Source organism: Rhea pennata, chromosome 8 (genome assembly GCF_028389875.1).
Source record: "Rhea pennata isolate bPtePen1 chromosome 8, bPtePen1.pri, whole genome shotgun sequence".
NCBI classification, from domain to species: Eukaryota; Metazoa; Chordata; class Aves; order Rheiformes; family Rheidae; genus Rhea; species Rhea pennata.
The window spans coordinates 36416194-36486297 of NC_084670.1; the positions used below are offsets into that span (position 1 = coordinate 36416194).

A 70104-nucleotide genomic window follows, 5' to 3' on the forward strand; every position below is an offset into this window, starting at 1 on the left:
CTGCTTGGCAGCGTGTGTCGAGATGTGCCCTGTGCTCTGCCCGCGCTGCCCAGGAGGGGGCCGAGGCCAGGCCTCCGAGGGGCCCAGGTGACCCGGCAACGGCGGCCTCGCAGAACGCGGATGTCATGGCAACGGCGGCGTCGCAGAACGCGGATGTCGTGGCAACGGCGGTTTCGAGCAGGCAGCTGTGTCCGTAACGGTGTTTTCAGAGCACGCAGCTGTGTCTGTAACGGCAGCGTCGTCCGAGGCAGCTGTGTCCCTACCGGCGTCGTCCGAGGGAGCCGGCGAGCGAGGAGGAGGCCTGTCGTCGGGGGACGCAGGTGGCGAGAGCGGCAGGCGACGGACACGGAGCCGTCGGAGGGCCCAGAGGCAGCGCAGCTTGGGAGGAGCGGAGGTGTCCGGGCGGCGCCTGCCACGGGCAGGGGCTGCTCGCGGCTGCTCGCGGGGCTCGGGCCGGGGCCAGCAGCGGGGTCCCGGGTCGGTAGCGGGAGGGCGCTGGCGGCAGCGGCTGGGGCCGGGGATGGGGCATGGGCCAGCGGCAGCGGCTGGGGCCGGGGCTGGGGTGAGTCGGGGCCGGGGCTGGGGCTGGGGCCGGGGTGGCGCTTGGGATGGGGCCGGGGCCGGGCCGGGGCTGGGGCCGGGTCCTGGTCGGAGACTGGAGTGCAGACGAGATTTCAGTTGGGGTCCAGGTGGGGATACAGGACTGTGACCAGGTCGGGGATGGGGCTGTGATCGGGGTCTGGATCAAGGGCCAGGTTGGGGGCCGAGTGAGGGTATGGAACCGGGTCTGGATCGGGCACCAGGCAGGGGACCTGGTCCAGGTCGTGGAACGGTCCAAGGTAAGGGTCCAGGCTGGGGACTGGTGTAGAGTCTGGGTCCAGGTTGGGAGCTGAGTAAGGGACTGGTCTGGAAACCAGGTCTGGGTCGGGGACCGGTCTGGGGTCCTGGTCTGGGTTGGGGGCCAGGTCGAGGACTGGTCCAGAGTCCAAATCCAGGTCAGAGATTGGGAGTATATCCAGATTCGGGCCCAGATTACGGACCGGGTCGGGGACTGGGCAGGGGTCGGGGGCCGGGACAAGGTCTGTGTCAGGATGGGGGTCCAGGCAGTAGGGCAAGGCCCCACAGGGTTGAAGTCCTGGGGAATGGGGAAAGGGCGTGGGGACACCCCAAACTCCCCCGTCAGCTCTGGGCAGCTGGACTGCTCCCAGGGACCCAGGCGTCCAGGAGGGGGCAGCTGCCCAGTGAGCAGCCCTAGTTTGCTGGGGGCAAGGGAGGAGAAGGAGGAAAAGAGGGGTCACAGAGGAAGAGTTAAGACAGAAGGGACACGGGAGGATGGAGTGTACTGAAGATAGACAAGAGATGGAGTGACAGCAGGGACATGGGAGGATGTAGGGGACAGGAGATACAAAGGATACGGTGGGAGAGAAGGCGCATGGAAGGATAGAGGGGATGGGAGAGAAGGGGTATATGTAGGGACAGAAAGGACACAGGAGAACCAGTAGAGAGGAGATACCAAGGCTATGGAAGGACTGAAGGGACCTGCATGGAGATAGGGTACAGGACACTGGCACAGGTACGACTCCCCTCTCTGCAGGCACCTCTGGCCTCTCCCCAGATTTCCCAGCGAGCCTGAGTTGAGCCCAGGTCTTGGGGGCTGCTCTGGCCACCGCTCTGCTCTGGAGGGGCTGCTGTGCCCTGAGCAGGAGAAGGCGAGGGGAGGTCGTGAGACAGAGCAAGAGGTGGTTTGGTGACGTTCCAAGGCTAAGTGTCCATTTGACTCCATCATTTTGTACTAGAATGTCATGCTGATTATATGTATTGTTTCAAACACTTTCTCGTGCCTGCTTCCCTTTGCTGTTCTGTGTGCATGGAGAAGATGATGGACTCGACATGCTTCCAGGCTTCTCCCATTGCAGAAGGAGTACAGCTGCACTTATCTTACCCTTTCTGTGTAAGTAAGTATTTCACTCAGCAAAATGATGCCGTGGCAGTTTTAACTTAGCTGAAATAACTTCTTCCAAAGCCTACTGCTGTCTAAAAGCACTTGCATTATTGCTCTCTAATGATAACTTTCCTGTTGGCTACTTCAGGTGTGTCTGTTCCTGGGCCAGCATTGCCCGTGAGCTTAGCCCGTGGTCCTCTGCCACTACAGTAACTTCTGTTAGGATTAGAGCCAGCAACCGTGTTTCCTCTCCCTCAGCTTTGATTTGCTAAACGGAATTCTTCTGGTCTCCCGTTGCCCGCTAGGCATTTCATTTTTTGAGAAACAAAAACATTTGAGAAACATCTCAACATTTCCTGGGCCATGAATAATACTGAACACGGAGAGGCAAGGGAGCCCCGAACTAAATACACATTTACAGTTCTTCTGTTGAAAGACTTTCCGTTTCTCATCCCACTTTCTGGTATGTTTTTGCCTGCAAAAGGGCAAGCTGACACAGTCCGCACCTCCTGTGAAACTAAGGAACACTCGGTGGTTGTACTCCACCGATCCTTCCTTGCTATTTGTGAAGTAGAAGAACTGTATCTGACTCTACTCTTTTGTGTATATGCCTCATTTGGATGAAGTTACTAGGTAGGCACCAAGCTGCAGCATAATTGGGACTGATTGTTCTTGTTCCTTTTGATCAGGAAAATCTGGATACGTACTGCCAAGGAAAGCAACAGGAAGAAACTCAAGAACCCGAGGCAGAAATTGTCGGTTAGTTCTGGCTTTCCGTTTTCTCCCCCGTGTTGCAGCCCAGAGCCTCACCTAAAAGGGAAACGAGCTGAACTACTGCCTCTTGTTCTGCTCTTCATAATTCCCTATTGCCGCAGAGCTTGCAAGCCATAGGCATGGCCTCCACATGGGCCTCCCTGCCCTTGTGAACTCTGTGCAGATGGTCAGCAAAGAGAACGGGTCCTTTCCCCAAATGCTTACGAGCTAAGGCAGGGCAGAAGTCAACAGCTGGCTCTAGACAGGCGGGGAACGCAAAGAAAGGGAGAGTCTGACTCCGAGTGGTAAGCAGGGACGATGTCAGCACTAGCCTGTTCATCAGGGTTCATGGCTTTTGAGCAGCATCACGGGAATTTTCAGGAAGCAAGGTAGACCACTGGATGTGTAGGAAAAGCTCCTGCCGAGTACAGAGATCGGCCGAATGTAGCGCTTCTGCATTTGTGTGTTGCGCAGGTAGCTGATGGAAGCTGTTGTGAGGGCCCGTTTGGAATCAGGGGCTGTCGTATGCAGTGGGAAATGGGATGAGGAACGAGGATAAGTCATGAAGGGCCTTAGTAACTTTGCATTGGATGAGCCAGAGGACACTTGAAGGTTTTCAGGAGAAGGCAGTTGCTTGTAGAAAGCTGCTGAAAAGCGTGCCTTGACTGGGAGGTGAGAGTATGAGGCAATTCTTTCATGGGCAAAGTGAAAACTCTGGGATTCTAAGGGCAAGACATTCCTCCATCTCTGATGAAAGAGGAGAGTGCTAGAGGGTGAGGGAGGGGGGCTGGTAGAAACCCCAGACTCCTTTCCCTGTTTTCCTTGTGCTCTGCCTGTGTGCCCCATGCAATTTTTATCTCCGTCATTCAGAAAGCAGAACTACTGTTTTGGTTCAGACAAGGAAAAGGCAATGCTAGCCAAGGAATAGAATGAAATTACTCAGAGTGGGTAAGCTGGTCATTGAAGAGGCCACGTCCATTCCTTACCTGGCATCCAGCTATTAATGTGAGAGGGTATTAGTAAGAGCTTGCTAGGTAGGGATGCTCCATGTTTGGCATTCCGACCATCTTTCACAGAAGAATTTCCAGTTCCTAAACAGAAGCTCCTGGCATAAACTTTCTCTGTAGGCATCAGACTCCTTTTTTCTCGTTGGGGAACTTCCCTGTTATTGCCCGTGGCAGAGCTATGGCAGAGGCAAGATCTGAAACCACAGAAGCAGATGAAGTCTTGCTGCTGTCAGGACATTCCAAAAATGTCCCGGAAGCACTACCTCGCAATACTGAGAGGGAACTTTCTGAAATAGCTCTTCTCATGGTAGCTGCCTCGTTGCTCAGCAGAATGTGGCCCCTTGTTACGCTCATGGAGGCTGGTGGCAAGCCACCCAGCAATTCCACCAAGGCCAGACCTTTGCCCATGACCTATACGCACGCTCCTCTCTGCTGATTCCGAGTTTCTGGAATGTGTCATGCACAAATGGCTCTGGAGCTTTGGCAGCGTTTCACATCTTGCGTGTCATACCCATGCTGGTAACAATAAAACCCATCGCTATCTGTGTGGTACCTTTTGGGAGTAATACAACTTGCAGCAGTGTTTGAAGAGTTCAGTGTTGGCGACGTTGTAAAGGTTCTGCTCTAACCAGCTCATCAGAAGAAGGTGAAGAGCAAGAAGATGAAGAAGGCAAAGATACGTGCAGGGGCTATAGGCTTAGAGAAAGGAAGGATCTTGTATCTCAGTAGGTTATATGTGCAGTTTCTCTGCAGGGTTGATTTCTTGTGTATAGGGGGGACAGAAGTTCTTGAAGGAAACTGTATAGGCACCAGGAATGATATCTTAGATATTGTAATTACAGGGTCACCAGAAGAAGATGAAAACCGAAAGGCGGCAGATGGCAAAGACCCTCCAAAGCAGTATAGCCTTCGACCAAGGCAAACTGCCATATGCTATCGAGAGCCACTGGAATGTAGGTTATGGGCACAGTTTCTCTGCAGGGCTGATTTCTTGTGTGTAGGGGGACAGAAGTTCTTGAAGGAAACTGTATAGGCACCAGGAATGATATCTTAGATACTGTAATTACAGGGTCATCAGAAGAAGACGAAAATCAAGAAGAGGCAGATGGCAAAGACCCTCCGAAGCAGCGTAGCCTTCGACCAAGGCAAACTGGCATATGCTGTCGAGAGCCACTGGAATGTAGGTTATGGGCAGTTTCTCTGCAGGGCTGATTTCTTGTGCATAGGGGGGACAGAAGTTCTTGAAGGAAACTGTATAGGCACCAGGAATGATATCTTAGATACTGTAATTACAGGGTCACCAGAAGAAGATGAAAACCGAAAGGCGGCAGATGGCAAAGACCCTCCAAAGCAGTATAGCCTTCGACCAAGGCAATCTGCCATATGCTATCGAGAGCCACTGGAATGTAGGTTATGGGCACAGTTTCTCTGCAGGGCTGATTTCTTGTGCATAGAGGGGAGAGACGTTCTTGAAGGATACCATATAGGCACCAGGAATGATATCTTAGGTACTGTAATTACAGGGTCAACAGAAGAAGATGAAAATCAAGAAGAGGCAGATGGCAAAGACCCTCTGAAGCAGCGTAGCCTTTGACCAAGGCAAACTGGCATATGCTATCGAGAGCCACTGGAATGTAGGTTATGGGCACATTTTCTCTGCAGGGCTGATTTCTTGTGCAGAGGGGACAGAAGTTCTTGAAGGATACCGTATAGGCACCAGGAATGATATCTTAGGTACTGTAATTGCAGGGTCATCAGAAGAAGATGAAAACCAAAAGGAGGCAGTTAGCAAAGACTCTCCGAAGCAGCGTAGCCTTCGACCAAGGCAAACCGTCATATGCTCTCGAGAACGATTGGAATGTAGGTTATAGGCACAGTGTCTCTGCAGGGCTGATTTTCTGCATTTAAGGGGGATATCAGTTCTTGAATGACAGTGTAGATGTGTGCACACAAATAAGAAATGTTACCTAGGTTCTGGAAGTACAGGGTTGTCCAAAGGGGGTGAACACCCAGAAGGCGAAAGTGGCGAGGATACTCGGAAGCAGCATAACCTTCACCCAAGCAAAACCGTGGTGCAGGATCAAGCTGCACTGCAAAGTGCGATATTCACAGAGCCTCTCTGAAGGGCCAGTTTCTTGTGTATAGGTGGGGCATAATTTTGTGAACAAAAATCTATACACCTGCGCACCACGGTTATTTCAATTCCTTGCCTTCATTCTGCAAGTAAAAACCCCCACGGTTTTTCGTAGATGCCTAGTTAGAACTCAGTTTCTTCCTCTACTTGTTATTTACAGCTTGCAGTACCTTCTTGGGGTTTCACTGCTCTGCTCTTATCAAGGTTTCACAGAATAAGCTTTGCTCTTTCTGTAGCTGAACTTCCCAAGTTTAAAAGAAAGATGTCCACGCAGAAGTAAAACAAATGACCTGTGTGTCCTCAAAAGCATAGTAGCAGAGCCCGCTTGCTTTTTGTGCTCTGTTCTGACTTTCAGTTCTCCTTCAGAAGCAGGTGTGCATTTAGTTCACTTGCCCTGTGCCTTGGTAAAAAACACTGAGAACTTTCCTCTGGTCTGGAGTTCAAGATGGTGAATCCCATCCCACTTCCTGCCTTGTTGACGAACCAGCTGTACCTGAAAAGCATGTGATGTGCAATATTCTTGTAAATGTTTTGCTTTCAGCGGAGTTGGGAGAAGCTAAGACATTTTGTTCAGGGCCGTCTTCTTCTCCCACACAAGGAGCTACGTCTACATGTGCTCGGTCACAAAGCCCTGTCGGCAAAAGACCAAACAGGTTGGTGGGCGTACAGCTAGTGACAGCTCTTGTTTATCGGCAGTGGTGTCACTCCCAGCACCGAGTAATGGAACAACCGTAACCCTTGTAACCGTGCCAGTCCGACCTCAGTGTAGAGGCGGCAAGATTCTTTTCTTTGGGAGAGGTGATCCTCAGCCTTAGAGAGACTTCCACTAGCCAGCAGTTTTCAGGAAGGCATGCTTTGGGGGCCAGTGATGAGACGATTCTGGAGAGAGTGGCTGAGATTCTGCAGCTGAAATCATAGAATCACAGAATCAGTAATGTTGGAAGGGCCCTCCAGAGATCATCTAGTCCAACCTCCCTGCTCAGCAGGTCACCTAGAGCATGTAACCCTTGTGTTCTGCACTTGAAGCCAGAATCCCCTTCCAGAAACCGTCACTAGACGATTTCATTGTGAAGTACAGAAATGATTTTCTTGACGCATGTAGGCAACTTACTTAGAGGGAGAGTCTGTGGATAAATGTTCATGTATTTTTAGTTGCTTCTGGCACACGATTCAAAGTAGCTTCATTTCATTCAACATACAAGTGGAGGTGAGTTCTTGTTCCTATGGGAAATTCCACACAGCTGTGTTCTGCTTAGTGTAAATGAAGATGTTGGGAGCAATTGTGATTGTAAAGACAGCGCTGGCTATGACGCTCCGTATTCCCATGGTCCGTAGGGCATTAAATCGTCTGTATTTGTATCCAGTTTTGAATGCTGCCCGTTGTGTAGTCTGCACTGATTTTAAAGAAGACTGAGAACTTATGTCTAGATAGTCTTTTCCGTCGGCAGGCTGCTTGACGCAGGTAGTCCAGCCTGCTGAAAGCTCTGCATTTGCTTTCCAAGCTCTGCGTGACGCTGCGTGGTCTGCCTATGGCAGGGGGCAGAAGTCTACGGGAAGCAAAGGCAGGTGTGCTGGCCAGTCATGCTGGCCATTCCTTGTGCGGCTGCTTTGGGCAGCAGCTTTGAACATTAAGTGCAGAGGAAAGCAGGGGGCATAAGGGGGGCACTCCTAGACTATGGTGACTTTGCACTGCTCTGGCAAGCCATATGAAAATAAATCAGACTTGTTAGAAGCACTGTGGTGGGGGTTTTTCAGTCACTCAACTCCTGACACGTCTTTCCTCTTGGAACTGAGATCACTAGTTCTGCCTGGAAGCGTTCCGAAACAAGGAAGCTTCCCAACCAAGTGTTCATGGCCCTATTGCTGACAAAGGCTCTTTGGATTCCGTGAGCAGCTAGAGCACGGAGAATGACGGCTATTGCTGGGTCTGAGCACTTAGGGATGTAAAAATGATCACTCAGCTAGTCTAATGCCACACAGGCCCACCCGTCTTTCTTTACTCTTGGCTATTGAAGACAAATCAATTCCCATGACTATTTTACTTTCTGGGAAGTTTATGCAAGTTTGTAAGTGCTCCTGCCCTCCCTTGCCAACATGAAAGAAACCGGAATCCCTCCAGCTGCATGTTCATTCAGAAGGCGCCTTTCCCTTTCTCCTTCATTCACACCAGGTGTCTTCCCCAGAACTCTGGGGGAAAGGGATTTGAGAGAAATGGCAAGGATCCAAAGAAAACTGGAACAGATGTGGCTGATCCAGTCGCTCCAGTGCAAATAGATGGCTCAGTAAGTATTTGTCACTTATGGCTTTGGTGGGGACTTTTCCAGGGCTGATGAAATCTTTGCGTGCTGGGCTGTCTATGGCTGCCTCGGGTCACAGTTTTCTCTGAAGGAACTTCAAAGCTGTCCTCAGCATCTCCTTTCTGCTGGCAGATGACAATTTCTGATGAAGCCTTTCCTCGGGGGCAGCTTTCTCTAACCTACGAACTGTGTTCTGTTGAATTTCTCTTCAGGTGCGGTTTGATGGCGTGGGGGGTCTCTCTGACCACATTTCAGCTTTGAAAGAGATGGTCATTTTCCCGTTACTTTATCCGGAGTTCTTTGAGAGATTCAAACTGCGACCCCCAAGGTAACGGAAGGCGCATTAGAAGTGCACAAGCTAACGCCGCCGTGCTCAGGAGAATAGGAACCCGAGGTGTCCGTACAGCTGGGTGCTTCAAAAGTTGTGGTCACCCCTGCTGAGATTTTGCAGGGGTGTTAAGAAGTGATGTCTTCAAAATGGAACAAATCCGGACTGTATTAGGCAGACTCCTATGCCTTGCCATAGTTAAAGGCTTGGTGGCTGCTCTCTTACAATGAGAATCAGTCCTGTAAGCCTTAGGACTTCCAACTGAAACGTTGCTGCGCCTGTGATGCTTAGACTAAAATAAAAATAGTCTGCTTCTTACATAGTTATATTGGTTCTGTGCTGTGAGATGCAATCACTCACAGAGAGCTTACTGTTGGGGTGCATTCTTTTTAACATGAATGTGTTCTTCTCTTTGGGAGGAGGGGTAGTGTTCATTGATTTAATGGCTAAGAGAAGGCTGTTAGTGTCAAGTCTTGCCTCTTGTGAGAGCTTGCACCTGTTTTGACTTTTCTGCCACTTGAGCTCTGCCTGCTGCTACTCCTGGAAGTACTGGAAGTGTTTTAGTTAGGAGGAAAGGCTTGTTTGCTTTAGGGGTGGGGCTTGTAGTAGGCACTTTTTGGTGTTTTGGTCAGAGCCATGCAACTCTCTCCTTTTTCATTATTTATTTATTTATATTTTCATTTTTCGTTACAGAGGCTGTCTATTCTATGGCCCACCAGGGACTGGAAAGACCCTGGTAGCTCGGGCACTTGCTAACGAATGCAGCCAAGGCGACAGGAGAATTTCCTTCTTCATGAGGAAAGGCGCTGACTGCCTGAGTGAATGGGTGGGAGAATCTGAGCGCCAGCTCCGTTTATTATTTGAGCAGGTAAGGTGGAAATGTGCACTCTGTTGTGTCAGAGCGGTGCTGGAGTAGTTCTGTGCTGGATGTCTTCCTGGAGAACTCGGTCTTCTGCGTATTTGGTTGGTTTCTCCCACTGAAGTGGGAATGTTAGTGTTTCCTTTCTCAGTGTCATCCTGCTTTGGATCAGCGGCTTGGAATCTTGCAGGTGTGCTGGCAAAGACGTATCAATAAGCAGGAGAATTCACTAGATCAAAGATTCCCTCCTCCTCCTGCTCCCCTGCCATACTACACAGACACACACACAAAACAAAAAAAAACCACCCTCACCCCACCCCCCAAAAAACAAAAACAAACAAACAAACAAAAAAAAAACCCCAGCACATGGTCATTGAATCATTGCACTGGCAGCTTGCCTCCAGAGCCTGTAATTGAGTTACTGAAGGCCTGACTCTGCTCTCTGGTTGCCCAGCAGCTGTGCAAATTCCTGGAGCCATCTGTTCCCAGGAGCAGTCACAGCTGCTTGGCGCAGGCTGCTGGCTTCTGTTACTTGTGCCACTTACCCCTTTGTCTCAGAGAGCAGAGGTCCCTGATGGTGCTCTGAAAGTCCAGGGCTGGTGACTTTGCAGCCACAGTGTTTTTTCATGCCTGTCCCCTTTGAGTAGTGCTGTGTTCTACCTAGGCCACAGTTGCAGTGTCTGCACTTTCCTTCCAGGCCTACAAGATGCGGCCTTCAATTATTTTCTTTGATGAGATAGATGGTCTTGCCCCTGTGCGGTCCAGTCGCCAGGATCAAATTCATAGGTATGGCACTTTTCTTTCTTCTTTTCTCTTTCTTTTCTTCTGCATTTACACACAATCTGTTTGATTTCTGCAAAAAGAAGACCAGCCTGGTGCCTTTACATGACACACTAATTCATGCTGAAATCTTAGAGCACCATGATGCTCAGCCTCAGGTGATTTTACACACCGGAGCTGAAAAGCACGTGCTAAGCTGGGTGTCAGCACAAGGTCTCTGGTTTCCCTGTGTGCTGTTTGTTTGTCTTGACGTGAGTCCTTCCACTAACCAACATCTCATCCAGAAGAGCTTATCCTTTGGAGTGGCCACTGGAGAAAGTCATGCCGAATGGAGCAGCACTTCCCAAACCAGTGAATCAACCCTTGTTCTTTTGTTAGTTCTCTTGTCACAACGCTTCTGGCGCTTATGGATGGCTTAGAGAGCAGAGGAGAGATTGTGGTCATTGGAGCCACCAACAGACTCGACTCCCTAGACCCTGCTTTGCGGAGGCCAGGTCGTTTTGACAGAGAGTTCCTTTTCGCCTTGCCCAATAAAGAGGTAAGACCCCTTTTAGTCACCCTCCTGCTAATGTGGCCAAGTCTTTCTTTGCAAGACAACCGTGCACCCACGCAGTACCACAGAGCAGGGAAGAAGGGAAGAAATGGTGCCCACGTGTTTGTCTGCTCTCATGAGCAGCAGAGAGGGTAGCATGAAACAGAGTTATCGTATGATTTGCTCCTGTAGAAGTCATCTCAAAATCCCTCCTGTGATTAGTCCTTGTAGCAGGGAACACTTGAGTGCATCTCTGGCAAAGATCGGAGGTGAAACACAGGCAAAGCCTGACATTTTCTGGGCTAGCGCTTTGAGCCACAGTTTTCGTTCCTCTTGGTAGGACTTGTAGCAACTTGAAAGAGAGCGCTGGCACTACTTTGCAGAACAACCTGTGAGAACGGCAGACTTGATTAACTGATGAGTCCGTCACCATGAAGTTTTGCTGAATTGGAGAGGGTCTTCTCTGAGGATTTGAGAATCTTCTCTGAGGAATCTCTTTCCACCTAAGCTTTAGACTACCTTTTTTTCCCCCAAGAGCATTCAGTCTCATACCTGTGGAGACTCGCCTCTTTATAGATGCCGGAAATGCCTTTCGTTTGCTTCCTGCTCCTCACAAAGAGCTGAACGTGGCAAACTGAGAATCACTGAACTTGGGAGAGCAGGCAGTGTGTTAAGAGAACTCTAAAGTTCCTGCCTTTCTAGCAGTGTAAAACTGGCAGTTATATGAACGGGAGAGTGTTTGTGGGGTTGTTTGTTTTTCCCTGAGAGACGAACGTAAAGCAAAACGCCATCGTTTTGTATGTAGGCTCGAAAAGAGATTCTCAAGATTCACACGAGAGCCTGGAGCCCTAAGCCGCTGGATGCATTTCTTGAGGAGCTGGCTGAAAAATGTGTTGGTAAGATCAAAAATGCATTGAGCACCTGCACGTGACTGCATGCTGAAAGAGTCCAAGCTTGTACCAGGCAGTAAGCAAGCCTCTGTGCCTTACCACAGAATTTGCCCCTGAGCCGGCTGGCAGGACTTGGTTGCTACCACGGTGGCAGGTTCCTGTCCACTTGCCTTGTTTTGTCTCTCAGAACACCAAAGGGTTTGGGGGGCATCTTCCTCAGCAGCAAAAAGTTTGCTCTCACAGGGGCTTCCTAAGCACAGGATATCCAGCTGCAAACCCCATAAAGGAACTGCTCTGCAGAGCGGTAACTCTTTTCAAATCACCCGCTGAACAGTTCCTGTTTGGGCCGCAGACAGAGACTTGACAAGCTGCCCTTTGGCAGCCATGTCCCTGACTTCTTTGTGCTGCCTGAGACTGACATGACACTGCATTCTTGTCTTGCTCATTAGGATACTGTGGAGCCGACATTCAGTCTCTCTGTGCTGAAGCTGCCCTCTGTGCTTTGCGCCGACACTACCCACGGATATACACGAGTCGACAGAAGCTGCAGATAGACATCGCTGCCATTGAAGTAGCAGCAAGAGATTTTGCGGAGGCTCTGCGGAAGATTGCACCAGCTTCGCAGAGGGCTGTGGCTTCGCCCGCGCAACCGCTGTCAGCCGTTTGTAAGCCACTGCTTCAGAGGACTCTGGAGAGACTCCTAAAAGCGTTACAGAGAGTGTTTCCCCAGGCAGCGCTTGCACTAAAGAAGGACCAGCAGCCAGGTAGAACAGTAACATCACTGCCTTCAAATTCTGCCACAGCAAACACTTCCAGCTGGTGCAGGCAGCAGAAACCAATCTTTCAGTCATGGTGGGATTGGTCTCAAACGGTAGAAACTTCTCGTTTGCCTATGCATGCCTTTACCTCAGGAATATCTGGAACAGAGTGCTGCCTAGCTTGTACTGCGGCTTCTGAAGCGCTCCATGCTTTGATCAATGGAGGTCGCTGACTGGTTCTATGCTGATTGCTTGAGGCTGTCCTACCGCTACTATGAACTAGTGGAACTAAGGAGAGCTGCTAGATTCTTTCCTCTGGGTAAAAGAGAGGCAGAAAAGCACTGAGGAAAGGCAGGTGGAGAGGCGAGGGGGTTGGCAGAAACATGCCGCCTGAGTTGTCCACCTTCCGCTACCTCCTCCTCGAGTGACCTTTGAGAGGCTGCATTTAGAAGACACCCTGGTCTCTATATGCCAGCTCTGCAGTCCTCGGACAAATGGGCGTTTGCTGCCGCCCCGTTCCCTTAGTTGCCACTCGCTTACTGTGGGCTCCGGCTCCAGAAAGAAGTGACCTTGTTGGGGGCTTTAGGTGTCTAGCGTTCAGTGTGTGCCCGCCCAATGAAGGAAGACAAGACCCTGGCTTTCAGCACTCATTTCAAAGCTGTAGGAGTGCAAGGGAGGCAGGTGTGGGCTCTTCTGGACAGTTAACAAACCTCTCTTGTCTTTCAGACGGTGCAAATCCTATCTTAGGAAATGGCTGCATGTATAGTCATGAGGCGTCACCTTCAGGTTTTGCAGAGGAGCTGTTTCATCAAACGGCCAGTCCTCAAAAGGAAACGTTCCTTCACTTGAACAGGTAAATGTCTGTGTGCTTTGGATTGCAGTTCTTTGGCTTTCTGCGTCCTTGCCGGCGGTCTCGGCTGTGGAACTGGGAGGGGGGTAGACCCAAATGCTTCTGACAGGCGTGTTTCGTAAGAATAAAGCAAGAATCACTAACAGCCCATGGGGGAAAGGGTGCCTCAATGAGAATAACTGAATTAAAAAAATGTCTTGCAGTTCCATGTCCTTCCTGATCACAGAGCAGTTTCTCACCTCCTGTAGTGTGGAGAGTATTTGAGGAGGAAAAAGCAAAAAGCAAGGAAAAAGGAGAAGGGACTGAACAGCTGTGTCTTTACTGATTACTTTGTTTTCAGAGTGCTTGCTTTCTTCTTGTTGTTCTAGAGATGCTTACTGCCAGCCCACGTGTTACAGGCCAAGGTTCTTAATAGCGGGAGAGCCCGGATGCGGGCAAAGTTCTCACCTGGCTCCTGCAGTAATACATGCGCTGGAGGAGTTTGCAGCTTACACGCTGGACCTGCCGGCTCTCTTTGTTAGTAGCACGTCGCCTGAAGAAAGATGTGCACAGGTATCTCTTCTCTCTTGCATTAACAGGAGTACTCTTCTAGCTGGGTACAGTTACAAAATGCAGCTAATACTGAGCTGGTAGCACTGCAGTCTATGTCGTAAAGGCAAGGACTCCCAGAACGCTTTATACTTGTGCACCTGTGTCTTTTGTTTACCTGGAGAAACTGAGCTAGAGTTAGTTGTGTTTAGCTCAAGGTGAGAGTAGAATGCAACATACAGGCTGAGTGCCGTTCTATTCCTTTTGCCTCTTGGGCAGGGAGCCGACTCTGTTGTTTGGCATCGCTGTATTTTCACAGGTTAACCCTTAGTAGAAGCACTTGAGAGCCGTGCAAGGGAGAATAGATGTGTTCCGTGGCTGGGGGCTCATCAGTCACAGAAAGGCAACATCTCCTTCTGGGTTATGTGACACTGGCATCCGTGGCCACCGAGCCGCAGTGCCTAACTAGTGCCCGGATATACTGCTGGTGCGTTCCATCCTGGAACAGCAACTGCCTGAGTGCTGGTCACCTGATCAGGTGCCCAAAGGTATTCAAGCCCAGAAAGGATGCTTGCCGCTCTGTTCATGGGGTAGATGCACTGCCACGTGGACTGGGCTGTAAGGAGTCACCTTACGTCTAAGCAGCTTGGAAATCAGGTCTCTTTCTAGTCTTGTGGCTTTCTTCCAACCTTTTCCCATCAGGCACTGGTATTTTGTAGCATGTGTTGACTGATAACGGTGTTGCTTCTTAGCAGCTTATTCTGTGTGGTTCAGAATTCTTATGCAAACTCCCATTTGCATTAGTTGATCCGAGAAGCCCAGAGGACAGCGCCAAGCATCCTTTATGTGCCTCGTATCCACGTATGGTGGGAGGCTGCTGGCGTCACACTGAGAGCTACGTTTACAACGTTATTGGAGAACATTCCAGCATATGCTCCAGTTTTGTTGCTTGCAACGTCAGATGTACGTCACGCAGAGCTCGCCCAAGAGGTATTTCGATTGCTGCTTTTCCTGCTTTTTTCTGTCTCGGTGGAACTTGCCTCTCCAGTAAGCACCTGGCTACTGCGCTGCCCAGAGCAGAGGGATCCTGATGTTACCAGGGCAGCCTGCCTGAATCTTTGGAAATTTGCTTAGGCAGTAATCACTACTGAACATGTTTGTCTACCAGACTTTTGAAGTCAAGAGCTTCCCTTTGACCCAGCCTTCTCCACCCCTATGGCCTTCTCAGACAGATGCCTGAATTCCCTCCTGGACAATAATCCCCGTGACTTCCACACAGTTATTGACCTGCTTAGTCAAGCGTACGCAGTGCTTGCATTGTAAAGGGTAAAAAACATGCTTTCTAAAATGATTTCTTGCGACAGCCTGCCGTTTCCAAAGGCGGCTGTTACACTGTTAACAGCGGCAATTAATTTAGACTTTCCATGCCTCAACAGAAATGATCATTCTTATTTCATGCAGGCCAAAGAGTCCTTCAAAGATGATGTTTTAGGATGCCACGGAAGCCTATGAAAAATCTAGGCCTACTTGAAGGCCAAGTAGCTGACTTGCTGTAGCTTCTCTTGTACTCAAATCATTAGCCAGCCTATTCCGAAAAGGCACTCATGTTCTTGGAGGTGAACCTGAATTTCTGTAGCCTTATATCTGCAATGTCTTTCCTCCTCCCACCTAAGGTCCGAGATTTATTTTCTGAGGCTTATGGAGAAGTTTTCCATGTCCAGTTGCCGGACGAGGAAGAAGGCAGAAAGTTCTTTGAGGACTTGCTTTTAAATCAAGCTGCTCAACCTGCTGCCTCCAAAAGGAAAGCAGGTGAGGAGCGTTTACAAGGAGGGCTTTGCTTACTGTTATGGGAGCAGCCATTTGGCATTTGTCTGGGCAACAGATTGTCGAGCAATAACTTTTAGAAGGCTTGCATGCTTTAGTGTGCTTTGAGTACTGCTGTCTAAAACACCTTCTGGCTGACTGCAGCTTGTCAGGAACACGGCGTACAGCCTGCAGCATCTCCACCGGAGCCTCGACTGCCAGCAGAGGAGCAAATGAAACAGTTTGAGGAGCAAGCAGAGGAGACATTGCCAGCAGGGCCTCTACCTTCCCATACACCCTTCCCAAGTGGCAAGTGGCATTTTTTTTTTTTTGCCTTTCCTGCATAAGCTGCTAATGCCATTGCTACCCTCCCTGTTCTCACTGCAAACTCCCTCTTTCCCATGATGCTTTTGCTTCCTTTTCCTCTTCCTTTCCTTCCGACCTGCCTCCCCTGCGCCCAGACAGAGAGCAGTGTCTCGCCCTGTGATTTCCAGTTCAAAGGATTAGACCTGCCAACTCAAGTGGCAAAAAGAGGGGAGCAAGAGTAATAGCTATCTGAAGACAAGACCATTGTTTCTTCCCTGCCCTCTGCTTTTCCCATGAGAAGGACAGCAGGGATCAAGGGGCTGGGCTTTCTCCCCGCTAAGGCCCAGGGTATGACATTGTGTGACAGCTCCTTATCCTGCTGGCAGGACTGGGAATTCCGTCACTGGTTTCATCCATGAGTTTTGGGCAATGTTCAGTGAATGCCAACATTGGTGTCTTATCCTGGAAGGCATAAGCACAAGGTTGGTTGTAAAGCAAGTGAACTGAATCTGCAAGCATACGAGCAGTAAGTGCTTAAGGAGCATTTCCCCTTCTCCAGCAAGTATTCCCTTAAGACTGCCTCTTTAATTCTTCCCACCGTTGAAGAAGAGCTTGCGTGCAGTGGCTCTTCAGCTTCTCCTCTACATTAGTTCCTGCAGTAAGACAGTAAGCAACCTGTCCTGCTGAGATAAGCTTCCTTTGTGGTAAAGCGTTCTGCCTGAAGTCTGAGCTGTCCATAAAATCCTGCAGCTGACTATTCTGTGAATGACATTCTGTAATCCGTTCCTCTTCTTTTAAAATCAAAAGGCCAAATGACCCCCTTCCCTTGCTCCCCCTTCTTTCTCAAGGTGCCTATGTAGTGGGACAGCACAGGGCTACTTCAGTGCCCTTGGTCCCTCTCCTGGTACTCCACGTCAGGTGACGATGCTAGAATTGAAGGAAGGACTGCATCGGTAATGTTTTGGTTTGCGCTTTCTGATGTCCCTGTGCAGCTGTATCAAGCAGAAAACGCAGAAGCAACGCATCACCGTCAGTCAGCCTAGCAGAGAAGAGGAGGAGATTCCCATCCAGCGAGGAGAATGAGACTCACGTCTGTTTAAGGGTAGGTTCGAGCTGACCGCTCTGCCTTTGCTTCCTGATCTGCTTCAGACACTTGAGCTGTTCTGCCAGCACGGCTGTACACATGTAGGCAGCTCCTGGGTCAAGAGAAGGAGCTGGGGAGGCTCCTGTTTGCAGCTGTCCGCAGCATTTCCAGGAGACCTGTGGCCTCTCTCCCAAACAGTGCCTCATACTGCAGCAGTACGATCTAATCAAATGCAGTCGTGACTTTGCTGCGGCAGCCTCTACCCCTTACTGTGCACTGGGCCACAGCAGTTGCTGCTGTTCTGGAAGAAGTTGCTTTGCCGTTAGGATCGTTCATGGGATAGACTGGGAAGTAACACAATGCTAGGCTTGTAACACAGCCTAAGGCTTGCTTTTTCCCTCGGAGGTAGGACCAATTCACCCATTTCTTTCCCCCCAAAATCCAGTGCAATCTGTAGTTTTGTTCTTGAAGTTTCACTCGTATTGTATTTTGCAGAAAAAGAAAGCAGGATGCGAGTTGTGTTAGACTGTCCTGGTTTAGTTACTGACGATACCCAGAGCCTGTTTGAAAGAGCTCATGCGCTCTTGCACTTGTCTTGTCTCCCTTCCTCCTTCAGCAACTGCTGAGTGCTGCTGCTGGGATAACAAAGAAGTTCAGCATCTTTCACCGGGAAAAACTACATGTTATGCTCAGCCAGTGTATTTACCGGCATCGACAAGACGACGACAAGACTCAGTTAATAGAGGTAGTATTTCTCACGGCACTTCCGATCGCTGTTACACCGCTCCTGCACGGGTACAGTGTGGGTATCGTGTCTTCATCTCAATCTTCGTCTCTTTACCGCATAGTAGTCCGTGTAATATCGGAGTGGTTCATCTCTGCCTGGGAGAACTCGGTGCATGCTGCAAAGCCGTTGTTGCGTTTGGCATGGCTGTTGGCAGTTTCAGCAGGGCTAAGACCGAGCCGGAAGACAAGGGATTGCACGCACACAGCCCTTTCAAAGCAGTTCACCCTGGAAGTTGTGAACAGCTTTTCTGTCGGGCCTCTCCTTGGGGAGGGGGCTGTGAAAGAAGGGCCCTGGTCTCCGTTTGTCACTACCCCTTCCTCCCCTTGCCGGCAGGCAAGCATCATAAGGAGCTGGGAAGAGATTTTTCTTTAGTGCCGCCACCATAACTCTTCTAGACTAGCACGTGCGAGCGTCTTGAATTGCGCACAAAGGGAGATTTCTGCCTCGGCTGGTGCTAGATAGGCCAGAAATTCCGGCTTCACGTTCAAGAGCCAGGAGGCAAAATTGGTTGTGCCTCTGCAGTTTGCCTTGAGAAGAGGAGGTCCCTTCTCCTAAGCCCTGCTCGTCTCCATCCCGTCTCGCACACCTGACAAAGAGGATGTCTCTCCTCAGCACACTTTTTGCAAGCACTGCTGATCCAGGCTCCCTCTCTTCCTCTGCTTGGGACACGTGGGGGTGCCTCTAAAGCCAGAGGGGCTAAAAAGACATTGTGATGGTTTCAGCACACCTAGTTGCCCTGTATTCTTTCTTTTTTAGGAAATGAAGAAGGAAATTGGAACGTTCCTTGGTGCCAACTAGTGTGAGCTTCTGAAGACTGACTCCAGCTCCGTGATGTTTTGTTTTAGTTGTATGCTGCCTGCTTCTCTGGGCCTGATTCAGTCACGAGAGCTTTGGCTCCATAAAGACTTGTTTATTGTGAGGGCATCAGCACACTGGAGCAGATTGCCCAGAGACGTTGCGTAGTCTCTACCCTTGAAGCTGTCTGGATGGGGTGCAGGGCAACGTGCCTGGTGTGACCCTGCTTGAGCAGGGGGGTTGGACTAGCTGATCTCCAGAGGTCCCTTCCAACCGCAACCATTCTGTGCGGTGCGATTCTGTTTATATATATAACATGTATATATGTATGTGTGTGTGTGTATGTCCAACTTTCACCAGTGTATCTCCTATTACTTACAAAGTCTAATTTATTAAAAGGGGTTGGTAACATTTATATTCGTAAAGGTGTGTCCTACCTTCAAAGTGATAAATGGGAACTCTAGAACATCACTGTGTATACGCAATACATTGTACAGTCAAAATAGTCCTCTTTTGACGGAAATGTAGACAAATAACTTGTTGCTGGGAGACTAGTGAATGTGACACTAGACTGTGTGAATACTGAGTAATGTAAAATCAGCTAGTCTAAGGAAAATAAAAATAATCTGGAACAAGCCCAATACGTGAAATGTGTGATCCTAGAAGGTATTCTAAAGGACCGTACCTATTCTCAGACAAACTTCATTGCTTTAAAACTGGAATTTTATGTGCTAGAATAAAAGAGCAGAAGAACCTTTGGAGAGCAGTAGTGGATTATGGTGGGGACTATGAGCCCCTGTTGTACCGGTGGAAAAGCAAGCACGTGCATTAGCACAGGACCTTAGCAATGTTTTGCCTGAAATGCACTGTGCAATACTAATCATCTAGACTCCGGTTTGCAAAACTCCAGCACATGTGCTGAGAGTGACTCCTAGCATAGTCTTGCTTTCACCAATCTATGATGCAGACAAACTTTGTCCTTTTAGTTTAGAAAGACAAGAGTTAAGATGGGATATGCCTGTTATCAATCAATATATCAGCGGCCGAAGAGAAGAGCTGAAATTTAAAATACGCAAAAGATCAGCAGATGCTTCAGTTTAAAATGTAACCTGCAGATGTAGTGATTGAAGTAGTGGGAAATAAGACTCAACACAGTTGCGGTTCTTACAAACATACACTGATTTTTCTAATGGTGTTGAGACACTGAAGTTCAGCTTCCACTGAAATGTTTTTGAAATTTATATTAATAATTTAAAATAGAGAGAACTCTAAATACGGAACCATAAAACACAGATAAATAGAAGACCATTACACTAGCCATATTTGGAAGGTTATGTAGAGAGCACAAAACTCTAATCACAACAAAATCTAACTGTTTCAATGCTGTTTTGAAGCATATATTTCATATAACCTCAATGCTATCAAAAAGGCTGCCGCAAGACGGCACCACAGTATTTTGGGTGATGACATTACCGTGTCATAATAATGATTTTTTTTCTTCGTGTAAGTATAAAATAAAATAGCTGTGGATATAAGAAATGACCTTATTTGAAGACAATGTGTACAAGAAAGAATCTTTAATGCATTTTACTTATGGATTTTCTGCATTTCTATACAATTAAATACTTCATTCTGGACGAAGCTCTAGCCTGGGATGTGTTTCGTTCTGTCGTTTCTCTTTCTGTGGTGTGGACTACTTACAAAGGATTGTTTTCTTGGATACGTTCATCAGAATAATTTTGATTTATATTTAAATCAAATAAGGTTGACTTCAAGTACCAATACATGAGGAACAAGAATTGTGTTTCAGTGAGGACAGTAAAATATGAGTTTGTTCCAATTTCAATCTATTTTAATAGGGGAGGAACCCAACTTTTGTTAAGAAACTAAACTTTTTATTTTAATCGTTACTGAATTGAGTTCGGCCAGGAACCCCAAAGCACCCTTACTTAGCCAGGCATCCCAGCCAGAGCTCCTGGGGTTTCAGTCAGCGCGCAACTGACGGATGAGACAGTAATCTGAAATTGAGACTTGTCAGTGGCTTTCCAGGGCTGCCAAGAAACTAGGTGGGCAAGCCAGCTTGAAACGGGCAAACGTCCAGGGAAAACCTGCCTGACAAGTCAGGCTCTTGCATAGCCTGCCTGGGCTCTCCAGAATTTTTTTAACATCTGCCTCTGCAGTATTTTTCAGTTTTACAGGTCTACATTCTCCGAAGAAAAACTGTGAAGTCAGGGAGTCTTTGGAGCGTGCTTCATCCCTAGGAATATTAAATAATAGCAAATAACAAATAAACTCTCTGCGACATGGCTTCCTTGCTATTTAGAACAGCTTTGAGTCTAGGTCTGTAAGACACAAGATCTAGAAATAAGTTATAAAGCTCTTGTACTGTAAAAGGAATGATAAAGAGTACATAATGTTTACAAGCTTATTTTCCTTTTTAGCTGGTATTGGTTTTTTGTGATGGGGTAATTTCACGTTTATTTCCAAATACTGTAAGAAGTCTGTTGCTGAAAATGGGTTGTGCCACGGACCAGGCGTATATTTCACTGGGAATGGGAAAATCACACTCCGCAAGATCAATGTTTTAGATAATTCCATCAGATTATAAATGGCCAAGTCAAGAAACACACTGGGTATAGAAATATATATACATTTATATACATGTATACATCTAAACTGATTCTGTAGGATTAGTAATAAGACCAAGAACATAATTTAAGAATCTCGCCTCACTTGAGTCTAATAACAATTCTAAATTATATGCATCATAGGGTTCAGATGGGTGGTTTGGCTATGGATTCTCTCTGTTTTTTTTCTCACAGGAATGGCTATTCAGCGCCTCCTGCTGTGGACTAAACTCTCCAGTAAATTAGGTGCTTTATGTCTGTGGAATTTCTTATGCAGTATGAAGGAACCATTATGTGAAAATAAGCATTTTACTTCTACGGTGGACTACAGCATAGGCTGAAAAATAGGCTTTTCTTCCCCTGCCCACTGAAATTAACCTGACCTGGTATTTAAATTGTTCCATTTCCATAAGCTTATTGGTAACAGAAGAGGGTTTTTTCTTTTTTTTCTTCCTTTTCTTATATTTTGTTTAATAAAAAGTGTGGTTTGTTGAAGGCAAAATCGTTAAGAGAACTGGCGTGGAGAGATGAACACTTTGAATCTTTGGCTAACCGCAGCCAGCACGCAGCCCCATGAACGCTGAGGGGTTCGCAATGTCCGATAGGTGCTGGCTGACCGGTGTTCATACAGTTTTCATCCTAATGAGAAGATATCTCTATCATTAAGAAAAAATTGCTCCTTTCTCCTCCAATTCTGTTCTAGTATTTCTTTTTTACAATACATTCATGGCATAGTCCCTCTTTCACCAAGCACAGTAGGGAAGCTCTGCATAGGATCTGCAAAGCAGAATTAGGTTGATGGCTTTGGGGTTGTCTACAAGGAGGCACCTGTGCACAGGCTCAGCTAAAAAGGCACTTTATAGCTCCAAAGAGCGTTCGTTAGCATCAGGATTTGCTGTAGGAGTTTGGGGCCTTCTTATGGTCATTGCTGTAAGTGGGAAAAAGCTTCCTTCTCTCCTTGCACAAGGGAAGACTTCTTACCACTAACACAGCCTAAACTAATGTCCATCACTGTCTCATTATCCCCACTGTCGCCTAGTTATGTTCCTGGGACATTTCATTTATTTTCTAAATTTGCACTGCACCTCCATTCCCTCTGCAGAGCCAGGAGGTGAGGCCCAGGTAAAGTTGGAGCTTTCAAGCCTCTCTGATGGACATCAAGTCAGAGAGGAGAGCATTTCTGAAGAGCTTCCTTCTCCTGGGCTGTAAACCTGGAGATGTTTCTCCATCTGTGGTCATTCAAAGCCATGCCTTGCAGGTTCTGCTCCAAAATCCCAGGACACAGTTCCAGAGGCCTCAGGGTCCACCCAGCTGAGGGGAATGAAAGCAAAGACTCTCTCTCACTGCCACCAGGCACCTGAAAAACCTATCAGAAGTCCTGCCTTGGATTCACTGAGAGTTTATCAAACTGGAAATACGGAGTGAAATGTTTATGACCCAGCAAACTGGAATTTTCCCAATTAAATTTTTGCTTGGAAATTTTCTAGTTGCTTCTAGGCAAGATTCACTTTAGCATTAGACAATATGGACAGTATGGGGGAGGATAATTAGACAAAAGTTAGGGATCATCAAATAGCCTGCTTGCTTTGGTTTGCTCTTAAGCTGGTAACAACCTATGCAGTCTGAAGGAAGAGCAAAGGCTGATGTCTGAAGATATGAGAGGAAGACACAGACAGACATAGCATTCATTAACCCTATCTATGTGCAAAAGATGCCAGTCTGAAATTGCTTTTAAACATGCCTACCTAATAGTCACTCATACTCAGAGTGAAAAATTTACTCCTAAGAGGTCCTCCACAAGAGTGTAGCTAGTGCCACATTCAGTTGCTCCTTAGCTCATTACTGTGGAGATAACATCTGTTACTGGTTTAATATATTTGTCTGTAATTGAAGTAAGCAGATGATCTCTCAAACTACAGCTATGTACAAAAAGCTGATGACCTTTTTTAGATTACAGCATTATTTATTATAGCATTATCGACATATGCATACTATATGCTAAATATCATTTCTCTGCATGTACTACTATTTCCTGGTTCCTGGATGCTTTTTAGGGAAAAAAAAAAAAAAAAAAAAAAAAGGTAAGTTTAAATTTCAGTTTAGCTTCACATTTGGAGGTAAGCGTAGAGAAAAGGTCTGTATACAGGTGTAGTAAGCATTTAATAAACACATAGCCTCCCCATACCTTTGTTTCTTTCTGAGACAACGGACATAATTCCCTTAAAATGTTACATGTATTTTTTTAACCACTTAGAGCTCATCTGGAAGTGCCCGATGCCTTAAAAATACGCATGTTTATTTGTACTTTTTCTCTTTATATTTCCTACAGTAAGGGTAGAATACAGAAATGATCGGCATGGAAATAATCAGAGACTAAAGGCTACAGTGACCTTCTGCCTTCTTATGGGCACTGGATGCCTGAGAGCTTAGTGAAGAGCCAGGCCAGAAGGGAAAACATTGTTAAGTTTAACATTTTTCATTATAAGCCTATTTTGAAAAGACCATAAGCTTCCTAAGCTACTAATGAATTTTTAAACAGAGAATTGGAAGGCATTAAGGAAACTGCTAAGCATTTCACACAGAGCTTTTAAGAGAGTTGCAATATTACTGCAACTTGGAGTGACACCTAGAGGTGAGAAATCAGAAAAGCTAGTTATTTTTTCTTACGATCACAGAATAGGTAAGGTTGGAAGGGACCTCTGGAGATCATCTAGCCCAACCCCTCTGCTCAAGCTGGGTCACCTACAGCACGTTAAACAGGGTTGCATCCAGGCAGGCTTCGATTATCTCCAGAGAGGAAGACTCCACAACCTCTCTGGGCAACCTGGTCCAGTGCTCCATCACTCTCCCGGGAAAGAAATTCCTCCTCGTATTCAAGAGGAACTTCCTGTGGTTCAGTTTGTGCCCATCGCCTCTAGTCCTTTCGCATGGGACAACTGAAAAGAGTTTGGCCCCATCCCCTGGACACCCTCCCTTCAGCTACTGATAGACATTGATAAGATCCCCCTCAGTCTTCTCTGGGCCGAGTCCCTTCTCCAGGCTAAGTCAGCCGCGCTGAGCGCTGTGATGTGCCTTATGGCCCCTTTGGTGTGCCCCGAGGCCCTTCGTTTGCCCCACAGCCCTGCGTTTGCCCTCAGATGCCCTCAGGAGCCTTCAGGTCACATTTTGGGTTGCCCCCACGGCTGCTGTGTACTTCAGGGCCTTGTGTTTGCTCTGCAGCATGTGACAAAGTTCTCTGTTCAGCTTTCTCGTCTGCCGCAGAGCTTTCTGGGTGTGCCCCAGGGCCTCCTTTTGCCTTTTGGGGCTCCCAGAATCGTTCTGTTTGCTCTGCCATTGCTTTTTCTTGTTTGTTTGGTTTGCTTGTCGCACCCGCCGCTCTCCGTTTGTTCCGTTGCCCCCTGAACGCTCCCTTTGCCCCCGGTGCGCTCCAGGGCTCTCCCTTGAGCCTTCAGGATGCTGCTCTCAGGAGCACGGCAGCCTCTGGGGCCCCGGCAGCCGCCGCTGGCTCCGCGGGCGCTGAGGGCCGCCACTCCTGCCCGCTTGCCGACGGGCGGCGGCTGCTGGCCCGGGCCGTGACGGCGGGGGCGGGGGCGGCGTGGGCAGAGGCCAGGAGCGGAGCCTTCGGGGCGAGGTGGCGCCGGGGCCGGTCCGGGCCGAGGGAGCTGCGGCCGAGCGCCGCCCGCGGGCAGCGGCAGGGCGGCTGCAGCGCGGAGGAGGTGAGCGGGGCCGGGGGGTGCGCGCTGCGCGTCCCGCGCCCGCCCGCGCCCATGGCAACGTCCTGGGCAAGGCGGCGCCAGCGGGGCGCGCTGGGGCCGGGGCTGGCGGTGCGCCGGGTCGCGGAGGGCGGCGGGAAAGGGGGCCGCGGGGGGAGGAGGGGGGCGCCCCGGGCCAGAGGGGAGCGGTGTCTGGGAGGGGGAGCAGGGATCCCAGGGGAAGCCCGAGGCAGGACCGCGGGGAGGGGGCGGGTGTCGGAACTGAGCCGGAGCCGGTGGCGGCAGGGGCCCGGACGGTGTTGGGGGTCGGGACGGGACGGGACCGCCGGAGGGTCAAACTTGGTCTCAGCGGTGCTCTCGGTTGTGTGTCCATCCCTTAGCTACTGGAAGCTCAAGTGCATGGCACGCAGCCGTCAGGAAGGCAGTACAATGAAGAGGAAGGTGTGTTAGGGTGGATTTTTTTGTTTGTTTTTTTAGGCTGGGAAATCAGTAAATGCCTTAAAAAGTCAGGAAGTTTTACAGAGGGTTGGTTGGTTGGTTTCTTTCTTTTAGTTCTGTTTTTCCTTTCTAGGTGAATTATGCTGACTGAAGTGCTGTGGGATGGGGGGGGGGGCAGAAGAGGGAAGGAAAAGGGACTGTTTCCTCCATTTCTCATACCTTCTTGGAGGAGACTTGAACTTCTGAAGTGCTTCAAAGAAGATTTTCTTTGTCACGTAGTAGTAGAATTCTGTTGTTTTAAATGGAGCCACAGTTATTCATTCCATTGAAAGATTGACCCAGAAGCCCATATTCGTTCAGTCAGGTAGGCAAATCTGCATTTTGGATGTGAAACCGGATGTTTGGAAGGTGTATCTGATGCAGAAAAACTTCCTGGAATTCTGATGGAATTTTGACTTACTGGAATAGATGATCTGAATCAAAAAGGAATGAAACATCAGGCTTCCTAGCTCATGGAAGTGGGATTTTATGCACCCTTCTTCATAGTAACAGTGTTTTTTTGGTAATTTTTTTTAATACATCCTGCAAGAACCTGTCTCCTATTGTGTATGGAAAGTGTTTTGTCTTACTTTCTGCAGATGTATTGATCCATATTTGAATTGGGCTCTGTACACAGTAAAAATATTGCGGATAATCCTGTAACTCTTTCACAGTGTTGATCCCCAAATAGTATCATGGCATTGCTAGGTGTTGTGATCCTACTTAAATCGTGACATTTTGCAATTCTACCTGGTATAAGTGGATTTCTGAGGGGCATGATGTTGGATGCAGGTAGGAGTTTTTCTCTCTCTCCAGTTAATACTTTTCATTTCCCAGCTGATCGTATCTTTGTGGAGAGTCTAGGACCTCAGACTTCTATAATGTTTGGTATTTGTATATGTTACTACTTTTTATTTTTAATTTGTTATATGTTTTTAAAAATTGCTCGTTTTTGTTATTTATTTTCACCCTTTCCTCGTGCAATTCTTTATTTCACTATTTGAAATAGCAGGCTATTTGATGATCCCTAACTTTTGTCTAATTATCCTCCCCCATACTGTCCATATTGTCTAATGCTAAAGTGAATCTTGCCTAGAAGCAACTAGAAAATTTCCAAGCAAAAATTTAATTGGGAAAATTCCAGTTTGCTGGGTCATAAACATTTCACTCCGTATTTCCAGTTTGATAAACTCTCAGTGAATCCAAGGCAGGACTTCTGATAGGTTTTTCAGGTGCCTGGTGGCAGTGAGAGAGAGTCTTTGCTTTCATTCCCCTCAGCTGGGTGGACCCTGAGGCCTCTGGAACTGTGTCCTGGGATTTTGGAGCAGAACCTGCAAGGCATGGCTTTGAATGACCACAGATGGAGAAACATCTCCAGGTTTACAGCCCAGGAGAAGGAAGCTCTTCAGAAATGCTCTCCTCTCTGACTTGATGTCCATCAGAGAGGCTTGAAAGCTCCAACTTTACCTGGGCCTCACCTCCTGGCTCTGCAGAGGGAATGGAGGTGCAGTGCAAATTTAGAAAATAAATGAAATGTCCCAGGAACATAACTAGGCGACAGTGGGGATAATGAGACAGTGATGGACATTAGTTTAGGCTGTGTTAGTGGTAAGAAGTCTTCCCTTGTGCAAGGAGAGAAGGAAGCTTTTTCCCACTTACAGCAATGACCATAAGAAGGCCCCAAACTCCTACAGCAAATCCTGATGCTAACGAACGCTCTTTGGAGCTATAAAGTGCCTTTTTAGCTGAGCCTGTGCACAGGTGCCTCCTTGTAGACAACCCCAAAGCCATCAACCTAATTCTGCTTTGCAGATCCTATGCAGAGCTTCCCTACTGTGCTTGGTGAAAGAGGGACTATGCCATGAATGTATTGTAAAAAAGAAATACTAGAACAGAATTGGAGGAGAAAGGAGCAATTTTTTCTTAATGATAGAGATATCTTCTCATTAGGATGAAAACTGTATGAACACCGGTCAGCCAGCACCTATCGGACATTGCGAACCCCTCAGCGTTCATGGGGCTGCGTGCTGGCTGCGGTCAGCCAAAGATTCAAAGTGTTCATCTCTCCACGCCAGTTCTCTTAACAATTTTGCCTTCAACAAACCACACTTTTTATTAAACAAAATATAAGAAAAGGAAGGCAAAAAAAAAAAAAACCCTCTTCTGTTACCAATAAGCTTATGGAAATGGAACAATTTAAATACCAGGTCAGGTTAATTTCAGTGGGCAGGGGAAGAAAAGCCTATTTTTCAGCCTATGCTGTAGTCCACCGTAGAAGTAAAATGCTTATTTTCACATAATGGTTCCTTCATACTGCATAAGAAATTCCACAGACATAAAGCACCTAATTTACTGGAGAGTTTAGTCCACAGCAGGAGGCGCTGAATAGCCATTCCTGTGAGAAAAAAAACAGAGAGAATCCATAGCCAAACCACCCATCTGAACCCTATGATGCATATAATTTAGAATTGTTATTAGACTCAAGTGAGGCGAGATTCTTAAATTATGTTCTTGGTCTTATTACTAATCCTACAGAATCAGTTTAGATGTATACATGTATATAAATGTATATATATTTCTATACCCAGTGTGTTTCTTGACTTGGCCATTTATAATCTGATGGAATTATCTAAAACATTGATCTTGCGGAGTGTGATTTTCCCATTCCCAGTGAAATATACGCCTGGTCCGTGGCACAACCCATTTTCAGCAACAGACTTCTTACAGTATTTGGAAATAAACGTGAAATTACCCCATCACAAAAAACCAATACCAGCTAAAAAGGAAAATAAGCTTGTAAACATTATGTACTCTTTATCATTCCTTTTACAGTACAAGAGCTTTATAACTTATTTCTAGATCTTGTGTCTTACAGACCTAGACTCAAAGCTGTTCTAAATAGCAAGGAAGCCATGTCGCAGAGAGTTTATTTGTTATTTGCTATTATTTAATATTCCTAGGGATGAAGCACGCTCCAAAGACTCCCTGACTTCACAGTTTTTCTTCGGAGAATGTAGACCTGTAAAACTGAAAAATACTGCAGAGGCAGATGTTAAAAAAATTCTGGAGAGCCCAGGCAGGCTATGCAAGAGCCTGACTTGTCAGGCAGGTTTTCCCTGGACGTTTGCCCGTTTCAAGCTGGCTTGCCCACCTAGTTTCTTGGCAGCCCTGGAAAGCCACTGACAAGTCTCAATTTCAGATTACTGTCTCATCCGTCAGTTGCGCGCTGACTGAAACCCCAGGAGCTCTGGCTGGGATGCCTGGCTAAGTAAGGGTGCTTTGGGGTTCCTGGCCGAACTCAATTCAGTAACGATTAAAATAAAAAGTTTAGTTTCTTAACAAAAGTTGGGTTCCTCCCCTATTAAAATAGATTGAAATTGGAACAAACTCATATTTTACTGTCCTCACTGAAACACAATTCTTGTTCCTCATGTATTGGTACTTGAAGTCAACCTTATTTGATTTAAATATAAATCAAAATTATTCTGATGAACGTATCCAAGAAAACAATCCTTTGTAAGTAGTCCACACCACAGAAAGAGAAACGACAGAACGAAACACATCCCAGGCTAGAGCTTCGTCCAGAATGAAGTATTTAATTGTATAGAAATGCAGAAAATCCATAAGTAAAATGCATTAAAGATTCTTTCTTGTACACATTGTCTTCAAATAAGGTCATTTCTTATATCCACAGCTATTTTATTTTATACTTACACGAAGAAAAAAAATCATTATTATGACACGGTAATGTCATCACCCAAAATACTGTGGTGCCGTCTTGCGGCAGCCTTTTTGATAGCATTGAGGTTATATGAAATATATGCTTCAAAACAGCATTGAAACAGTTAGATTTTGTTGTGATTAGAGTTTTGTGCTCTCTACATAACCTTCCAAATATGGCTAGTGTAATGGTCTTCTATTTATCTGTGTTTTATGGTTCCGTATTTAGAGTTCTCTCTATTTTAAATTATTAATATAAATTTCAAAAACATTTCAGTGGAAGCTGAACTTCAGTGTCTCAACACCATTAGAAAAATCAGTGTATGTTTGTAAGAACCGCAACTGTGTTGAGTCTTATTTCCCACTACTTCAATCACTACATCTGCAGGTTACATTTTAAACTGAAGCATCTGCTGATCTTTTGCGTATTTTAAATTTCAGCTCTTCTCTTCGGCCGCTGATATATTGATTGATAACAGGCATATCCCATCTTAACTCTTGTCTTTCTAAACTAAAAGGACAAAGTTTGTCTGCATCATAGATTGGTGAAAGCAAGACTATGCTAGGAGTCACTCTCAGCACATGTGCTGGAGTTTTGCAAACCGGAGTCTAGATGATTAGTATTGCACAGTGCATTTCAGGCAAAACATTGCTAAGGTCCTGTGCTAATGCACGTGCTTGCTTTTCCACCGGTACAACAGGGGCTCATAGTCCCCACCATAATCCACTACTGCTCTCCAAAGGTTCTTCTGCTCTTTTATTCTAGCACATAAAATTCCAGTTTTAAAGCAATGAAGTTTGTCTGAGAATAGGTACGGTCCTTTAGAATACCTTCTAGGATCACACATTTCACGTATTGGGCTTGTTCCAGATTATTTTTATTTTCCTTAGACTAGCTGATTTTACATTACTCAGTATTCACACAGTCTAGTGTCACATTCACTAGTCTCCCAGCAACAAGTTATTTGTCTACATTTCCGTCAAAAGAGGACTATTTTGACTGTACAATGTATTGCGTATACACAGTGATGTTCTAGAGTTCCCATTTATCACTTTGAAGGTAGGACACACCTTTACGAATGTAAATGTTACCAACCCCTTTTAATAAATTAGACTTTGTAAGTAATAGGAGATACACTGGTGAAAGTTGGACATACACACACACACATACATATATACATGTTATATATATAAACAGAATCGCGCCGCACAGAATGGTTGCGATTGGAAGGGACCTCTGGAGATCAGCTAGTCCAACCCCCCTGCTCAAGCAGGGTCACACCAGGCACGTTGCCCTGCACCCCATCCAGACAGCTTCAAGGGTAGAGACTACGCAACGTCTCTGGGCAATCTGCTCCAGTGTGCTGATGCCCTCACAATAAACAAGTCTTTATGGAGCCAAAGCTCTCGTGACTGAATCAGGCCCAGAGAAGCAGGCAGCATACAACTAAAACAAAACATCACGGAGCTGGAGTCAGTCTTCAGAAGCTCACACTAGTTGGCACCAAGGAACGTTCCAATTTCCTTCTTCATTTCCTAAAAAAGAAAGAATACAGGGCAACTAGGTGTGCTGAAACCATCACAATGTCTTTTTAGCCCCTCTGGCTTTAGAGGCACCCCCACGTGTCCCAAGCAGAGGAAGAGAGGGAGCCTGGATCAGCAGTGCTTGCAAAAAGTGTGCTGAGGAGAGACATCCTCTTTGTCAGGTGTGCGAGACGGGATGGAGACGAGCAGGGCTTAGGAGAAGGGACCTCCTCTTCTCAAGGCAAACTGCAGAGGCACAACCAATTTTGCCTCCTGGCTCTTGAACGTGAAGCCGGAATTTCTGGCCTATCTAGCACCAGCCGAGGCAGAAATCTCCCTTTGTGCGCAATTCAAGACGCTCGCACGTGCTAGTCTAGAAGAGTTATGGTGGCGGCACTAAAGAAAAATCTCTTCCCAGCTCCTTATGATGCTTGCCTGCCGGCAAGGGGAGGAAGGGGTAGTGACAAACGGAGACCAGGGCCCTTCTTTCACAGCCCCCTCCCCAAGGAGAGGCCCGACAGAAAAGCTGTTCACAACTTCCAGGGTGAACTGCTTTGAAAGGGCTGTGTGCGTGCAATCCCTTGTCTTCCGGCTCGGTCTTAGCCCTGCTGAAACTGCCAACAGCCATGCCAAACGCAACAACGGCTTTGCAGCATGCACCGCGTTCTCCCAGGCAGAGATGAACCACTCCGATATTACACGGACTACTATGCGGTAAAGAGACGAAGATTGAGATGAAGACACGATACCCACACTGTACCCGTGCAGGAGCGGTGTAACAGCGATCGGAAGTGCCGTGAGAAATACTACTTCTATTAACTGAGTCTTGTCGTCGTCTTGTCGGTGCCGGAAAATACACTGGCTGAGCATAACATGTAGTTTTTCCCGGTGAAAGATGCTGAACTTCTTTGTTATCCCAGCAGCAGCACTCAGCAGTTGCTGAAGGAGGAAGGGAGACAAGACAAGTGCAAGAGCGCATGAGCTCTTTCAAACAGGCTCTGGGTATCGTCAGTAACTAAACCAGGACAGTCTAACACAACTCGCATCCTGCTTTCTTTTTCTGCAAAATACAATACGAGTGAAACTTCAAGAACAAAACTACAGATTGCACTGGATTTTGGGGGGAAAGAAATGGGTGAATTGGTCCTACCTCCGAGGGAAAAAGCAAGCCTTAGGCTGTGTTACAAGCCTAGCATTGTGTTACTTCCCAGTCTATCCCATGAACGATCCTAACGGCAAAGCAACTTCTTCCAGAACAGCAGCAACTGCTGTGGCCCAGTGCACAGTAAGGGGTAGAGGCTGCCGCAGCAAAGTCACGACTGCATTTGATTAGATCGTACTGCTGCAGTATGAGGCACTGTTTGGGAGAGAGGCCACAGGTCTCCTGGAAATGCTGCGGACAGCTGCAAACAGGAGCCTCCCCAGCTCCTTCTCTTGACCCAGGAGCTGCCTACATGTGTACAGCCGTGCTGGCAGAACAGCTCAAGTGTCTGAAGCAGATCAGGAAGCAAAGGCAGAGCGGTCAGCTCGAACCTACCCTTAAACAGACGTGAGTCTCATTCTCCTCGCTGGATGGGAATCTCCTCCTCTTCTCTGCTAGGCTGACTGACGGTGATGCGTTGCTTCTGCGTTTTCTGCTTGATACAGCTGCACAGGGACATCAGAAAGCGCAAACCAAAACATTACCGATGCAGTCCTTCCTTCAATTCTAGCATCGTCACCTGACGTGGAGTACCAGGAGAGGGACCAAGGGCACTGAAGTAGCCCTGTGCTGTCCCACTACATAGGCACCTTGAGAAAGAAGGGGGAGCAAGGGAAGGGGGTCATTTGGCCTTTTGATTTTAAAAGAAGAGGAACGGATTACAGAATGTCATTCACAGAATAGTCAGCTGCAGGATTTTATGGACAGCTCAGACTTCAGGCAGAACGCTTTACCACAAAGGAAGCTTATCTCAGCAGGACAGGTTGCTTACTGTCTTACTGCAGGAACTAATGTAGAGGAGAAGCTGAAGAGCCACTGCACGCAAGCTCTTCTTCAACGGTGGGAAGAATTAAAGAGGCAGTCTTAAGGGAATACTTGCTGGAGAAGGGGAAATGCTCCTTAAGCACTTACTGCTCGTATGCTTGCAGATTCAGTTCACTTGCTTTACAACCAACCTTGTGCTTATGCCTTCCAGGATAAGACACCAATGTTGGCATTCACTGAACATTGCCCAAAACTCATGGATGAAACCAGTGACGGAATTCCCAGTCCTGCCAGCAGGATAAGGAGCTGTCACACAATGTCATACCCTGGGCCTTAGCGGGGAGAAAGCCCAGCCCCTTGATCCCTGCTGTCCTTCTCATGGGAAAAGCAGAGGGCAGGGAAGAAACAATGGTCTTGTCTTCAGATAGCTATTACTCTTGCTCCCCTCTTTTTGCCACTTGAGTTGGCAGGTCTAATCCTTTGAACTGGAAATCACAGGGCGAGACACTGCTCTCTGTCTGGGCGCAGGGGAGGCAGGTCGGAAGGAAAGGAAGAGGAAAAGGAAGCAAAAGCATCATGGGAAAGAGGGAGTTTGCAGTGAGAACAGGGAGGGTAGCAATGGCATTAGCAGCTTATGCAGGAAAGGCAAAAAAAAAAAAATGCCACTTGCCACTTGGGAAGGGTGTATGGGAAGGTAGAGGCCCTGCTGGCAATGTCTCCTCTGCTTGCTCCTCAAACTGTTTCATTTGCTCCTCTGCTGGCAGTCGAGGCTCCGGTGGAGATGCTGCAGGCTGTACGCCGTGTTCCTGACAAGCTGCAGTCAGCCAGAAGGTGTTTTAGACAGCAGTACTCAAAGCACACTAAAGCATGCAAGCCTTCTAAAAGTTATTGCTCGACAATCTGTTGCCCAGACAAATGCCAAATGGCTGCTCCCATAACAGTAAGCAAAGCCCTCCTTGTAAACGCTCCTCACCTGCTTTCCTTTTGGAGGCAGCAGGTTGAGCAGCTTGATTTAAAAGCAAGTCCTCAAAGAACTTTCTGCCTTCTTCCTCGTCCGGCAACTGGACATGGAAAACTTCTCCATAAGCCTCAGAAAATAAATCTCGGACCTTAGGTGGGAGGAGGAAAGACATTGCAGATATAAGGCTACAGAAATTCAGGTTCACCTCCAAGAACATGAGTGCCTTTTCGGAATAGGCTGGCTAATGATTTGAGTACAAGAGAAGCTACAGCAAGTCAGCTACTTGGCCTTCAAGTAGGCCTAGATTTTTCATAGGCTTCCGTGGCATCCTAAAACATCATCTTTGAAGGACTCTTTGGCCTGCATGAAATAAGAATGATCATTTCTGTTGAGGCATGGAAAGTCTAAATTAATTGCCGCTGTTAACAGTGTAACAGCCGCCTTTGGAAACGGCAGGCTGTCGCAAGAAATCATTTTAGAAAGCATGTTTTTTACCCTTTACAATGCAAGCACTGCGTACGCTTGACTAAGCAGGTCAATAACTGTGTGGAAGTCACGGGGATTATTGTCCAGGAGGGAATTCAGGCATCTGTCTGAGAAGGCCATAGGGGTGGAGAAGGCTGGGTCAAAGGGAAGCTCTTGACTTCAAAAGTCTGGTAGACAAACATGTTCAGTAGTGATTACTGCCTAAGCAAATTTCCAAAGATTCAGGCAGGCTGCCCTGGTAACATCAGGATCCCTCTGCTCTGGGCAGCGCAGTAGCCAGGTGCTTACTGGAGAGGCAAGTTCCACCGAGACAGAAAAAAGCAGGAAAAGCAGCAATCGAAATACCTCTTGGGCGAGCTCTGCGTGACGTACATCTGACGTTGCAAGCAACAAAACTGGAGCATATGCTGGAATGTTCTCCAATAACGTTGTAAACGTAGCTCTCAGTGTGACGCCAGCAGCCTCCCACCATACGTGGATACGAGGCACATAAAGGATGCTTGGCGCTGTCCTCTGGGCTTCTCGGATCAACTAATGCAAATGGGAGTTTGCATAAGAATTCTGAACCACACAGAATAAGCTGCTAAGAAGCAACACCGTTATCAGTCAACACATGCTACAAAATACCAGTGCCTGATGGGAAAAGGTTGGAAGAAAGCCACAAGACTAGAAAGAGACCTGATTTCCAAGCTGCTTAGACGTAAGGTGACTCCTTACAGCCCAGTCCACGTGGCAGTGCATCTACCCCATGAACAGAGCGGCAAGCATCCTTTCTGGGCTTGAATACCTTTGGGCACCTGATCAGGTGACCAGCACTCAGGCAGTTGCTGTTCCAGGATGGAACGCACCAGCAGTATATCCGGGCACTAGTTAGGCACTGCGGCTCGGTGGCCACGGATGCCAGTGTCACATAACCCAGAAGGAGATGTTGCCTTTCTGTGACTGATGAGCCCCCAGCCACGGAACACGTCTATTCTCCCTTGCACGGCTCTCAAGTGCTTCTACTAAGGGTTAACCTGTGAAAATACAGCGATGCCAAACAACAGAGTCGGCTCCCTGCCCAAGAGGCAAAAGGAATAGAACGGCACTCAGCCTGTATGTTGCATCCTACTCTCTCCTTGAGCTAAACACAACTAACTCTAGCTCAGTTTCTCCAGGTAAACAAAAGACACAGGTGCACAAGTATAAAGCGTTCTGGGAGTCCTTGCCTTTACGACATAGACTGCAGTGCTACCAGCTCAGTATTAGCTGCATTTTGTAACTGTACCCAGCTAGAAGAGTACTCCTGTTAATGCAAGAGAGAAGAGATACCTGTGCACATCTTTCTTCAGGCGACGTGCTACTAACAAAGAGAGCCGGCAGGTCCAGCGTGTAAGCTGCAAACTCCTCCAGCGCATGTATTACTGCAGGAGCCAGGTGAGAACTTTGCCCGCATCCGGGCTCTCCCGCTATTAAGAACCTTGGCCTGTAACACGTGGGCTGGCAGTAAGCATCTCTAGAACAACAAGAAGAAAGCAAGCACTCTGAAAACAAAGTAATCAGTAAAGACACAGCTGTTCAGTCCCTTCTCCTTTTTCCTTGCTTTTTGCTTTTTCCTCCTCAAATAACTCTCCACACTACAGGAGGTGAGAAACTGCTCTGTGATCAGGAAGGACATGGAACTGCAAGACATTTTTTTAATTCAGTTATTCTCATTGAGGCACCCTTTCCCCCATGGGCTGTTAGTGATTCTTGCTTTATTCTTACGAAACACGCCTGTCAGAAGCATTTGGGTCTACCCCCCTCCCAGTTCCACAGCCGAGACCGCCGGCAAGGACGCAGCAAGCCAAAGAACTGCAATCCAAAGCACACAGACATTTACCTGTTCAAGTGAAGGAACGTTTCCTTTTGAGGACTGGCCGTTTGATGAAACAGCTCCTCTGCAAAACCTGAAGGTGACGCCTCATGACTATACATGCAGCCGTTTCCTAAGATAGGATTTGCACCATCTGAAAGACAAGAGAGGTTTGTTAACTGTCCAGAAGAGCCCACACCTGCCTCCCTTGCACTCCTACAGCTTTGAAATGAGTGCTGAAAGCCAGGGTCTTGTCTTCCTTCATTGGGCAGGCACACACTGAACGCTAGACACCTAAAGCACCCAACAAGGTCACTTCTTTCTGGAGCCGGAGCCCAGTAAGCGAGTGGCAACTAAGGGAACGGGGCGGCAGCAAACGCCCATTTGTCCGAGGACTGCAGAGCTGGCATATAGAGACCAGGGTGTCTTCTAAATGCAGCCTCTCAAAGGTCACTCGAGGAGGAGGTAGCGGAAGGTGGACAACTCAGGCGACATGTTTCTGCCAACCCCCTCGCCTCTCCACCTGCCTTTCCTCAGTGCTTTTCTGCCTCTCTTTTACCCAGAGGAAAGAATCTAGCAGCTCTCCTTAGTTCCACTAGTTCATAGTAGCGGTAGGACAGCCTCAAGCAATCAGCATAGAACCAGTCAGTGACCTCCATTGATCAAAGCATGGAGCGCTTCAGAAGCCGCAGTACAAGCTAGGCAGCACTCTGTTTCAGATATTCCTGAGGTAAAGGCATGCATAGGCAAACGAGAAGTTTCTACCGTTTGAGACCAATCCCACCATGACTGAAAGATTGGTTTCTGCTGCCTGCACCAGCTGGAAGTGTTTGCTTTGGCAGAATTTGAAGGCAGTGATGTTACTGTTCTACCTGGCTGCTGGTCCTTCTTTAGTGCAAGCGCTGCCTGGGGAAACACTCTCTGTAACGCTTTTAGGAGTCTCTCCAGAGTCCTCTGAAGCAGTGGCTTACAAACGGCTGACAGCGGTTGCGCGGGCGAAGCCACAGCCCTCTGCGAAGCTGGTGCAATCTTCCGCAGAGCCTCCGCAAAATCTCTTGCTGCTACTTCAATGGCAGCGATGTCTATCTGCAGCTTCTGTCGACTCGTGTATATCCGTGGGTAGTGTCGGCGCAAAGCACAGAGGGCAGCTTCAGCACAGAGAGACTGAATGTCGGCTCCACAGTATCCTAATGAGCAAGACAAGAATGCAGTGTCATGTCAGTCTCAGGCAGCACAAAGAAGTCAGGGACATGGCTGCCAAAGGGCAGCTTGTCAAGTCTCTGTCTGCGGCCCAAACAGGAACTGTTCAGCGGGTGATTTGAAAAGAGTTACCGCTCTGCAGAGCAGTTCCTTTATGGGGTTTGCAGCTGGATATCCTGTGCTTAGGAAGCCCCTGTGAGAGCAAACTTTTTGCTGCTGAGGAAGATGCCCCCCAAACCCTTTGGTGTTCTGAGAGACAAAACAAGGCAAGTGGACAGGAACCTGCCACCGTGGTAGCAACCAAGTCCTGCCAGCCGGCTCAGGGGCAAATTCTGTGGCAAGGCACAGGGGCTTGCTTACTGCCTGGTACAAGCTTGGACTCTTTCAGCATGCAGTCACGTGCAGGTGCTCAATGCATTTTTGATCTTACCAACACATTTTTCAGCCAGCTCCTCAAGAAATGCATCCAGCGGCTTAGGGCTCCAGGCTCTCATGTGAATCTTGAGAATCTCTTTGCGAGCCTACATACAAAACGATGGCGTTTTGCTTTACGTTCGTCTCTCAGGGAAAAACAAACAAACAACCCCACAAACACTCTCCCGTTCATATAACTGCCAGTTTTACACTGCTAGAAAGGCAGGAACTTTAGAGTTCTCTTAATGCACTGCCTGCTCTCCCAAGTTCAGTGATTCTCAGTTTGCCACGTTCAGCTCTTTGTGAGGAGCAGGAAGCAAACGAAAGGCATTTCCGGCATCTATAAAGAGGCGAGTCTCCACAGGTATGAGACTGAATGCTCTTGGGGGAAAAAAAGGTAGTCTAAAGCTTAGGTGGAAAGAGATTCCTCAGAGAAGATTCTCAAATCCTCAGAGAAGACCCTCTCCAATTCAGCAAAACTTCATGGTGACGGACTCATCAGTTAATCAAGTCTGCCGTTCTCACAGGTTGTTCTGCAAAGTAGTGCCAGCGCTCTCTTTCAAGTTGCTACAAGTCCTACCAAGAGGAACGAAAACTGTGGCTCAAAGCGCTAGCCCAGAAAATGTCAGGCTTTGCCTGTGTTTCACCTCCGATCTTTGCCAGAGATGCACTCAAGTGTTCCCTGCTACAAGGACTAATCACAGGAGGGATTTTGAGATGACTTCTACAGGAGCAAATCATACGATAACTCTGTTTCATGCTACCCTCTCTGCTGCTCATGAGAGCAGACAAACACGTGGGCACCATTTCTTCCCTTCTTCCCTGCTCTGTGGTACTGCGTGGGTGCACGGTTGTCTTGCAAAGAAAGACTTGGCCACATTAGCAGGAGGGTGACTAAAAGGGGTCTTACCTCTTTATTGGGCAAGGCGAAAAGGAACTCTCTGTCAAAACGACCCGGCCTCCGCAAAGCAGGGTCTAGGGAGTCGAGTCTGTTGGTGGCTCCAATGACCACAATCTCTCCTCTGCTCTCTAAGCCATCCATAAGCGCCAGAAGCGTTGTGACAAGAGAACTAACAAAAGAACAAGGGTTGATTCACTGGTTTGGGAAGTGCTGCTCCATTCGGCATGACTTTCTCCAGTGGCCACTCCAAAGGATAAGCTCTTCTGGATGAGATGTTGGTTAGTGGAAGGACTCACGTCAAGACAAACAAACAGCACACAGGGAAACCAGAGACCTTGTGCTGACACCCAGCTTAGCACGTGCTTTTCAGCTCCGGTGTGTAAAATCACCTGAGGCTGAGCATCATGGTGCTCTAAGATTTCAGCATGAATTAGTGTGTCATGTAAAGGCACCAGGCTGGTCTTCTTTTTGCAGAAATCAAACAGATTGTGTGTAAATGCAGAAGAAAAGAAAGAGAAAAGAAGAAAGAAAAATGCCATACCTATGAATTTGATCCTGGCGACTGGACCGCACAGGGGCAAGACCATCTATCTCATCAAAGAAAATAATTGAAGGCCGCATCTTGTAGGCCTGGAAGGAAAGCGCAGATACTGCAACTGTGGCCTAGGTAGAACACAGCACTACTCAAAGGGGACAGGCATGAAAAAACACTGTGGCTGCAAAGTCACCAGCCCTGGACTTTCAGAGCACCATCAGGGACCTCTGCTCTCTGAGACAAAGGGGTAAGTGGCACAAGTAACAGAAGCCAGCAGCCTGCGCCAAGCAGCTGTGACTGCTCCTGGGAACAGATGGCTCCAGGAATTTGCACAGCTGCTGGGCAACCAGAGAGCAGAGTCAGGCCTTCAGTAACTCAATTACAGGCTCTGGAGGCAAGCTGCCAGTGCAATGATTCAATGACCATGTGCTGGGGTTTTTTTTGTTTGTTTGTTTGTTTTTGTTTTTTGGGGGGTGGGGTGAGGGTGGTTTTTTTTTGTTTTGTGTGTGTGTCTGTGTAGTATGGCAGGGGAGCAGGAGGAGGAGGGAATCTTTGATCTAGTGAATTCTCCTGCTTATTGATACGTCTTTGCCAGCACACCTGCAAGATTCCAAGCCGCTGATCCAAAGCAGGATGACACTGAGAAAGGAAACACTAACATTCCCACTTCAGTGGGAGAAACCAACCAAATACGCAGAAGACCGAGTTCTCCAGGAAGACATCCAGCACAGAACTACTCCAGCACCGCTCTGACACAACAGAGTGCACATTTCCACCTTACCTGCTCAAATAATAAACGGAGCTGGCGCTCAGATTCTCCCACCCATTCACTCAGGCAGTCAGCGCCTTTCCTCATGAAGAAGGAAATTCTCCTGTCGCCTTGGCTGCATTCGTTAGCAAGTGCCCGAGCTACCAGGGTCTTTCCAGTCCCTGGTGGGCCATAGAATAGACAGCCTCTGTAACGAAAAATGAAAATATAAATAAATAAATAATGAAAAAGGAGAGAGTTGCATGGCTCTGACCAAAACACCAAAAAGTGCCTACTACAAGCCCCACCCCTAAAGCAAACAAGCCTTTCCTCCTAACTAAAACACTTCCAGTACTTCCAGGAGTAGCAGCAGGCAGAGCTCAAGTGGCAGAAAAGTCAAAACAGGTGCAAGCTCTCACAAGAGGCAAGACTTGACACTAACAGCCTTCTCTTAGCCATTAAATCAATGAACACTACCCCTCCTCCCAAAGAGAAGAACACATTCATGTTAAAAAGAATGCACCCCAACAGTAAGCTCTCTGTGAGTGATTGCATCTCACAGCACAGAACCAATATAACTATGTAAGAAGCAGACTATTTTTATTTTAGTCTAAGCATCACAGGCGCAGCAACGTTTCAGTTGGAAGTCCTAAGGCTTACAGGACTGATTCTCATTGTAAGAGAGCAGCCACCAAGCCTTTAACTATGGCAAGGCATAGGAGTCTGCCTAATACAGTCCGGATTTGTTCCATTTTGAAGACATCACTTCTTAACACCCCTGCAAAATCTCAGCAGGGGTGACCACAACTTTTGAAGCACCCAGCTGTACGGACACCTCGGGTTCCTATTCTCCTGAGCACGGCGGCGTTAGCTTGTGCACTTCTAATGCGCCTTCCGTTACCTTGGGGGTCGCAGTTTGAATCTCTCAAAGAACTCCGGATAAAGTAACGGGAAAATGACCATCTCTTTCAAAGCTGAAATGTGGTCAGAGAGACCCCCCACGCCATCAAACCGCACCTGAAGAGAAATTCAACAGAACACAGTTCGTAGGTTAGAGAAAGCTGCCCCCGAGGAAAGGCTTCATCAGAAATTGTCATCTGCCAGCAGAAAGGAGATGCTGAGGACAGCTTTGAAGTTCCTTCAGAGAAAACTGTGACCCGAGGCAGCCATAGACAGCCCAGCACGCAAAGATTTCATCAGCCCTGGAAAAGTCCCCACCAAAGCCATAAGTGACAAATACTTACTGAGCCATCTATTTGCACTGGAGCGACTGGATCAGCCACATCTGTTCCAGTTTTCTTTGGATCCTTGCCATTTCTCTCAAATCCCTTTCCCCCAGAGTTCTGGGGAAGACACCTGGTGTGAATGAAGGAGAAAGGGAAAGGCGCCTTCTGAATGAACATGCAGCTGGAGGGATTCCGGTTTCTTTCATGTTGGCAAGGGAGGGCAGGAGCACTTACAAACTTGCATAAACTTCCCAGAAAGTAAAATAGTCATGGGAATTGATTTGTCTTCAATAGCCAAGAGTAAAGAAAGACGGGTGGGCCTGTGTGGCATTAGACTAGCTGAGTGATCATTTTTACATCCCTAAGTGCTCAGACCCAGCAATAGCCGTCATTCTCCGTGCTCTAGCTGCTCACGGAATCCAAAGAGCCTTTGTCAGCAATAGGGCCATGAACACTTGGTTGGGAAGCTTCCTTGTTTCGGAACGCTTCCAGGCAGAACTAGTGATCTCAGTTCCAAGAGGAAAGACGTGTCAGGAGTTGAGTGACCGAAAAACCCCCACCACAGTGCTTCTAACAAGTCTGATTTATTTTCATATGGCTTGCCAGAGCAGTGCAAAGTCACCATAGTCTAGGAGTGCCCCCCTTATGCCCCCTGCTTTCCTCTGCACTTAATGTTCAAAGCTGCTGCCCAAAGCAGCCGCACAAGGAATGGCCAGCATGACTGGCCAGCACACCTGCCTTTGCTTCCCGTAGACTTCTGCCCCCTGCCATAGGCAGACCACGCAGCGTCACGCAGAGCTTGGAAAGCAAATGCAGAGCTTTCAGCAGGCTGGACCGCCTGCGTCAAGCAGCCTGCCGACGGAAAAGACTATCTAGACATAAGTTCTCAGTCTTCTTTAAAATCAGTGCAGACTACACAACGGGCAGCATTCAAAACTGGATACAAATACAGACGATTTAATGCCCTACGGACCATGGGAATACGGAGCGTCATAGCCAGCGCTGTCTTTACAATCACAATTGCTCCCAACATCTTCATTTACACTAAGCAGAACACAGCTGTGTGGAATTTCCCATAGGAACAAGAACTCACCTCCACTTGTATGTTGAATGAAATGAAGCTACTTTGAATCGTGTGCCAGAAGCAACTAAAAATACATGAACATTTATCCACAGACTCTCCCTCTAAGTAAGTTGCCTACATGCGTCAAGAAAATCATTTCTGTACTTCACAATGAAATCGTCTAGTGACGGTTTCTGGAAGGGGATTCTGGCTTCAAGTGCAGAACACAAAGGTTACATGCTCTAGGTGACCTGCTGAGCGGGGAGGTTGGACTAGATGATCTCTGGAGGGCCCTTCCAACATTACTGATTCTGTGATTCTATGATTTCAGCTGCAGAATCTCAGCCACTCTCTCCAGAATCGTCTCATCACTGGCCCCCAAAGCATGCCTTCCTGAAAACTGCTGGCTAGTGGAAGTCTCTCTAAGGCTGAGGATCACCTCTCCCAAAGAAAAAAATCTTGCCGCCTCTATACTGAGGTCGGACTGGCACGGTTACAAGGGTTACGGTTGTTCCATTACTCGGTGCTGGGAGTGACACCACTGCCGATAAACAAGAGCTGTCACTAGCTGTACGCCCACCAACCTGTTTGGTCTTTTGCCGACAGGGCTTTGTGACCGAGCACATGTAGACGTAGCTCCTTGTGTGGGAGAAGAAGACGGCCCTGAACAAAATGTCTTAGCTTCTCCCAACTCCGCTGAAAGCAAAACATTTACAAGAATATTGCACATCACATGCTTTTCAGGTACAGCTGGTTCGTCAACAAGGCAGGAAGTGGGATGGGATTCACCATCTTGAACTCCAGACCAGAGGAAAGTTCTCAGTGTTTTTTACCAAGGCATTAGGGCAAGTGAACTAAATGCACACCTACTTCTGAAGGAGAACTGAAAGTCAGAACAGAGCACAAAAAGCAAGCGGGCTCTGCTACTATGCTTTTGAGGACACACAGGTCATTTGTTTTACTTCTGCGTGGACATCTTTCTTTTAAACTTGGGAAGTTCAGCTACAGAAAGAGCAAAGCTTATTCTGTGAAACCTTGATAAGAGCAGAGCAGTGAAACCCCAAGAAGGTACTGCAAGCTGTAAACAACAAGTAGAGGAAGAAACTGAGTTCTAACCAGGCATCTACGAAAAACCGTGGGGGTTTTTACTTGCAGAATGAAGGCAAGGAATTGAAATAACCGTGGTGCGCAGGTGTATAGATTTTTGTTCACAAAATTATGCCCCACCTATACACAAGAAACTGGCCCTTCAGAGAGGCTCTGTGAATATCGCACTTTGCAGTGCAGCTTGATCCTGCACCACGGTTTTGCTTGGGTGAAGGTTATGCTGCTTCCGAGTATCCTCGCCACTTTCGCCTTCTGGGTGTTCACCCCCTTTGGACAACCCTGTACTTCCAGAACCTACATAACATTTCTTATTTGTGTGCACACATCTACACTGTCATTCAAGAACTGATATCCCCCTTAAATGCAGAAAATCAGCCCTGCAGAGACACTGTGCCTATAACCTACATTCCAATCGTTCTCGAGAGCATATGATGGTTTGCCTTGGTCGAAGGCTACGCTGCTTCGGAGGGTCTTTGCTATCTGCCTCCTTTTGGTTTTCATCTTCTTCTGATGACCCTGCAATTACAGTACCTAAGATATCATTCCTGGTGCCTATACGGTATCCTTCAAGAACTTCTGTCCCCTCTATGCACAAGAAATCAGCCCTGCAGAGAAACTGTGCCCATAACCTACATTCCAGTGGCTCTCGATAGCATATGCCAGTTTGCCTTGGTCGAAGGCTACGCTGCTTCAGAGGGTCTTTGCCATCTGCCTCTTCTTGATTTTCATCTTCTTCTGTTGACCCTGTAATTACAGTACGTAAGATATCATTCCTGGTGCCTATATGCTATCCTTCAAGAACGTCTCTCCCCTCTATGCACAAGAAATCAGCCCTGCAGAGAAACTGTGCCCATAACCTACATTCCAGTGGCTCTCGATAGCATATGGCAGTTTGCCTTGGTCGAAGGCTACGCTGCTTCGGAGGGTCTTTGCCATCTGCCTCTTCTTGATTTTCATCTTCTTCTGTTGACCCTGTAATTACAGTACCTAAGATATCATTCCTGGTGCCTATATGGTATCCTTCAAGAACGTCTCTCCCCTCTATGCACAAGAAATCAGCCCTGCAGAGAAACTGTGCCCATAACCTACATTCCAGTGGCTCTCGATAGCATATGGCAGTTTGCCTTGGTCGAAGGCTATACTGCTTTGGAGGGTCTTTGCCATCTGCCGCCTTTCGGTTTTCATCTTCTTCTGGTGACCCTGTAATTACAGTATCTAAGATATCATTCCTGGTGCCTATACAGTTTCCTTCAAGAACTTCTGTCCCCCCTATGCACAAGAAATCAGCCCTGCAGAGAAACTGCCCATAACCTACATTCCAGTGGCTCTCGACAGCATATGCCAGTTTGCCTTGGTCGAAGGCTACGCTGCTTCGGAGGGTCTTTGCCATCTGCCTCTTCTTGATTTTCGTCTTCTTCTGATGACTCTGTAATTACAGTATCTAAGATATCATTCCTGGTGCCTATACAGTTTCCTTCAAGAACTTCTGTCCCCCTACACACAAGAAATCAGCCCTGCAGAGAAACTGTGCCCATAACCTACATTCCAGTGGCTCTCGATAGCATATGGCAGTTTGCCTTGGTCGAAGGCTATACTGCTTTGGAGGGTCTTTGCCATCTGCCGCCTTTCGGTTTTCATCTTCTTCTGGTGACCCTGTAATTACAGTATCTAAGATATCATTCCTGGTGCCTATACAGTTTCCTTCAAGAACTTCTGTCCCCCCTATACACAAGAAATCAACCCTGCAGAGAAACTGCACATATAACCTACTGAGAGCATACAAGATCCTTCCTTTCTCTAAGCCTATAGCCCCTGCACGTATCTTTGCCTTCTTCATCTTCTTGCTCTTCACCTTCTTCTGATGAGCTGGTTAGAGCAGAACCTTTACAACGTCGCCAACACTGAACTCTTCAAACACTGCTGCAAGTTGTATTACTCCCAAAAGGTACCACACAGATAGCGATGGGTTTTATTGTTACCAGCATGGGTATGACACGCAAGATGTGAAACGCTGCCAAAGCTCCAGAGCCATTTGTGCATGACACATTCCAGAAACTCGGAATCAGCAGAGAGGAGCGTGCGTATAGGTCATGGGCAAAGGTCTGGCCTTGGTGGAATTGCTGGGTGACTTGTCACCAGCCTCCATGAGCGTAACAAGGGGCCACATTCTGCTGAGCAACGAGGCAGCTACCATGAGAAGAGCTATTTCAGAAAGTTCCCTCTCAGTATTGCGAGGTAGTGCTTCCGGGACATTTTTGGAATGTCCTGACAGCAGCAAGACTTCATCTGCTTCTGTGGTTTCAGATCTTGCCTCTGCCATAGCTCTGCCACGGGCAATAACAGGGAAGTTCCCCAACGAGAAAAAAGGAGTCTGATGCCTACAGAGAAAGTTTATGCCAGGAGCTTCTGTTTAGGAACTGGAAATTCTTCTGTGAAAGATGGTCGGAATGCCAAACATGGAGCATCCCTACCTAGCAAGCTCGTACTAATACCCTCTCACATTAATAGCTGGATGCCAGGTAAGGAATGGACGTGGCCTCTTCAATGGCCAGCTTACCCACTCCGAGTAATTTCATTCTATTCCTTGGCTAGCATTGCCTTTTCCTTGTCTGAACCAAAACAGTAGTTCTGCTTTCTGAATGATGGAGATAAAAATTGCATGGGGCACACAGGCAGAGCACAAGGAAAACAGGGAAAGGAGTCTGGGGTTTCTACCAGCCCCCCTCCCTCACCCTCTAGCACTCTCCTCTTTCATCAGAGATGCAGGAATGTCTTGCCCTTAGAATCCCAGAGTTTTCACTTTGCCCATGAAAGAATTGCCTCATACTCTCACCTCCCAGTCAAGGCACGCTTTTCAGCAGCTTTCTACAAGCAACTGCCTTCTCCTGAAAACCTTCAAGTGTCCTCTGGCTCATCCAATGCAAAGTTACTAAGGCCCTTCATGACTTATCCTCGTTCCTCATCCTATTTCCCACTGCATACGACAGCCCCCGATGGCAAACGGGCCCTCACAACAGCTTCCATCAGCTACCTGCGCAACACACAAACGCAGAAGCGCTACATTCGGCCGATCTCTGTACTCGGCAGGAGCTTTTCCTACACATCCAGTGGTCTACCTTGCTTCCTGAAAATTCCCGTGATGCTGCTCAAAAGCCATGAACCCTGATGAACAGGCTAGTGCTGACATCATCCCTGCTTACCACTCGGAGTCAGACTCTCCCTTTCTTTGTGTTCCCCGCCTGTCTAGAGCCAGCTGCTGACTTCTGCCCTGCCTTAGCTCGTAAGCATTTGGGGAAAGGACCCGTTCTCTTTGCTGACCATCTGCACAGAGTTCACAAGGGCAGGGAGGCCCATGTGGAGGCCATGCCTATGGCTTGCAAGCTCTGCGGCAATAGGGAATTATGAAGAGCAGAACAAGAGGCAGTAGTTCAGCTCGTTTCCCTTTTAGGTGAGGCTCTGGGCTGCAACACGGGGAAGAAAACGGAAAGCCAGAACTAACCGACAATTTCTGCCTCGGGTTCTTGAGTTTCTTCCTGTTGCTTTCCTTGGCAGTACGTATCCAGATTTTCCTGATCAAAAGGAACAAGAACAATCAGTCCCAATTGTGCTGCAGCTTGGTGCCTACCTAGTAACTTCATCCAAATGAGGCATATACACAAAAGAGTAGAGTCAGATACAGTTCTACTTCACAAATAGCAAGGAAGGATCCGTGGAGTACAACCACTGAGTGTTCCTTAGTTTCACAGGAGGTGCGGACTGTGTCAGCTTGCCCTTTTGCAGGCAAAAACATACCAGAAAGTGGGATGAGAAACGGAAAGTCTTTCAACAGAAGAACTGTAAATGTGTATTTAGTTCGGGGCTCCCTTGCCTCTCCGTGTTCAGTATTATTCATGGCCCAGGAAATGTTGAGATGTTTCTCAAATGTTTTTGTTTCTCAAAAAATGAAATGCCTAGCGGGCAACGGGAGACCAGAAGAATTCCGTTTAGCAAATCAAAGCTGAGGGAGAGGAAACACGGTTGCTGGCTCTAATCCTAACAGAAGTTACTGTAGTGGCAGAGGACCACGGGCTAAGCTCACGGGCAATGCTGGCCCAGGAACAGACACACCTGAAGTAGCCAACAGGAAAGTTATCATTAGAGAGCAATAATGCAAGTGCTTTTAGACAGCAGTAGGCTCTGGAAGAAGTTATTTCAGCTAAGTTAAAACTGCCACGGCATCATTTTGCTGAGTGAAATACGTTACTTACACAGAAAGGGTAAGATAAGTGCAGCTGTACTCCTTCTGCAATGGGAGAAGCCTGGAAGCATGTCGAGTCCATCATCTTCTCCATGCACACAGAACAGCAAAGGGAAGCAGGCACGAGAAAGTGTTTGAAACAATACATATAATCAGCATGACATTCTAGTACAAAATGATGGAGTCAAATGGACACTTAGCCTCGGAACGTCACCAAACCACCTCTTGCTCTGTCTCACGACCTCCCCTCGCCTTCTCCTGCTCAGGGCACAGCAGCCCCTCCAGAGCAGAGCGGTGGCGAGAGCAGCCCCCAAGACCTGGGCTCAACTCAGGCTCGCTGGGAAATCTGGGGAGAGGCCAGAGGTGCCTGCAGAGAGGGGAGTTGTACCTGTGCCAGTGTCCTGTACCCTATCTCCGTGCAGGTCCCTTCAGTCCCTCCATAGCCTTGGTATCTCCTCTCTACTGGTTCTCCTGTGTCCTTTCTGTCCCTACATATACCCCTTCTCTCCCATCCCCTCTATCCTTCCATGCGCCTTCTCTCCCACCGTATCCTTTGTATCTCCTGTCCCCTACATCCTCCCATGTCCCTGCTGTCACTCCATCTCTTGTCTATCTTCAGTACACTCCATCCTCCCGTGTCCCTTCTGTCTTAACTCTTCCTCTGTGACCCCTCTTTTCCCCCTTCTCCTCCCTTGCCCCCAGCAAACTAGGGCTGCTCACTGGGCAGCTGCCCCCTCCTGGACGCCTGGGTCCCTGGGAGCAGTCCAGCTGCCCAGAGCTGACGGGGGAGTTTGGGGTGTCCCCACACCCTTTCCCCATTCCCCAGGACTGCAACCCTGTGGGGCCTTGCCCTACTGCCTGGACCCCCATCCTGACACAGACCTTGTCCCGGCCCCCGACCCCTGCCCAGTCCCCGACCCGGTCCGTAATCTGGGCCCGAATCTGGATATACTCCCAATCTCTGACCTGGATTTGGACTCTGGACCAGTCCTCGACCTGGCCCCCAACCCAGACCAGGACCCCAGACCGGTCCCCGACCCAGACCTGGTTTCCAGACCAGTCCCTTACTCAGCTCCCAACCTGGACCCAGACTCTACACCAGTCCCCAGCCTGGACCCTTACCTTGGACCGTTCCACGACCTGCCTCGTGCCCGATCCAGACCCGGTTCCATACCCTCACTCGGCCCCCAACCTGGCCCTTGATCCAGACCCCGATCACAGCCCCATCCCCGACCTGGTCACAGTCCTGTATCCCCACCTGGACCCCAACTGAAATCTCGTCTGCACTCCAATCTCCGACCAGGACCCGGCCCCAGCCCCGGCCCGGCCCCGGCCCCATCCCAAGCGCCACCCCGGCCCCAGCCCCAGCCCCGGCCCCGACTCACCCCAGCCCCGGCCCCAGCCGCTGCCGCTGGCCCATGCCCCATCCCCGGCCCCACCCCGGCCCCAGCCGCTGCCGCCAGCGCCCTCCCGCTACCGACCCGGGACCCCGCTGCTGGCCCCGGCCCGAGCCCCGCGAGCAGCCGCGAGCAGCCCCTGCCCGTGGCAGGCGCCGCCCGGACACCTCCGCTCCTCCCAAGCTGCGCTGCCTCTGGGCCCTCCGACGGCTCCGTGTCCGTCGCCTGCCGCTCTCGCCACCTGCGTCCCCCGACGACAGGCCTCCTCCTCGCTCGCCGGCTCCCTCGGACGACGCCGGTAGGGACACAGCTGCCTCGGATGATGCTGCCGTTACAGACACAGCTGCGTGCTCTGAAACCGCCGTAACGGACACAGCTGCCTGCTCGAAACCGCCGTTGCCACGACATCCGCGTTCTGCGACGCCGCCGTTGCCATGACATCTGCGTTCTGCGAGGCCGCCGCCGCCCTTGCCGGGACACCTGGGCCCCTCGGAGGCCTGGCCTCGGCCCCCTCCTGGGCAGCGCGGGCAGAGCACAGGGCACATCTCGACACACGCTGCCAAGCAGCTGCCACTGCCGCTCCCGCTCCCGGGGCTGCAGCCCAAGGCAGACGGCAGGGCCGATGCTGCGGCGCGGGGCAGGGCAGATCCCACGGCAGGATCCCAAGGCAGATTCCGCGGCAGGGGCCAGGGCAGGATCCTGCAGCACATCCTGGCGCAGTAGCCCAGGCATCATCCCACTGCAGTTCCCAGAGCACATCCCAGGGCAGGGTCCTGGGGCAGATGCCCAGGGCAGCATCCTGCTGCATGTCCCAGAGCACATCCCAGGGCACGATCCCGCTGCAGTTCCCAGGGCACATCCCAGGGCAGGATCCCACTGTAGCAGCCTGGGGCAGGTTCCCACAGCTCCTCCTGCTGGAGTGACTCCCACGGCCCCATACCCGAGGAAGCGTACGCTCCCCCGCCTGGAAACATGGGCCCCTTCCTTGCTCCCTCCTGTGCAAAGCGCTGCACACAGCGCTGCCTCTCTTAGCTGCACTCACCCAGGGACCCCGGCCTTCGGGGCCCCTTAACTGCAGGCACCCAGGCACCCAGACCACACTCCCCCCACGGATCCAGGCATCCGCTGCCCCCAGGGAACCAGGTGTCTGGGGACCCCTCGTCAGAGGCCAGTACCCTCTCACCAGGTTTGTTTAGATAGTCCACACACGGAGAGTGCAACGCTTAATAGCAAAATGTGCAATCGCAACATTTACTTCTCTGAAGAGGTCTGATGTTACATGGGGTTCTTGATTCAGCAAAGCGAGGCAGCAATATACGGAGACCACACTACAAAACCTGGGGCTATGTGCGGTGTAAATGAGTGCATAGGGTGGCTGGGACCCACAGGCTGGGAAGTCACAATCTCCTCTTTTCAAACAGTTAATGCTGCCCAATACTTCCGTTCCCAGCTCCGTACTGCTTTTTTCTTCAGCCGATCCTACAGAGGTCTTGCTAGGACCCTGGCTTCAGGAACGCGTGCGCTCCAAAACCCCCACCGTCCTCCAACAGCTCGCAATTCCGTGTTATCAGAAGGTGCCAGCTTATTTTGTAGCTCTGTTAATACAGATTCTGGCGCAGACTCCCATCCTCCTAGCCATCGGCTACCTAAAAATAAAGGACCTCTTTGGCAAAAATCGCACAGGCAACAGTGGCACTAGGTCTAAAACCTTGGGGTGGGCCATTAAAAGTGTATTGGATTCTACCCCAAGTCGAAGCAAAATTGCGGTTGTCCTGCTCTTGTATTGCGATTAGAAAGAGCATAGCTTTTTTATCTAACACGCCCATCCACGGAAAAACACGTTCATTTACTGTACTAGCTAGCTCTACTACATTAAGGAATGGTGGCTCTTAAAGGGCCACTTGCTTTAATTAAGGTCCTATAGTCAAGAGTCACATGGCACGTCCCATCTGTCTATTTATCTATCTGTCTATCCATCCTTTCCTTAAACAGGCCATACTGGGCTGTTAGATGGTGAGTGTTTTTTTTTTTTTTTTTTTTTTTCTGTAATACCCCATTGCTCTAATTGTTTGACTAATGTGCCACAGGTTTCATGGCAGGAGCAGGGAGCTTACACTGAGGAACCTTAACTGCTTTGCTGTTAGGCAGGAGCGGGGCTAGTTGTAGGAGATTCCTCAGCTTAATCGTGCGGAGATGATTTTTTCCTGCAGTTGGAGGACTCCTAGTTTCCTACTTCCCTAGCTCTCTATCCAAGACTGTCCTTTCAGGAACCCCATTCCCAGAAGATTCATTTTGCCCAGTAACAACCACGGTCCTGTGGTACAGCCACCAGACAATATTAATTTAGCCCCTACAACTGGGTAAGTGCTAAATGCACCATTACCACCTACAGCTGCAACTGACGGCTTCCTTGCAAGCACTTCCCCTTGGTAGGGACGCTCAGCTATGCCTGCAACCCGTCCTCCTGCGCCAGTCACAGGTTGGGGTACACCTAGCACTTACAAGCTGGGAAAGCTCCACTTTCTTCTGCTCCTTGTTCAGCATGCCCTCTCCCCGGGGACACAGGCGTTTGGGCCGTACTCCTCCCTCCCAGGGACCCAAGAGTTCAGGACCCTGCTCCCCCAGGTCAGAGACCAATACCCTCCGACCAGCTTCTTTTGACAGTCCACACATGCAGGCCGTGATGCTTCCAAGCAAAATGTGTAACAGCAACACTTACTTCTCGGAAGAGGTTTGATGTTACACAGGTTCTTGATGCAGCAGAGCGATACAGCAACCTGCGCTAACCACACTACAAGTGTAAGTTACCCTTAGCAAAATAGAGCAAGTGCAATATACAGTTCAGCCCCCATCCCTCTGTGATCCCCGTTACCGGTCTCTAGCACATGATCACCATCACAACGCTGGGCTTCCCCAGGCACTGGGAGGGAAGACGGGGGGGGAGGGGTTGACTAAGGTGGGGGTCAGCCACCCTCCTCGGATGACCTCAGGGAGAAGCATTTACCACAGCTGATCCACTCAGGCAAGGGAGAGTCTGATGACCCTCCCTCTGCCAGACCAAAGGCTGCCCTTCGCTCCTGCTTTATGGGTCAGTCACACCCCACCCCTTGGCTCAGACCCACATTGACGGATTCCTGGAGTGGTGCACTGAGCTTAAGCCATTCCTCCTGAGAAGGACCAGCCCTCTTGCCTGCACACACTGTGGCAGGGAGAGCTGTGAAACCTGTAGTTGACAAGAGGTTGGTAGGTGATTAAACTTGAGTTTTTAAGGTAACAGGTCAATATCGAGCTCCCAACAAGTAACAAGACAGTGACTCTGAACAGTAGGAACACAGGATGCATCACTAGTTACAGCACATTGGTGGCTTCTAGTGGCCAGCCTTTCAAGATGTCGTACCAATGTGGTTCAGGAGCCTGGGAACTTTGGCAACGGGAGGTGCTGCCTGGAGACTCTTAAAACCTCTGCTGTAAATTCTGGTCAGGAAATGGGAACTAGACCTGGTGTGCAAAAGGCGATGCCCTTAGCCAAGGTATTGGAAAACTGGAAGAAGATAACTGGGGTTGTAGGCTTGTCAAGGAAACGAGCAGTAACGTTATGTCAGGAAGATTGGCCAGCACTGATCTGTCTAGGAGGGCTTGCCCAGTGAAGGGGCTTTTAATCAAAAGAAATTGGCACTACTACAAAAGTATCCTGGAGGACAAAAAGCCTCAACAAATGGATTATTGGTATGCATGGGATAATTGGGCGTATGATTAGCATAAGGAAAACAGTTGAAGAAATTTGCCTAAGTCTCAGGTTGCGACTTCAGCATCAATTTTAAATCATCCAACCAATTCAACTAGTTTGCCCGTGGAATCCATTCCACCCTATGCACCTCCTTCCTCTGCCTCTCCCATAACCCCTCCCATATTAGCTCCTGTTGCTCCCACTGGCAGCGATCCAATGGTTCCTAATGTTGTTCCTAATCCAGCTGCAATGCAACCAGGAGCAGATGGCGGGGGGGGGGGGGGGGGTGAGGGAGCAGGAGGAGGCTGATGCACCTCCCCCAGTACTGCACAGCTATACAAAACAACCCTGGGATAACAACCCTGGAATCCCAGAGACTTGGCTAGATGGCACAGTAAAATGCCAATGGTTAAGGGAGGATGCACAAAAATGTGCTCGGGGGTTTCCCAATATATGCACTGGGTATAACTCATCATGGGGAGATGTTCAAATTTTGTTAAAAGAGTTGTTTTGATCAGATGAGAAAGAAAAAATACTGGAAAAAGACACAGAACTGCCAAGGCAAACGGGAGGAAAGAGGGCCACGCGGCCGGCCAGCGACCCCACCTGGGACTACAAGAAGGCAGGGGAGAGGGCTGCCTGCCAAAGAACAATCAGAAATTTGGTGGAAGCTAATAGAGCTTACAGAGGAGGAGGAGGAGGAGGAGTGAATTGGTCTACGGCACAGCAACGCAGGCAGAGGCCAAAGGAACAGCCCAGTGATTACTGGGGAAGACTGCAACAAGCCCTGTTAAAATACGGGGGAATGACACAACAGAACTTCAGTCATGAGTTAGCGTATCTGTAGACCAGGTGGCTTCTGATATAAGGGAGTACTTTACAGAATGTATGCCCGGATGGCAAGGGGAAACTCCACAGAAAGTTTTGAGTGTAGCTGTTCATACATACGATGGAAGAGAAGAGCGACAAACCACAGAACTAGCAAAAGAAAGGAGGCAAGAGAAGCAGCAAGAGACTACTCTGCTGGCAGCAGCGTTGTTGTCATTGCAATGATTATAAGGAAAAGGGACTGGAAGAAGGCTTCCTCCTTGAAGAGGATGAGGCAGAGGCCGGGGAGGATTCAATTACAGAGTCGAGGAAGCAGCGCGAAGACCAAGGGGAGACTGGGAGAAGAGATGTAACTGTTGTGGAGAGGCTGGGCATTGAAAAAGGGAATGTCACTTCAGCCTAGAGGATTTGGGCGAGAAATGGATACGAGAGATTTGAGACGAGAATTCAGGCACGGTGATCAGCACCACCAATGACTGGAGGCGTGGGACTTGGAAAACTCAGTGGAGGCTGAGGTCTATGGGATGTGGAACACTCAATTAGACCATAAAGGGCATGTAACTGGGAAAACAGGGAAACAGAAGGTTGAGTTTTTCATTGATACAGGGGCAACTTTGTCACTTCTAAACTTTGTTCTGCAGGGTGCTCTATTGTAAGATTAAATATTGATACAAGGGGTAACTGGAAAGGGGGAACAGGCCTTACGTAAACCATTACGACTGGCCACAGGTAAGAAGGGAGCATGGCGAAGATTTGTGATAGCAGAAGACTCACCGGCTTGTTTTCAAGGGAGACATCTTCTCCAGGCTCCAGATGTACAAAAGTGCATCTTTTGCCAAAGGGCGCTGATCTAATAATTGCGGCGGGGATGTACAGCTTCTGGCCATACGGGTCTGAACCAGAAACACCGAGAGCCCTACAAGACATACCCAAGGAACTATGGTATGGAGCAGGTCAGGGACAGAGGTGGGATTACTGAAATCAGCACAGCCAATAGGCAGAAAAGCAAAGCGGGGAGGGGAGCGCCCCCAGCAGTAAAACACTATCCCATCCCTCGCAGATGGATGCTTCTGCAGGTGTTCTAGTTAGATTCCCGGGGGCCAAACATCCGGTTTGGCCAGCCAGCACAAACTCACACACACACGCACAAACACTCTTCAGTAGCAAGTGGTTTATTAGTAGATACTTACAAACAGACCGACCTGATGGTAATCTTGAGAAGGACCACCTCAATGCTTGTCCCGATCGTCTGCATGGTGAGAGGGAGAGTTGGCAGGCACAATCTTTTCGGGCGTCCCCGAGGAGGCAACGTGGTCCTCTGTTGTGTAGCAGCCTCACCCTCCTTCGGAAAACTCCGGCATTTATGATTACTTGCGGTAGGCGGGAGTCCCGGCACCTGGGGCCAGCAAGCGTGGGGAGTCTAGCCCAACTCCGCCCCGGTTGCATAACGGGGCTATGATACTGCGCACGCGTGCAGACTTATTTCGGGGGCCACATTTGGCTTTGGGGGTCGCTATTTCACTACTCTTCAGCTTCTGACCTTCCTGTTGACTGCTTCTCATGGTGATTCTGTGGCTGGAAGCCACAGAATCTATATGTGACCAACCGCTGTTCTTTCTCACAGATTTCCATGACCTTGTTAGTTACTTGTTTGTATCCTGCTTAACACAGCGGTATTGTTCTAGGCACTAAAAAGTTACAGCACTAGACTATTCTCACCAAATAGCAGGTGGTACAGATACAAAAGTTGCAACACGGACCATTCCCATCAAGTATCACGTAGCACGGATACAGCAGGGAAGCAGAAAAAAGGGCATTCTAAAGCAAATTAAAGAAAATATCTTGTTCAAGGAATTCTAAAAGCGTGTGAATCCCTGTACAACGTGTCAATTCTACGAGGAAGTAAAAACAGCTTAGACAAAGACGGGCCTGCAGACTTTTGGTTGGTACAGGATTGGAGAGCAATTAATCAGTGTGTTAGAGTTCCGCACCCAGTGGTAACCGACAGCTCTACTACACTTTTGCAAATACCACACTGGGCTGGATATCCTACTGTGATTGACTGGACTGCCGCATTATTTAGCGTTCCAATAGATGAAGAGAGCCCACCCTTACTTGCCTGTGCTTGGAAAAGACAGTAGTTAATGTGGACTTCCACAAGCATTTACTGGGTCTTCTACCATATTCACTTGAATATTGAAGGAAGATTGAAAAGATACTGAGTTACCTGGTGGATTAGCTTGAATACAATATGTGGATGGACTTACTGAAAGCAAGTAAAAACTATGATGATTGTTTAAAGGATACTATACATTTATGCACTGCATTAGCAACTAAAGGGCATCGCGCATCTCCATCTAAGCTCCACCTGTGTTGTACAGAGGTGAAGTATTTGGGATTCATTCAGAAGGAGCGGCAGTAAATAACTGATCCAGAAAGGGTAAGAGCCATCGCTGAATTTCCTTAACCAGTTACAAAAAAAAACTGTTACGAGGATTTTAGAAGCAGACGGGTTTTGCCCACCATGGACACCAGGGTTAGGAGAGATGAGAAAATTTTAACTGCCACTTGACAGAGGCAACTAAAAAGGACGAAGTAGAAGCTACCAAATGGGGACCGGAATGAGAAAAGGCTTTTCAAGCTATAAAAGGCGCCCTAGCTCCTGCCCCAGCCTCAGGACTTCCGGGCTACACAAAACCTTTTAACCTACAGAGACATGAACAAAAGCAGGGAGCCAGTGGGGCTTTAACTCAAAAAGCAGGTCCCCATCAAAGGCTGGTGGCACACTACCCTGCTCACTTGGATCCAGCTGCACAAGGAGCTCCCACATGCATCAGATCAGTTGCAGCAGCAGCTACCATCCCAGAAAAAGGTCGACCATTGGTACTAGGACATTCAGTAACTAGCTGTGTGCCACAGGAGGTTGAATTGCTCCCCAAACAACATGCAACACAGGCCTTGTCTCCCCAGCATGCCCACAAGCCCATCAGCTGACCCACCTGAATGCTGATAACATGACTTTCAAGAAATGGAACACAAAATCCTGCAACGTTACTACTGATACACTACTCAACAGTCCCGCAGGTATCCAATGATACTGCGTAATGCCTACGGTAGCAGGTGGTGACTGTGTAATTCCTGCAACAATCTCAGGTGGGAACAGCACAATTCCTATGGTAAAAGGTGGCAACTACATAATCCTGCAACGAGCAGAGGGTGCCGCATCCACCCGAGACCCAGGATCTGCAACCCTGCAGCACAGCAATCCATGCTGCTGCACTCCCCTGGGCCTTGGCAGGAGCTGGCATAAACTTACACTTGTTGTGGCATCTCCAGCCTCTGGGTCACTTTCTTCTCCTTCTCTGTGTGGGCAAGGCAGAGAGAAACCGCAGTTTTTGCCAGTTGCTCTTGTGCCGTTTTCCTCTTCATTTGGAACTTGTCTTTGGAAAGTTCCATGGAAAAAACCATTTTTCTCTGACACTCTTCCTCCTCAAGTGGCAACTACAGCGCAAGACAAACAGAGAGGAGGCATTTCAGATGGACCGGAGATCAGAGGAAACCCCACGCAACAGCCCAGGAGGCATCCGCTGACTGGACAGTCAGTCACACGACATTCAACTCCAGCGCCTGCTTTTCCCAACCAAGCCTACATTAACAGCTCCATTCCTCGGCCACGGCAGGCAACAGGCTGTTTTCTTTCTTCTTCTTTACACCAGCATGCTTGGGAGTCAATCCTAATCCTTCAGGCAACAAAACTGACTATGCATCAAAAGAACGCTACTGCTCAAGCTAATAGAACTAATTCATGCTACTAGAGGTACAGCACATCAAGGAACACCACCGCTGTGAGCTCCCCGCTACAACTGCCTCCAGCCACTGGACTCAAAGAGCCTGACCCTGACCTCTGTACAGGCACTGCCAGCAAAGTCTACCCAACTCACAGGGCGACCATTAGTCTAGGCCCTCCCCACAGCACAGCACAGCACAGCACAGCACAGCCCCTCTTCTGTCCTTTGGCTTTATTGACAACTTCTCCCTGCAAGGTCATGGGCTGGCAAGCAGGAAAGACATGCGGAAAAGCATGGAGTCATTTGCAAGACTCCATCAAAGGCAACGAACACACTGGAAGCTGTCCTTGAAGCCTCCACGGCCGTACAGCTGTGCTTTTTGACACTCAACTGAGGGACCAGCACTACGTAAATCTGTCACACGAATCCAGTTCTCTCATCTGCCTGTCCCCTGCAGGGACTCTGGCTTCAGGTGATTCCTTCTGCACACATTTTCCTCCTTTCTGCGCATAGTGCCCCGCACTTGGTGGCAGCCCTCTGCAAATGCACCACCCAGGCAGTTTGCAGGAGTGTGCTCAGGAGCCAAGCCCGCGAGGAGCAGGAGGTTCCGCAATCTGTTTCTCCTGCCGCCTCACCTCACCGCACCCTCTGCAGATCCTCACTGCTGCAGCATTTCTCCCAGCACCTCCACAGCATTGGTGTGCTTGGGAGAGCAGGCGCTGGCCTGAAATGCAGCTCTTCACAACTGCATCTCGGGGACAGGGCTCACAAGAGGGACAGCTCAGCATCCTCACACATGGGCTACTACAGACTAAGTCCAGCCTCCTCGTGGCCCCTTCCGACTCCCTCGAGTGTGCAACTCTCCCTTTCTAGGGCACCACCTTCTCCCCACTCACCGAGATTTCCTGTCCTACCGCTTCCTTGCCTCCAGTGTCTCAACAGCAGGGTCTGCTGTTACATCACCTCTCACATCGCTCAGCTCCTCAGAGCTGCCTTCTCCCTTCTGTTGCCAGGCAAGCTCTTCAGATTGGTTTGGCAACAGCTCCTTTTGTGGCTTTGCCCAGGTCTTGCTCATTTAAAAACCTAGAAGCCAGAAGGAGACATCAGGTGAGAGACTCACCAAAAGCTGCCACACGCCTCCCACCCAAGCAGAAGACTTAAGCCCAGGGGGCACACAAGCATAATCTCTCAGTGTTAATACATGCAACACAGCCAAGCAAAATAGCTGCCTCGCATTCATCCTGGAGCACAGGCTTACCCAAAGTCACTTCTCCAGGAGCCCCATCTCAGGTCTGCTAGCTGTCAGCAGGGCTGTTAGCAGAGAACCTTACCGCAACACAAGGACTGGTGGGTGACACACAAGCAGAGAAAAATCCCGGGGACTCAGAAGGCCCAAGCAGGGACAACACTGGGCACAAGCCCTTCACAGCGTACCACCTCCACGCTCTCAGGTCAATCTGCCCTGCCATAGGTGTTCCGAAAAAGTGGAAAACAAAACTCCTTAACACCAGTGTAGCATTAAGGAGCAGGCATTCCTTTAACAGGCGCTAGGGACGTAGTGGATCCTTCCACGCTTGTCAGAGTTACCTTACCCTCCCTTGCTTTAGCTACCTTTAGAGGCCAATCCTGCAAGGCTTTCACTGCCACATCCTACGGACAGGTATCCTGCCTCAGGATCTCCCTTCTTTTTTTCCCTTTTCTTTCTTTTAAGAGGAATGCCTTTACCTTTCAGCAGGGGACCTTGCTCGGAGGTCTCGGGTCCGGGGATCAGAGGTTCTCCCTGACAATCCCTCAGTGCCAGCTGGAGATGCAGCGATCCCATGGATCCATCGAGACTCAGAAGCAATGTCCCATCTGGGGTGCCAGAAAAGGTTACCCAAAAGAATGGAAAATAAAACTCCTTAACACCAAGGTAGCATGAAAAAGCAGGCATTCCTTTAATAGGTGCCGGGGGCATAGCGGATCCTTCCACCTAATACGCCCCCTGAGACCACAATTTGTTGAGCTTTTAGCCGATACCCCTCATACACATTCATTACAATTCCTGGAATTAATTTGGGTATTCATTACTTTTCCAAGAATTCGCTTTTATACTTACATATCATTACGTGTGTGCATTGAGTCCACGAGGGGCTGTTTTTCGGAGTCACGGGGGTCTCTAGAGGCAGATAGGTATCATACCAGGATGACCAGGATTAATATCACAAACATCATCATCAAAATAATCCCTGCATCCTGATGCTCAGTCCTTCAGAGGTTCACCCTCTGGAGTTTTAGTTTGAGCGGGTCCTTAGTTGCAACTGTGGGCCACTGAACAGGGCGTGGAGACAATTTTACTTGCGTACAGTGGACCCAGGGCTCCACTCCCTCTAATCTGAGGGAGGCATATGTTGTCAAAAGTACCTGTCGCAGGCCTTTCCACTTTTCCTGGAGGGTTTCTGAGTTCCAGGATTTCAGGTAAAGCCAATCACCTGGCTGATACAGGTGGACCCGAGTGTCCAAAGCGAGTGGTCCAGCGAGAATGACGTATCTCCTCTAAGGGCGGGCTACCACTGCCTTTTCTAGGGAGATCGAATATAAGTGTAAGTCTGCCTCACCCACTATATGGGGTTCCCCAGGTATTAAGGGGACCTGGTACGGTTTTCCGTACAGCACCTCGTAAGGGATGATCCTAGTTCTTGTCCTAGGCTGTATCTGAATCCTCAAAAGCGCTATTGGAAAAGCTACTGGCCACTTTAGAGATGTTTCTTGACAAATTTTACTAAGCTGCGCTGCCGTTCTACGGTCTGAGTGCGTAAAAACTCTCATGTTCCCTGAACTACATCCCAGATGTCCTCAGACAATGGACCTCATTTTATACCTTCAGGCATCCCAAATCGAGGAATTATTTCTTGTAGTAAAATCCCAATCACTTCTTTTGCGCCACTGGTGGAGCATGGGAAAGCTTCCCAGCCAGAAAAGGTATCTACCAAAACAAATCAGTATGACCACATTTAGGCAATTCAGAGAAATCTATCTGCCACTGTTCCCCTGGGGTTAATCCTCTTCTTACTTCTCCCATTGGTGGCTTCTTCTAAATTTGGGGGTTACCTGCACAACAGCTGCGGCATCTTTTTACAATAAGGTCAGCATTAGATTGCATCTTTGACTCCACAGCGTATCTTTTTGCACTGCTTATCATAGCATCTGCTCCCACCTGAGTTTCCTCGTGCAGTCTCTTAAGGAGCACTTCCATCATTTTGCCAGTAGTTAAAACTTGTCCATTTGGAGTGAGCCACTACCCTTCAGCATTTTTTGTACATTTCAGCCTTCCTGACAATTCATTTTCATTGTCTGAATATTCAGCAGGTCTCAGTCTCAGTTGTATCTTTCCACTGGGTATTAGAGCTCCAATCACTTGTCCCGCTAACACTGCTCTTCCCGGCTACTGTATCTGCTCTCCTTTTACCTTGTGCCACTTCCCTACTTCCTTGCTGGTGGGCTTTGCAATGCATTATAGCTACTTCTTTGGGTTCCATTATTGCCTGTAACAATCTTAACAGCTCTTGTCCATACTTTACATTGCTTCCTTCTTCGCAATCTGAGCCTTCTTCTTTGAAGCACAACACCCGGCAAGTCCCTCCCCCACAAAAATTTAACAGACTCACTGTCGCTTCTAGCCATAGTTGCTCTGAGTCAGCTCCAATCAAGATGCCATCCACAGACCGTAAAAGAGTGGCATTTGACTACCTTCCCGCCACTGGGCCAAGATCTCACCAGACAGGGTAGGACTATTCTTGAATCCTTGAAGAACCACCATCCAGCATAACTGCTCCTTCCTCCTCGTAGTGGGACATTCCCATTCAAAGGCAAAAATTGTCTGGCTTTGCTCTTCTACGGGAATACAGGAAAAAAGCATCTTTTAAATCTAGCACCGTAAAACAAGTGTTAGTCTCAGGCACCAAGGCTAAAAGAATATATGGGTTTGGCATGGTTGCGTGTATATCTTTTGTTACCTGGTTCACTGCCCTTAGGCCCTGGACCAGCTGATATTCTTGCAAACGCGATTTTCTTACTGGCAGGATTGGTGTGTTGAATTCAGATCAACACTCTCTAAGCAAGCCATTTTGCAAGAAGGTATTAATTAGGGGTTCCAATCCTCTATGTGCTCCTAGCTTGGCAGGGTCCTGATGCACCCTAAACTGGCTTTGCTCCCAGCTGTAGCTCTATTTTGACTAGGGTCGCGTTCTTCCCTTTCCCCGGCTTTGTCAAGGCCCAGAGCAGGGGAATCACTGCAACCAATACACTTGAAGGGATACTTGCACCGTTATTCCACAGAGCCGACTCCATCAAAAGGCAGATTTGCACTCCCCATGCCAGTTCTGGAGGGCTGTGGAGCTGCACGGAACTCTTGGAAAAGCTTATCTGCACATGAATTTGCATAGTAAATCCCGTCCTAATAAAGGCAGGGAACACTGGCAGCTAGAGAAACTCATGAGTCCGTTTAGTACCTCCAATTGTACATTCCACTGCTTGCAAAAATGGCCTCCAGGTTTTCCTCCCCATAGCCCCAACCGTGGTAGTAGTAGTCGTCTTACTTAAGGGTCCTTTACAACTCGTTATCACTGAATGAGCGGCTCCACTATCTAATAAAAAAATCTACAGTTTCATTCCCCAGCTTTAATGGAACCAGGGGATCAGCTGCGCAAATTCTGGTTTTCTCCCCCGCTCCCCTCCGTTCCATATTTGACTCCTCTAACATATTCAGGTTGGTGTTTTCTGGGCTCTGGGGCTTTGTCATCCTTCTTCGGATGACCAGAATTATTGCTTTTATATACCTTCTATTGACCAGTATTACAGTTCAAGGTCACATTTTCTGGCCATTGCTCATCACATTCCAACTTAGCCATTCCAGCTTACACATATTAATCACAGTAGCTTCTACAAAGATATCCCAGTGTTTCAAAATGCACACCCCAAAGGGCTACGGGGAGGAATGGTGGATTGGCTTGACCCCAGGCCAGCTACCTAGAAACTCCAGCCTCCACCTTTATACTTGCACCTTTGTGCGCACTCGGCTCTGACCCCTCTGGTCATTAAGGCAACCCTTGCCGAGCCTCTTTATCCCTTTATGCGCACTTCATACCCTTGTGCGCACTTCATCCCACTACCCTTCCCTGCAGCAAAATAATGTAAGTTGCTACGAGCTGTTTCTCTGATAGGAGGTCCACCCTCCATTTGACACCTACGCCTCATAATGTGCCCTAATTCGGGAGCTCTTAAATTTCCTCTTTCAGGCGCAGAACATTTCCCACCCCGTAATAAACATAACAACCGGAACTAGCAACTGGAACAACCGTACTAACTGCAGCAACAGCGCAACACGCGGAGCAACAGAGGAAAGAAGGAACAGAAAGAAGAGAAGACGAGAAGACAGTGCGGCCGCCCAATACCAGATACCTTTAAATCAATCTGCAGGCTTAGGCCTGACAGAGTTACCTTACCCTCCCTTCCTTTAGGTACCTTCAGAGCCTAATCCTGCAAGGCTTTCACCACGTCTTATGGACAGACAACCTGCCTCAGGATTCACCCCATCCCTCCCCTCCTTTTTTTTCAAAAAAAAAAAAAAAAAGAGAGAGAGGAATGCCTTTACCTTTCAGCTTGGGACCTTGCTCGGAGCTCTTGGGTCTCAGGATCAGAGGTTCTCCCCGAAAATCCTTCGGTGCCAGCTGGAGATGCTGCGAGCCGACGGATCTGTTGAGACTCAGAAGCTGTATCCCATTCAGGGTGCTGGAAAAGGTACCGAAAAAACGGAAAATAAAACTCCTTAATACCGAGGTAGCATTAAGAAGCAGGCATTCCTTTAACAGGCGCCGGGGACAGTGGAGATCCTTCTACCTAATACGCCCCCTGAGACCATGATTCGTTGAGCTTATAACACTGCCACCACCCCCCAAAATATCCTTGCAGGAGGGCGCTGCAGAGCTGAGATTTTAACTGACTTCCAAGTAGAAGCCCTCCGCTGACCCCGCCAGAGGGCTGCAGCTGAAATGAAGACACCAGACGGGCTTTGGACAAGGGCGTGCTCCCATCCACGATGCAAAGGCGTCTTCGGCCTCAGAGCCTGTTCCTCCCTTCAGCATAAGCAAAGTGCTGCCTACGGCACGACTGGCACCAAGCCCTTTTTTAGTCACTTCATTAAGGCTCTCAACATTGCACTACTATCATGCAGCTACACTGCACCGCAGAGGTCTGGGGTACATTCTGCGGCCAGCCAGGGCAGTTCCTGTCACCCCCACCCCCACCCCCCATCTCATTACTAAAGAAACAAGGAAGTTCCTTGGCCAAAGGCAAAGAGAGAAGAAATACCCGTCAGCAGGCAAGAGGCAATGTCTTCCTCTGCTGAAGCACCAGAACTGCGACCTTCAAAGACCAACCGGGAGCACAGCGCAGGGACAAACTAAGAGATAACTAAGCATCAGTCAGGCTGCCAGAGCCATTAGGAGGACACAAGGAGAGCAAAAAGAAAGTGTTTGCAAGCTCTCGAAGATAAACACAAGCCCGAAGCTATACAAACGTTAACAACAATGTCATGATTTAGCTACAGGCAAGCAATTCGCCACACCTAGCAGTCTGTTCCGCCGGCAGGGAGAAGGAAAGCTTTGGTTACGTAAATATTCCTATTTTCTGTGAACAAGTACAATTCTTCTCCGGGTACCCTGCAACACAGAAGGAAAATATCGTCCCCGCACTCTGCTGAAATTCAGCTACCAAACTCGCGCCCCGGACAGGGGCACAGTCCAGCGGCTGCGCCCTTTCGGACTGCCCCACGTGCACTAACAGTGCTGGGAGCTTCCCCCGAGGAAAAACAACAGGCTGCGGGGGAGCAAGACCTCAGGGAAATCCTCCCGAAACTGCACCGAGGAAGCTTTCTCAGCCCACAAGCAAAGAGAAGCACGGAATGTGAATGTGCTGAAGGCGAGCTCCTGTCACGGCGGCACCATGAAGCCTCCCGCAGCCGCTTGGTTCCCACGCGTGGAGAAAGGGCCATCTCTGCTGAGCAGCAGCAGCAGTAGCCTGCTGCGCCAGACTGCTTACAAACCCGCGCCCAACTGCTCTAAGCAACAGCCATTCCCGAGTCTCCGCGCACTCGTTCGCCTTCCGTCCCGCGGCAATTTAGCATGACTCAAAAGAGCGACTGTGAATGCATCAGCAGAAATATTTCACACTCCGCTGGACTGTAGAGAAAGCGAAAGCGAAAAGCAACCGAGAACTGCCTGGTCTCGGTTTACTTCAAAAAGCAGCTTCTCGGGCTTGCCTTGCTCTGAAACACTCCCAAACGCATACCGCAACGCAGGCTCCACCGGCGCCTGGGAAGAAGCGCTCGCAGCTCCCTGGGCTCACCACAACTACCCCACTCGCGCACGCAGAGCTTCCCCCGGGCTGTGAAACGCGGGCCACAAACATAAACCAGAGGCAGCTAAAACACTCCCTAAGCTAATCGTCCTTTCCCTTGGGAACTTACGGGCGTTATTAAGGAAGAAAGCAAAGGAAGGCAGAGTCTCGGCAGAAGAGAAGGCAGTCGGACACCGCGGCTGCTCACAAGTCTTCTCACGGGCAGGCGGCGCGGCGAGAGCTTTCTCACACGGGGACGCAGCAAGGGTGGTGCTTCACCCCCCGGGCACCGGGCCCTCGCTGTCGGGAGGAGGTCATTCCTCTCCCTTCCTCGGCTGAAAATACTCCGTGCCGAACCCCGAGACAATCAGCATATTTTCCAAGGGAAACAGCACGCTGCGCTTCACGCCTGGAACACAGGATCAGCTGCCTGACGCCTGCCAAAGGGCTTCTGGCAGCAGCGAGAACAGGCTGCAGCCGCGGCTTTCCAGAGGCCGCCGCTGCTGGGAGGCCGCACCCAGCGCTGCTCCGAGCAAGCACCAGCGTTTTCCCCGCTCGCTCGCGGCGCAGGAGCCTTCCCCTCGCGCAGCAGAGACGTGCTGGGAGCAAGCGCCGGCTCCCGGCACCCCCGCGGGAACTCGCAGCGTGCGGAAGCTGCGACCCGCCCGCCACCTCCGCGGAGAACAGACCCGCGGACACGGCAGCGCCGGGCCGGGACTCGCGGCAGCTGCGCGAAGCTCCGCGCACGCGGGAGCCGCTGACACCCGCCTTTCTCGCCGCGGAGGGAAAGACCCCGCCCGAGCGCAGAGGCCGCCTCTGCGGGCCGAGGAAGCGCCGGGGCGGCGGCGGCTGTGGCGGCGGCTGCAGCGGCGGCTGCAGCGGCGGGGAGGCCCCGCGCTCTCAGCGCCCGGCTGAAGCGGGGCGTCGGCGGCGCCCGGCAGGGAGCCCCAGCCTGGGCCCTGGCGCGGCCGCGGAGGCGAGGGCAGGCGCCGAGCTGGCAGGGCCCGGCCCCCGCGGCGGCGGCGGCGGCGCTCCTCGGCGCTCCCGGGGCCACGCGGGCGAGGGCCCCGGGCTCGGCCCCCCCGCCCCGCCGGGGCCCCCGCGGCGCCCCGGGCCGCGCCGGCCTGAGGGGAGCCTCCCGCCCGCCGCCGCCGCCGCGCCGCCGGCGCCTCAGCCCGGCCCCGGGCCCAGCACACGCGCCTCGGCGTGGCGCCCCCGCTGCCCCGCGCCGGCGGAGCCCTCCCGGCACGGCGGCGGCTCCCCGGCCGGGGCCTGCGGGCCGCAGCTCCCACCGGGCCGAGTTTAAAACGAGCCGTTCGCTCCCTCGGCGTCGGCGAATGGGCTGTGTAACCAGAGTGCGAAAGCACCGCGGGACCTGGAATGCCCCTCGTCGAGAATGCCTCTTGGCACCCGCATCTGCGTCGCTGCGAGCGCCTTGCTGCTCGGCGGAGCCTGAGCAGAGCATGAAGCAGCAGGAGTGTGAACCTGGCCCCGCAGGAACGGTGGGAGGGAAGCCCTGGAGCCAGAGCGCGATGCCGGTTACCGCAGGCAAGTAGCACAGCCCTTCCCCTGCTTGGGGCAAGCCCCATCTTCAAAGCGCCGCGCGAGGCCGTTCCTCTGGCCTTTTCCCCTTCCAATGACCCCCGAGAGCCAAACCCTGCCTTTAGCAGCCGCCGTTGCTGCTGCAGCCTTTGCCTGGGGAAGAATTGGGGGGCAAAATCCATCGGATCCCAGCTCGCCTTTAGCCTTGTTTTGTCTCCTGGTCAAACACTCTCTCACAGAGGAAAGGGACAGCGTAACCCACAGCGCATGTATTTATGTTAGAAACGATCCCATTTCAGCAAAGGGGGCTTTTCCTTTGCTGAAAAGCAAGGTCCCAAAGGTTTGTGTTAGCCAGGGCCCACTGTCATTTGGTCTGGAGATGTTTTTTCCCCTACGATCCTGCTTCCGTGCCCGTTTGAATCTTTGCACTTCTTTCTGTAGTCCTCAGTCAGGCATGGCACCTTTCTTCCTTCTTTTTCCGAGTCAAATTCTGGCAACAGGAATCCTACTTAGTGTGTCCTTATGCCTCAGCTCCCTGGCACAACTAGGGGGAAGGAGCCCTTCCGGAGGTGACTCTGCAGGTTAGTGGCGGATTTGGCATTAGTTTGGGGAGCATGATCTGCCTGTAAAGGGCACAATGCAGTGAAGTGCTTAGAGAAATGTATTTTCTGTATTTGTAGTCCTCATGCTCCTGCCTAGAAGGCTGGGGTGAAAAGGACGTGGCATGAAAAATGTCCCCCCTTGTTGACTGGGTCAGGCCCTACATAGGCTTTAAATCTGTTGCGGTAGTGTGGCCAAATACTTGAGCATCAGTGTGTAAAATCTGAAGAAGTGCTCCATTCTCCCCTGTATTTCTCTGCACTTGGAAGTGTTGTAGAGCAGGGGAAGGTGCTGGTTGCCTGCAGGTATTCCCAGCAACAGCTGCCTGGTCCCTGCGCAGTCTGCTCTGCTGGCTTCAGCACTGAAAGGAGCTGACAAATGAAGGTGGCAGAATGGGCTGATGCTGCTCAACTAGTTCGAGCTGTGGGGACAATCCAAAGGCATCTGTACTGCAGCAGAGGATGAATGGCGTTGAGCCTGAGCCTTTCACCCTAAGAATGGAGTGGTAAAAGGGGAGCAGCTTTGAGAAAAGGACCAGAGCAGGAGCCTTTCTGAAGGCAGCTGGTATGCCATTAGGCGATGCTTCAGACGAAGGGAGCATAGCAAAAGGTGGTGGGAGAGGAGATTTCTGCAGCATTTTTGTTCTCATGTCTGTACTGTAGAGGAAAGCTAGGGAATGAGGTCATCAGTGTATTGCAGACCTGATGCTTCCAGAGCCTCACCTCACTAGCTCACACCCTTTTCCTTGGAGTGTCCCAAGAGAGTTTGTTTCTGTAATGGGAAGGCTTTGTTTTTGCACCTTCTTATCAGCCTGTTCTTGTGTGTGCAGCCTTCCTCAGCTTTATGGGTTTTAGAAGAGATCAGCATTTCTTGCAGCCACTAATGAGTTCTAAACTAGACTTGTTCCCAAAGCACACTTCATTTTGAGACTAGTAGCTTGGGGTTGGGGCAAAACTGAGGCAAGCTTATGAAGAGTTTACCTGAACGTAGAGCTAATCTAGCTGCCTCTCATCTGATGTCTAGCTCCAATTTTGAATTTAGCCTCTAGTCTGTTTTTCAGTCTCCCTTCTGCTTTGCTAACTTTGTCAAGACAATCTACTGATGCCATACGGGCTTGGTTCTATTTGGGCTTGGAGCCAGCCCTGCTGTAGAAAGGAGCATTTTTCTTCCACCCACTTCTACCAGTGTAGATGTTTGCATATCAGAGCAGACTGGGGAACTGATCTGAGTTAAAATGTCTTTTGACTTTATTTTTTCTTTTTTTCTTGGGGGGGCATGGGGGGTGGGAAGGGCAAGAGGATAGAGGGAAGGATGGCAGCGGGGGGGGGGGGGGATGGGGTGTGGGGGGGTTAAAACCAGACTAATTGGAACCAGGTCACCGAATGTGTTTTACCACACCCATGCTCAAAGAGAGGACACCACTTCCTCTTTTGTTGACAGTGTTTGCTCAAAGGATAAAGGCACTTGTTTTGCATTAACTCTTCTCAGCTAGATTCTTGGTCATGCTTGATGCCAGGTGTTAGGCTATGTCAAGAAGGCATATGTATACACCCCTATATATATATAGATATATAAAAATATATTTTTATATACATATCTATATATCTTCAGTATCCCAAGAGATGGAGCCTTCAAAGTTGCGTTTGGAAAAAGGCTGCCTTCTAGTTGATTGTTGTGAGACTGGCTGTGCAAGCAGTAGATGCCTCTTGGGCCAGTCAGTAGTGTTGCCTCTGTTCCTGCCTCCATGTGAAATGCCTCCCCTGTGTTTGCCTCACATACTGGTTGTGAGCAGAGGCAGGAGACCAGAAGCCTGGTGGCTTTGAGCTGGAGGAGAGTGACATGCAAAGGAAGAAGGCAGATGGACAGGTGGCAGGAGTGTGGATAAGAACTTCTTTGAAAATAAAACAGAGCCTTGTCACACCTTGATCATGCCTTTGTCAGAGCAGTGCAGCTGCTTGCTGCAAGCACCATCGGCAGGCAAAAAAAACGTCAGGCATGGGGTCTCCTGGCCAGGAGAAGGCACGCTGCCTGGGGTGGAAGTCTGAGAAGGCCTTAAAAAAGTCTCTGTGCAGGCTTTTGGGGCTGGGCTAATAGCCTGGGCAGCTATGCACAACTAAGGACTAGGTTTAAGTCGGAATTTGCCCCAGGGCCTGAAGCAGGGCTGCAGCCTGGCCTCTCTGAGGCCACTGCCAGGGGCAGTCGCAAGGCTGCTCAGAGGCTCGACCTGTTGTCCTGGGACAGGCAGAGGCGCATGTCTCAGGCATGCCGCCCTCCCCAGCGAGGCCCTCACACAGCACTCGCTTGCCAGGAGTCCCACTGTTGTAGATAAGTAGGCCTTGAAATTTCACAAGTAGGATGTAACTGGCGCCTGGCTAGCCGTAACCATTAAGATAACAACAGGAGGCCTTCAAAATCAGAGCAGAACAGACCAATTTGGCCCAAATTGCAAGACCGATAAGTATGACAAACAAGAAGAAGAGCCGAATTGAGACTTATATGGAAGTTCCGGTCAAGTCCTATATGGAAGTTCCAGGGAAAAGTGCAACCAAAGGTCATCCTGGTCTCCCTGGTATGACACCTGCTTGCCACTAGAGGCACCTGCAACCCCAAAAGACAGCCCCTCACGGACTCAATGCGCACACGTAATAATATGTAAAAATACAAGCAAATTCCTGGAAAACTAATGAATACTCAAATTAATTCCAAGAATGGTAATGAACGTGTATGAGGGGTATTCAGAAATAAGCTCAACGAATCATGCTGTTGGGAGGCATATTGGTGGAAGGACCCCCTACGTCTCCAGCGCCTATTAAAGGAATGCCTGCTTTTGAATGCTACATTGGTGTTAAGGAACTTTATTTTCCGGTTTTGGTATCTTTTCCGGCACCCTGAATGGGATACAGCTTCTGAGTCTCGACAGATCCGTCGGCTTGCAGCGTCTCCAGCTGGCACCGAAGGATTTTCGGGGAGAACTTCTGATCCTGAGACCCAAGAGCTCCGAGCAAGGTCCCAAGCTGAAAGGTAAAGGCATTCCTCTCACTTTTTTTTTTTTTTTTTTTTGGAAAAAAAAGGGGGGGAGGGATGGAGTGAATCCTGAGGCAGGTTCCTATCAGGGAAAATGGAGCACTTCTTCAGATTTTACACACTGATGCTCAAGTATTTGGCCACACTACCGCAACAGATTTAAAGCCTATGTAGGGCCTGACCCAGTCAACAAGGGGGGACATTTTTCATGCCACGTCCTTTTCACCCCAGCCTTCTAGGCAGGAGCATGAGGACTAAAAATACAGAAAATACATTTCTCTAAGCACTTCACTGCATTGTGCCCTTTACAGGCAGATCGTGCTCCCCAAACTAATGCCAAATCCACCACTAACCTGCAGAGTCACCTCCGGAAGGGCTCCTTCCCCCTAGTTGTGCCAGGGAGCTGAGGCATAAGGACACACTAAGTAGGATTCCTGTTGCCAGAATTTGACTCGGAAAAAGAAGGAAGAAAGGTGCCATGCCTGACTGAGGACTACAGAAAGAAGTGCAAAGATTCAAACAGGCACAGAAGCAGGATCGTAGGGGAAAAAACATCTCCAGACCAAATGACAGTGGGCCCTGGCTAACACAAACCTTTGGGACCTTGCTTTTCAGCAAAGGAAAAGCCCCCTTTGCTGAAATGGGATCGTTT

At 49.2% G+C, this 70104-nt stretch overlaps 2 protein-coding genes across 2 annotated transcripts; one reads left to right on the forward strand and one right to left on the reverse strand.

The window, feature by feature from the left end:
- The first annotated feature begins 4580 nt into the window (after positions 1-4580).
- Positions 4581-18436, forward strand: LOC134143730 (ATPase family AAA domain-containing protein 2-like). Its single transcript, XM_062582022.1, has 17 exons — positions 4581-4655; positions 4772-4882; positions 8020-8118; positions 8346-8461; positions 9155-9329; positions 10018-10106; positions 10479-10638; positions 11438-11528; positions 11972-12286; positions 13007-13133; positions 13499-13682; positions 14463-14648; positions 15332-15467; positions 15627-15770; positions 16760-16869; positions 17468-17596; positions 18395-18436. The coding sequence occupies exons 1-17, from the start codon at positions 4581-4583 to the stop codon at positions 18434-18436; spliced, it is 2289 nt and encodes a 762-aa protein (XP_062438006.1).
- A 12028-nt stretch (positions 18437-30464) lies between these two features.
- Positions 30465-44552, reverse strand: LOC134143731 (ATPase family AAA domain-containing protein 2-like). Its single transcript, XM_062582023.1, has 19 exons — positions 44478-44552; positions 44251-44361; positions 44025-44135; positions 43797-43907; positions 40784-40882; positions 40441-40556; positions 39573-39747; positions 38798-38886; positions 38266-38425; positions 37372-37462; positions 36614-36928; positions 35769-35895; positions 35219-35402; positions 34253-34438; positions 33434-33569; positions 33131-33274; positions 32032-32141; positions 31194-31433; positions 30465-30506 (listed from the first exon to the last, which is right to left on the reverse strand). Exons 1-19 carry the CDS (start codon positions 44550-44552, stop codon positions 30465-30467), a joined length of 2622 nt encoding a protein of 873 aa, XP_062438007.1.
- Between the last annotated feature and the right edge of the window lie 25552 nt (positions 44553-70104).

Bases quoted from the DNA above. Each gene is read 5' to 3' on its own strand.
- LOC134143730 (XM_062582022.1), top strand. From the start codon at position 4,581: ATGGCAAAGACCCTCCAAAGCAGTATAGCCTTCGACCAAGGCAAACTG. The intron at 9,330-10,017 runs GTAAGGTGGAAA...CTTTCCTTCCAG, and splicing joins TCCGTTTATTATTTGAGCAG to GCCTACAAGATGCGGCCTTC. The intron at 13,134-13,498 runs GTAAATGTCTGT...TTGTTGTTCTAG, and splicing joins ACGTTCCTTCACTTGAACAG to AGATGCTTACTGCCAGCCCA.
- LOC134143731 (XM_062582023.1), bottom strand. From the start codon at position 44,552: ATGGCAAAGACCCTCCAAAGCAGTATAGCCTTCGACCAAGGCAAACTG. The intron at 40,557-40,783 runs GTAAGTATTTGT...ATTTCTCTTCAG, and splicing joins CAGTGCAAATAGATGGCTCA to GTGCGGTTTGATGGCGTGGG. The intron at 33,570-34,252 runs GTATTTCGATTG...CTCCCACCTAAG, and splicing joins ACGCAGAGCTCGCCCAAGAG to GTCCGAGATTTATTTTCTGA.